Genomic DNA, 66,058 nt, shown 5'->3' with positions numbered 1-66,058 from the left:
AAATTTGATCTGATACTGAAGTCTGAATTGTCTTCAAAAGTTTTTATGTGAAGACAATTGAATAGAATTATTTTTCCAGATTGATCTTCTTCTTCACAAAAAGATGTTGGACTCCAATCTGTTTGCACAAAAGTGTTAAAAGCCTCTTGAATCTTCCTTGACTTAGATCTTGTTATCGGGCCACTCGAGACTTTTAATGGATCATTTATTTGTTGCATTCCGGTCTCATCACTAAACGTGGCAAAACCACTATACTCGGAGAACCCTATACGTCATTAACTTTTTTAAAAAAATCTGGGCCCAGGCTCGGGATCGGCCTAGGCCCATTAGTTATGAGCAACTTATACTAATTTTTAGCGCATAGTTGTGTCCTAAATTAAACGACATTGAATTGTGTATTTTTAGTATTGAAATCGTGATCTTCCAGAATATAAATTGTGTTTCAAAGTCAAAGCACATAACAATTGTAGAAGGGAATTTGTGAATACAAGATTGTACTAAATTTTAAAAAGATTAAATTGTGTATTTTTAGTATTGCAATTGACTGCAGTATTTGAAAAGAAATTGTGAATACAAATTAAAACAAGGTAATCAATTACATATATATATAAATATTATGGGTTAGTAGTATATAAATTATGAATTTTTAAAAGGTAAATTGTGAACATTTAGTATGTAAATTGTGTATCTACGTCGTTTGGAACCCGGGTCGACAGAATAATTTGCCGAAAGTCACGGGAGAAAATATTAAGAGAAATTTAAGATTTACAATAAATATATACTAAAAATAACTTTAAATCAACGGTTCCTAAGAAGTTATAATAATGCAAAAGTTATAATAATCCACGAAAGCACCATTACGAAAAAAAATGTTGGTTCTCCACTAAAGCACCTGTACAAAAACAATGTTAGATCTCCACTAAAGCACCTTTACAAAAACAATGTTAGTTCTCCACTAAAGAACCTTTACAAAAACAATGTTTGTCTTCTACATTTCCTATTTTCTTTTGACAACAATAATCTCTCTTCTAATCATTCATTTCTCCTAATTCTTCCTCTAATCACCTTACTAGATATCAGAGACTCAAATGGCTTACGCTGCTGTAACTTCGCTTATGGAAACACTTTCTCTAAATTTCTTGCAATCACAACCACCCTTGCCTCTTGAAGATTTAGCGGCACAGATCAGAGACGTTGCCAATGAAAATCTTGGCTTGCTGCAACAAATTCTGGAGGCTGAGATGAGAAAGATGGAGTTGGACGAAGCGTCTTCAAAGGGCTGGACGAAGCAGCGTCTTCTTCATATGAAGGCTTGCCTCCCCAGGCTTTATGGAAAGCAGCAGCTTGCTTGGGATACTGTACTTTTGACTTCTCGGCTCAGAGAGGTGGTTGAAGTGAAACAAAAGATAGTTTCTCTCCATCAAAATCTGGGCTTGCTGCAACAAAGTCTTGAGAAATCGGAGATCGCATGTCATGATGCGGAGATGAAACATTTAGAGGCGCAGATCAGAGATGCATCCTTCAAAGCGGAAGAAAGGATTGAGGTGGAGTTGACTGCCATTTATCTAGCAAAGGGCAACGGGGATAGTCTTCATATAGCAGCTTGCCTCCTCAGGCTTCATGAAATCTTCAATGAAGCAGAAAAACTGACTGATTACCACAGGAATGAGTTGATTAGGATTCAAACTGAATACCAGCAGCTTGCAAAGGTTTCGCTCCTTGGTCGGATCCGACGAAGAGGACTACTACAGCTTGTGAAAGGATCATCACTGCCTGATCTAGTACACAAGAACATTATTGCGACTAAATTTTTCAAAAACTCTTCAAAGTTCGACAGTACAATGGTCGGATGCCATGAGGTGTTCAATAAGATATTGGATCAGCTGCTCACGCAACAAACAACTAAGGGCAGACAAGTTGTTTCAATTGTTGGCATGGGAGGAATAGGCAAGACCACTTTAGCACACAAACTTTATCAACATCCATCAATTACTTCTCATTTCGACAAGCGAGCATGGGTTACTGTATCCCAAGCTTATAACGTAGAACAAATGCTCCAATGTCTTCTTAGTTGTGTTACTGGAGCATCAAGAGGTGGTGGCCAAGACCAGTTAGCTGAACGCATGCATAAACATTTGAATGGTCAGAGATATTTGATAGTGATTGATGATATATGGCACACTACTGCTTGGGATAGTCTGCAAAGATGCTTTCCCAATGATACTAATGGAAGCCGTGTACTATTGACTTCTCGGCTCAAAGAGGTTGCTGAATATGCATGCTCAGGTAACACTCCCCTTAACATGCCTTTCTTAGATGCCGATGAAAGTTGGAATCTCTATTGCAAAGTGTTTGGTAAAACTGAATTCCTTTCAGTATTTGAGCAAATTGGTAGAGACATAGTGAAGAAATGTAAAGGATTACCTCTGGCTATTACTTTAGTAGCTAGTCTTCTCTCCAAGACAGAAGAGAAGGTGGAAAAGTGGAAGAATGTTGCAGAAAGTGTAATTGGTGATTCTAATGAAGCATGTTCAAGAGTACTATATTTGAGTTACAACCAATTACCACACCACTTAAAAGCATGTTTTCTATATTTTGGAATTTTTGAAGAAGACTATGAGATATCTGTGAAGAAGTTGGTTAGGTTGTGGGCGGCAGAGGGATTTTTGAGCACTGTGAAGCATGTGGATTTGGAGAAAGTAGCTATGGAATGCTTGGAAGATCTTGTTGATAGAAGTCTTGTTATAGTTAGCAAACATAGCTACAATGGAGAAATGAAGAAAATAAGGATCCATGATGTCTTGCGAGATTTGTGCTTGAGAGAAGGTGGACTTGAAAATCTCTTGAATGTCAATGGAGTTAAACCTTGTCGTTGGATAAGTTTTACACCACGACCTTTCTCTGATAAAGTCAGGTATGATAAAGTCAGGTATAATGATGAGTGCTTTCACAAATTTCATTCCTTTCACTTAACTCATGCTTTTTGGGATGAGAGCGTGAAAGGTCTATTTTCACACTTGAAACTACTAAGAGTAGTAGAAATGAGAAATAGTTATTGGGATGATGTTATAGACCTAAATATGCTTGCAAATCTTTTTCATTTGAGATGCTTAGCTTTGTCCATGTATCATCCTTCTCAGATAAAGATCTTTGAGCATGGGAATATGCAAAGTTTGATTGTTAGGGGGGAAGGTGTTATATTTTATTCCTCCGAGCCATCTGGAATTTGGAAAATGCCATTATTAAGGAATTTTCGCATTGATAGAATTTGTTCATTAGAAACTCCATCGGTTGTTTATAGAAACTTAAAGAATATATCTTGGTTGGATTCTAAGTTATGTACAAAGGATTTGTTTACAATGATTCCGAATTTAAAAACATTGGGCGTTGATGGTGGAAACGATGTTAATAGTCCAGATTGTTTTTGTAATTTTGTGCATTTGAAGCAGCTTGAGAAACTAAGCATCAGAAGGTGGGAGGGTGTCAACCTTGTTATGTGTAGCATCCCATGGGCAACTAGTTTAACAAATCTTAAGAAGCTCAGCTTCTTTGAGTCTAATTTGCAGTGGCATGAGCTGAGTGCTATTAGTATGTTGCCTAATCTGGAGGTTCTAAAATTGATAAGTGCTTGTAGCGGCCCAAAGTGGGAGACATCTGATAGAGGATTCCATCTATTGAAGAGGTTGGTAATTAAAGAAACAAATTTGCAATGCTGGAATGTTGTGGGTGACCATTTCCCTATGCTTGAATGTATAGAGATAAGTAAGTGCTATCGGTTGAAAGAAATCCCAAGTGGTTTTGCCGATATCACCACACTAGCATTGATTCAGTTAAGCGGATGTAGGAGTTCCCTTCTGGCTTCTGCAAAGTTGATTCAAGAAGAGCAAAACAACAACTATGGAAATGATGCCCTCCTTGTTCGTTCCGAAAATATTGAGGTCTCTTTCTATCCCTATGATATATCTCTCACTATTTAACATACACTTCATACTAGAATTTTTCATGGCTGATGGTTGCAATGGATATGATAATCATCTGATATGATCTGTTTTCTTTTATTAAATCTCATTTTATTTCTATCTCATATTCCTTTATCTATCTAACTGTGTTCTCCTTTTCTATTTACTGAATTTATTGTTTCCAGACTTAATGGTGTAAGTGGCTTGGGGAGGAAGAGAGTGATGAATGAATAGCAGTATGTAGGTATGTTGTATGAGCATATATAATTACTGTTTATTTTGGTGTTTTTTTTTTTTTTTTTGGTCTCAAATTTAAGAAAAATGGATGAATTAAGCTTATTGGTTTCCCGTTTTGGAAATATATATAGGAAGGCCTGGAGAAATTGCTGGACGAAATGACAAATTTTGAATATGCATAGCGGTGAGCTGAAATGGTCTCTGCGGGCAATTCGTTCTCAGAAATCTGTTTTGTTCGTTTCTTAAGTGAAGTGAAGTTTGTTTGTCTGTAGATATTTTGGTGGTGGAGAATTAGTTTGTAGATATGATGTTTGCAATATAGCTGCTCTGCTATGCACTGCAATGAATAATCATTATCTCTTTAATTTTCTCTTATTTTTCTCTATCTATTTATCTGCTTTATATATATAAATGAATGTCTCTTTACTTAAAAGTACTGGTTTGTTCCCAATCACTATCAATGCGCCCGGCCTGAGTTTAATTATTTTGTGGTAGCAACTGTATAATTTGGTGTTTTAATTTTAATGGACAATTAAGAATTTATTACTATATTACTTGTAATCTTTTGCTCTAGAAGATACTTGAGACTTTTGATGATCAATTTTGATGGTGAATTTGTTAGATCGAGTAAAGAGCCGATGGGGAAGAAACCTAGCAATGAAGAAATGATTGATGTGATAATTAAAAGAGATTATACTAGTCGGGTCTGTTGCCTATTGTGATTTAGTTGTAAAGGTTTTCCTCAAAATTTTTTTTTTTTGTTTTGAAAATAGGTTTTCCTCAATTTAGTTCCCTAACTATTAAAATCTCACCTAAATTAGTCATCTGTTACATTTTTCTTTTAAGTCTCCGTCAAAGTCAGGGGAAAATTTGTCATTTAAGCTATTGGCGCCTATGTATACCTTCCCGCTCTAAAATGGAGAACCAAACCCCTAAATTTGCAGTTGTAAGTATCGAAGGCTTTCGTTTTTTTTTTTCAACAAAAAGGAGTGATGGGATTCCCTAACTTGTAGCTTCTGCAAAGTGGATTCAAGATGAGCAACACAACTATGAAAATAATGCCTTCTTTGTTCGTTCCAAAAATATTTAAGTCTCTTTCTATTCCGACCCTCAAATATATCACCCACGTCATACTAATATATATTTTGGATGCTGCCATAGCATTGCAGTTTGCAGGATCAAAGCTGAACTACTCTATCTCAAGTCTAAACATAATCTTTTTTTTTTGGTAGACAAGTGAAGTTGTATAGTTAATCTAACTAAACCTTTCACTGTTTTTTTTCTTCTAAGCCACAGTTTACTCATTCTTAAACACCGACAAGTTTTGGTGTCCCTGTACAAAACCTTGCATGGTTTTCTTGAGAAACTCGGAAGGCATGCTCATTGCAGGATTATCCTTCCCCATTCTGATCTAGCCTCCTCGTCACTCGAAGCAGAAGCACAGGCGTTAGACTTTGCCTTGTCTTGATGTGAGCTTTACATCTACGATCCCGGCACACATTGAAGTTGATTCCCTTGTTTTGGCTCAATCTGCTTCCTCCTTCTCTCACTTGATTCCATGGAGAATTCGCGGTGCGCTCAAAAGAATTCACTCTAGGATAGCTGCCTGGTCTTCATCAATTGTTCATGTCTATCGCGAAGGAAACCAGGTTGTGGACGCTTTAGCTTCAGAGGGCTTGCAATACTCATCAGCTACTTTATTTTCATCGTTTAACTTGCTCCCTGAACCCGTTAAATTAGCTTTTTTGTATGATTTCCGAGGCTTCGCTGCCCCAAGATCTTTTCATTTCTTTTTTGTTTGTAGACAAGTGAAGTCGTAATCTTAACCTTTCACTGTTTTTTTTTTCTTCTTAGCCACAGTTTACTCATTTTACCCCATCTTCTCATTCTTAAACAGACAAGTTTTGGAGTCTATGTACAAAGTCTTGGTTTCCTGAGTTGTGTTTCTTTATCTCAAGTCTCAACTGTCATTTATTTTTGTAATCAAGTGAAGTTGTATGCAGCCATATGAATATGTCTATAAGTCTATTCCATGGTTTGATTAGTTTTTTATAACCACAAAATACATTTCCATGGAATTGGCTATTCCTTTACAATGAGAATAACCATTCCCATGGCCCGATAGTATTAACTATTCTTGAATTGCCTCATCAATAGTAGCTATACTATTCAAATTGACACAAACTCTGCAAAACCAGAAAGTAAAGCACTAAGGATCCATACAGGGTGTTTATTACCGCAGCTCAGCTCGGAGATTAACTCCTACCAGGACCGGATTTTTGGGCGTGCAAGATGTGCAACAGCACAACCGCACAGGGCCTCAAAATTTTGGGGGCCCCTAGTCCAGCCCTGACCCAATAGTTAGTATATGTATTTGTGATTATATTAGCTCAAAATTAAATTTTCATGACTGATCTAAATTCTACTACGTATTATTCAAAAAAAAATTCTACTCCGTAATATTCAGGCAAATCACTTTTCTTCAATTCACAGTTTATTTATACTTTGATAGGGCCTCACTTATTTACCAGCACAGGGCCACACAAATAAAAAAACTGGCCCTGACTCCTACATCTGTGGCCTGGGCTCCCAACTCGCTAAGCCTAGCTAATCAAAAACTTATAGAGTACAGATGAATGCATGGTTAGAGAATACTTATATAAAGCAGATAGAGAAAACTGATAATGATTATTCATTGCAGATCACATATATTATTGCAACCATTGAAAGATGTAGTTTTCGCGGTGGATGGAAAGAAGTAAAGGTTAAAATGGGAAGAAGTTCCCGAGTATCGTTCTCAAAGGACGGCAAGGAGGGAATTCGAGCGGTAAGGGGATTAAGCACAAGAGTGCTTAGTGTTTGAAAGCTAACCCAAACATAGTAAGGAATGCGCATGAAACATCATAAAAATAAGGAACAAACAATGGAAACAATCAATTGGAAAGAAGGATTTGGATCTTGCAACTCATATAGGTATCCTTGATTTCCTAAGATATTAGGCTAGCAACACTTAGATTATGAAAATGAGGCAAGACAACTATGCCAACGCCACTCTCGTGGTCATTGGCCTATCATCTAGTCCATAGTCCCATTCTCATGGCAACTAGGCTAGGTGAGGCAAATTATCAAACACATGGTGTGCTATTTGCCTTCCAATCTCCCTTTTCTCAAAGGTGAGAAGGAAAAGTGCTAGGCTAGGCTACGGAGTAACCCTACTCTCGTAGGTGAGACTCCTTCTCCAAACACCTCTCATATAGCTTGATTACTCCTACACAAGAGCCAAAGTGGATGTAGATCACAATCTTGCAACAATGGAATTCTTCTCTAATTCTAATCTAAACCTAAGAATTGTAATGTGGAGTGAATTGGGAGAGATCTCTCTAGGCTAATCCTAGAGAGAGAAATATTCTAAAGTGATCTAAAACTGAAGTGTGATGGATCCCCTGCAAAATGGCTCCATTCCCCTTTTAAATCTCGCCCAACAATTAAAATTTCCGCGATGGACGCACGCTGGACGCGCGTCCACTGCGCGTCCACGGTGTTTCTGCTGCACAGACTTCAACTTCAGAGAGCTGTTTGGTGGACGCGTGCTGGACGCGCGTCCACTGCGCGTCCATAGCAGACTTTTGCTCTGATTTCCAAACTTCTGCGAGCATAAAATTGAACGCCACCTTGGACGCGCGTCCAAGGGCTATTTTGCACTCCAACTTCGACTCGTGAATCCTTCTCCGAAATTCATGCCGTTTTCCACCTTTTTGCACATCTTTTTACCTACAAAACAATTAACAAAGCGTGGAACGGGTCCGATGGCAATAACAAGCATTTTAACGCAATTAAAGCTCAAATCAATCATAAAAGCTTTCAATTGTGCGCCATACGATCCTAGAACGACCTTATAAATGTAGCATCTTTTGCATTTATCAACCATCAATCATGAATTTCATATAAAAGAGTTGTGTACATTTAAAGGAAGGGGACAAAAAATACACCACAAGCCTCATGGCCATATAATATATATGATGCGCAACAGACTTCTCTGCCTAATCCACAAAAGCCACTATATCTTAGTTGGATCCTAAGCTCTATGCAAATGATTTGTTTACAAGGACTCCGAATTGTATTTTCTTGTTTTTAAATGGGGATTGAAGGTGGATACCCTAAAAGTCCAAAATGTTTTTTTTTATAATTTTGTACACTTAGGGCAACTTGAAACATTAAGCATCAGAAGGTGGGATAATCCCAAACATACCATGTAGCAGCATCACATGGGCAACTAGTTTTCTACCAAATATTAAAAAGCTCAAATTCTTTAAGATTCATTATCATCTATCATGGAGTGATATATGGCTTATTCGTATGTTACCGAATCTAGAGGTTCTAAAACTAATATATGCTTTCAAAGGCGTAGAGTACGTGGAGCCATCTGGAGTGATATATGGCTTATTGGTATGTTACCGAATCTAGAGGTTCTAAAACTGATATATGCTTTCGAAGGCCCAGAGTACGTGGAGCCATCTGAGGGAGGATTCTATAAATTGAAGAGGTTGATGATTAAAGGCAGTGCTCTCAAATATTAGAATACTATGGGTGACCATTTCACTGTACTCGAATGTTTATAGTTATGTAAATGACTTTGTAAGAGATTCCTAGTGATTTTGTGAATATCACCACACTAACATTGATTTAGTTAAATTGAATTCACTTTTGACTTCCGCATCAAAAATTCAAGATGGGAAACTCAACAACTATGGAAATTCCATCGATCCTTGTTCTTTTGAAAAATATTAGGTCTCTTTCTGTCAAGAAAAAAAATAAAGTCACATCAAGAGAAAATATAGGAAGAGAAATTCAAGAAGAGCTAAGTTTATAAATTATGATAATTAAGAAGTAGATGGACTCACGTACGTTTGTTCTATAATATAGGGACTAAAACTGCAATTATGACAAGAAAGAAAGAAGCTTGGCAGTCACCGCTCATTTTAGAATGATGTTTGTTTGTTTGGACTGTAGCGTCGAATTCGTGTTCACATTGGAGTCGCCGCCCGCCAGTTTGGAAATCAGATGCCTTTGGAACAATTTTTAATATATTAAAGATTTATTATTTTTGTACTAAAAATTTGTTATTATCCTTCGAAAAATGAACATTCAATGTATTAAAAATGAACATTTAATATATTAAAAAAGTATGTTAGGTCAATGATGCACCATATAAGGTTGACCATGGTTTATGGTAGAATGATTGATAAAAAGTTCAACATAACCAATATCATGAATAGGTACGCAAATTATTTAAAAATTCAAAACATAATATCATTTTTAAACATATTGTATTATGTTGTTTATTTTAGAGTTAATTCCAGAAATGGTCTTCAATTATTGACTTTTACCAATTTTTGTCTTAGACTTTTAATTTAACCAAAATTGGTCCCTTAACTATTGATTTTGTACTAATTTTGGTCCTTATGTTAAATCTATGTTAAATAGGTGTTAAAATTGAAGGCAAAAATGTAAAATCAAATATTTGAGCCTTTAATATATTACTGCAATGTAATATATACTCTGTAATAATTTTTTTTGGTCAATTTTCTAACTGGATGTGGAGTGTTATTGTATATTTTATTGTTGTATTAGGTGTTTTTTTTTTTGCTTTATTTTATGTTTTTTTTACTGCTCTAGTTTGCCTTTTTCTGGTTGAAAATTTGGTAATCAAAGTGATGGATGAGTTGTACCATAAAGCAAAAAAAAAAACACAAAATAAATCCAAAAAAAAAAAAACATACGGGTGCCCTTTTCTACCATTTGTTGCTATCAAATAAAGCAAAAAAAAAAACACTTAAATTAATACAAGAATAAAATATACAATAAAAATTATTACAGAGTATATATCACGTTGTAGTAATATATAAAAGGCTCAAATATTTGATTTTACATTTTTGCTCTCAATTTTAACACCTATTTAACATAGATTTAACATAAGGATCAAATTTGGTTCAAAATCAATAGTTAAGGGACCAACCTTGCTTAAATTAAAAGTCGAGGACAAAAATTAGTAAAAGTCAATAGTCGAATGATCATTTCTAGAATTAACTCTTTATTTTATACCACTACAAATACTAAATTCAACTCGCATAAAGCATTCTATATATAGAAAATAATGTTTAAACATTATAGCCACCAAACTAATATCTAAACCAAAAGAGTTGTATTATATTAAGTGTTGCAAAAATTCTCATCTAAGCGACGAATCAATGCCTAGGCGTTAGGCGTCGGTCGGACGCCTAGCGTATCACCATAATTGGTGGTCTAGGCGGTCGACTAGGCCGCCTAGGCGTTAGGCGTCGGCCGAACGCCTAGCGTATCACCATAATCGGTGGTCTAGGCGGTCGACTAGGCCGCCTAGTCGGCCGATTAGCTATTGTTGTTGTTTTAAAATTAGTTATTTTATTCAAAATGAAATTGTTTTGAGTGAAATAATTCTAAATTGTTCAAACTCTGGATATTTTTTAGGTTAGTATTTAATATTTTAGTATTAATTATTAAAGTATTAAATAGTTTATAATTATTAGTCTTTAAAAAATTTAATTAAATCTTTAAAAATAAAAAATAAAAAATAAATTAAAAAAATACACAGGTACCCGAGGAGCGCCTAACAATTTTTCAACCATGTTTATATTTAGTGTCAATTTATATAATTGTCATAAGATACAAATGCTTGATATAAAATTGTCAAAACTTAAATGTTTGAATATAATTTTGAGGTTTGGATTTTCTTTTTGTTTTTTTCACACTAAGTCAAAAAAAAAAAAGAATAATATTTTACTTTTCATCCATATTTAAGTTATAGACCAAGTATAAATTTAGTATTGAATTATTATGACTTGCAATTTTGTGTCTCAATTAGTCACAAAAGTAACTATTTTTGTCTTTCTAAAGACTAAAATAGTTGTTTATAAAAGGTACAATTTTGGTTTCTAATATATTTTTGAACAACAAATTAAATCATGGAAAAATTGTAATTTATGCCCTTACAAAATATATGTCACGTTTTGAAAATTGGGGGTAACATTTACACCACTAATAATTCATGAGTAACATTGATAATTGACATATTTGTGAGGGGTATAAATTACAATTTTCTTTGGGAAAATGGCATCTTTGGTCCCTGAGATATACCCAAAGTACCGACTCAGCCCCTAAGTTATGGTCGTATTCGAGTTTAGTCCTTCAGTTATGAACGAAGTGGCGAATTTGGTCCCTGACCATTAAATTTGACTAAAAAATTTAAAAAATTTTAAATTTTGAGGGGTAAAATAGGAAATTTACAATTTATTTTTGAAGACGGAAATTTACAATTTATACTCTTTATTATATCAAAACTACTTTCACAATATTATTTTTCACTTCTTAGCTTCTTATTTCAAGGTTTTCAAATTCTAAAATTATTTTTATAACTTTAGTATGACTTGTTAGGAACCTGACTCTCGTATAATAAACTTAAAACTTAGCACAAACAAATAAACATTTGATCATTGTATTCAGGCATGTAAACCACATTATCCTAACTATTTTCTTTACTAATCAACAAATGCAATCAAACCAGAAGTTTTTGAGATTTTTAGTATGTCAAATAATTATTCGACATACTAAAAATCTCAAAAGTTTTGGTTTGATTGCATTTGTTGCTAGTATGTCAAATAATTTTTTTTTTTTACATATTAAAAATCTCAAGTTATTATGTTGGTAAATTTCTCATGAAAGTAACCTAAAAAATTTGACATCATTTTGTACGTATCTCAAAAGTTGTGGTTTGATTGCATTTGTTGCTTAGTAAAGAAAATAAAAAGTTGTTAGAATAGTGTGTTTCACACGGCTGAAGACAATGATCAAATGTTTCTTTATTTGTGCTAAGTTTTAAGTTTATTATACGAGAGTCAGATTCCTAATAAATCATACTAAAGTTATAAAAATACTTTTAAAACTGAAAAAACTTGAAATAAAAAGCTAAGAAGTGAAAAATAATGTCGTGAAAGTTGTTTTGATATAATAAAAAAAATAAAATGTAGATTTCCTATTTTACCCCTCAAAATTTACATTTTTTTAAATTTTTCCGTCAAATTTAACGGTTAGAGACCAAATGCGCCACTTCGTTCATAATTGAGGGACTAAACTCGAATACGGCCATAACTCAGGGACTAAGTCGATACTTTGGGTATATCTCAGGGACTAAATATGCAATTTTCTCATTTTCTTTTAAATCGTTTTCGGGACTAATTACTGGAAACCTGATCAATTATTTCTGAAAATAATTTTTTGAATTTTCAAACACATTCTAAAATAGTTGTTTATAAAAGTTACAGTTTTGGTTTCTAATATATTTTTTAACCAACCACAAATTAAATCATTTTCAGGACTAATTAAGAGCCACATTTATAAATTATGATAATTAAGAACTACACTTGCACTTGTCCTATAATTTAGGGACTAAAATTGCAATTATGACAAGAATGATAGAAGCTAGGCAACTTACCGCTAATTTTAAAATCACGTTTATTGAACTCTGGCGTTGACCAATGAACTCCGGTTTACATTGCACAAGATCGATCTATGCAATTCTTCTGAGTTGTACGTGTTCTGCTCTGATCGACCGGCGCAAATGGCATACGCTGCTGTAACTTCACTTATGGAAACACTTTCTCTAAATTTCTTGCAATCACAACCACCCTTCCCTCTTGAAGATTTAGAGGCACAGATTAGAGATGGCAATGAAAATCTTGGTTTGCTGCAACAAATTCTTGAGAAATCTGAGATTGGCAATGATGATGCGGGGGCGATGAAAGATGGAGAGGATGCAGAGGCTGAGATGAGAGAGATGGGGTTGGAAGAAGCGTCTTCTTCAAGTGATTATTACCCTAAGAAGAAGAAGTTGATTAAAAGTGAAAAGCTGCAGCAGCTTGCAGAATTAGAGGCAGAGATCAGAGATGAAAAATATGAAAATCTTGGCCTGCTGCAACAAATTCTTGAGGCACAGATGAGAGAGATGGAATTGGACGAAGAAGCATCATCAAAGCGTCTTGGTATAAAGGCTTGTCTCCCCAGGCTTTATGGAAAGCAGCAGCAGCTTGCTTGGGATACTATACTTTTGACTTCTCGCCTCAGGGAGATGGCTGAAATCAAACAAAACATAGTTTCTCTCCATCAAAATCTGGGCTTGCTGCAACAAAGTCTTGAGAAATCTGAGATCCCCTATGATGATGCGAGGGTGAGGGTGATGAAAGATTTAGAGGCAGAGATCAGAGATGCATCGTTCAAATTGGAAGAAAGGATTGAGATGGAGTTGACTCCCATTTATCTAGCAAAGGACAGCCTTCATATAACAGCTTCCCTCCTCAGGCTTCATCAAATCTTCATTGAAGCAGAAAAACGGACTGATTACCACAGGAATGAGTTGATTAGGCTTGCAAAGGTTTCACTCCTTGGTCGGATCCGACGAAGAGGACTACTGCTTGTGAAAGGATCATCACTGCCTCATCTAGTACACAACAACATTATTGTGACTAATAAATTTTTCAAAAACTCTTCAAAGTTCGACACTACAATGGTCGGATGCCACGAGGTGTTCACGAAGATATTGGATCAGCTCAGGCAACAATCAACTAAGAGCAGACATATTGTGTCGATTGTTGGCATGGGAGGAATAGGCAAGACCACTTTAGCACACAAACTTTATGAACATCCATTAACTACTTCTCATTTTGACAAGCGAGCATGGGTTACTGTATCCCAAGAATATAACGTAGAACAAATGCTCCGATGTCTTCTTAGTTGTGTTACTGCAGCATCAAGTGATCGCCAACACCAATTTGCAGAAAGTCTGTGTAAACATTTGAGGGGTCAGAGATATTTGATAGTGATTGATGATATATGGAGCACTACTGCTTGGGATAGTGTGCAGAGATGCTTTCCAGATGATAATAATGGAAGCCGTATACTGTTGACTTCTCGACTCATGGAAGTTGCTGAATATGCGAGTTCAACTAACTCTCTCCTTAACATGCCTTTCTTAGATGCCAATGAAAGTTGGAATCTCTACTGCAAAGTGTTTGGTAAAACTGAATTTCTTTCGGTGTTTGAGCAAATTGGTAGAGACATAGTGAAGAAATGTGAAGGATTACCTCTGGCCATTATTGTAGTTGCTAGTCTTCTCTCCAAGATAAAGGAGGAGGAGGAAGAGTGGAAGAATGTTGCAAAAAGTGTAATTGGTGGTTCTAATGATACATGTTCCAGAATACTATATCTAAGTTACCACCAATTACCACACCACTTAAAAGCTTGTTTTCTTTATTTTGGAGTTTTTCGGGAAGACTGTGAGATTCCTGTGAAGAAATTGGTTAGGTTGTGGACAGCAGAGGGATTTTTGAGGGCTGTGAAGCATGTGAATATGGAGAAAGTGGCCATTGAATGCTTGCAAAATCTTGTTGATAGAAGTCTTGTTATAATTAGCAAACAGAGCTACAATGGAAAAATGAAGACAATAAGGATACATGATTTATTGCGAGATTTGTGCTTGAAAGAAGCTGGACGTGAAACTCTATTGAATGTGATTGGAGATGAAAAACTTCCATTTTACAAGAGGAAATCACAACACTTGTTTTCAAAACCTTGTCGTTGGATAAGTGATACATCAGAATGTTTGAATAATCAAATCAAGTCAGGAGATAAGCGCTTTGACAAATCTCATTCCTTACACTCAAGGTTTGATTACACATTTGGATTTTACTTTCGTGTGCTTGATGAACTTCTAATTTCACACTTAAAACTGCTAAGAGTAGTAGACATTGAATGTGGACATTGTTACAATTCAACTGGGGTAAATATGTTTGCCATTCTTGTTCATTTGAGATACTTTGCTTTGACCTATCAATCACAAAGTGATCGCGTTCCTATTTATGTAAAGCACTTTGAACATAGGAATATGCAAAGCTTTATTATTCGTAAAGGATATGTTCATTGGAAACCGAATGTGGCATTTACAATTTCGAAAATGCCACTATTAAGGAATTTTTGTGTTGGACGAATTCTTTCATTAGGAACTTGTTCGGTTGTTCATAAAACCTTAGAGAATATATCTTGGTTGCATTCTAAACTCTGTACACAGGATCTATTTACAAGAATTCCAAATGTAAAAAAATTGGGGATTGAAGGTGGATATGATGAAGGTCCAGATTGTTTTTATAATTTGGTGCACTTGGGGCAGCTTGAGGCACTAAGCATCAGAAGGTGGTATCGTCTCGAACATATTCCATGTAGCGGTATCCCATGGGCAACTAGTTTTCTACCAAATCTTAAGAAGCTCAAATTCTTTGATACTAGGTTGCCATGGAGTGATATGAAGCTTATTGGTATGTTGCCGAATCTAGAGGTTCTAAAATTGATAGATGCTTGCCAAGACAGAGAGTGGGAGACATCTGAGGAAGGGTTCCGTCGATTGAAGTGGTTGGTAATTCAAAGCAGATATCTTGAATATTGGAATGCTGAGGGTGACCATTTTCCAGTGCTCGAATGTTTAGAGTTACGTAAATGCACCGAATTGCAAGAGATTCCTAGTGGCTTTGTGGATATCACCACGCTAGCATTGATTGAGTTAAACTACTGTCATGATTCACTTCTGACTTCTGCAAAGTGGATTCAAGATGAGAAGCTCAACAACTATGGAAATTCCATCCTTGTTCGTTCCCGAAAACATTAGGTCTCTTTCTATCCATCTAATATAATATATCTCTGACCATTTCTCACATCTCATTCTACTTGTTTATATGCAAGGAATAGTTATCTGTTTTCCCTCACTTTATCTCATTTTTCTCTATATATTTCCTTACCTATCTGTTCACTATTTTTTTAAACTTAATTTACTGTTTCCAGCCTGAAAGAGTAAACATCTCAGAGGAAGAATATGATGAGGAGAAATTGTTTGAAGACAGCTTTTGAAGAATGTGACAACTCTGTTATTTATTTTGGTTTCTGGTTGTGGGATGTTTAGAGATCTGACGGATGATGCCTTGGCATTATATTTCAGCACCTCAATTTCATCTAATGTTTCAACTGTTTTATTGTTCTCATTTTAAGTCTTATTTTGAATTCATTGTTATACACATAAGACACATATAATGTTCGTTCTCATACATGTTTTACCATATTAATAAAATTGTTGTTTTATAATCAATTCATAATTAAATTAAATTAACTATAATTTCTCCATCTGAAGTCTGAACTGTTTTATTTTTGAAGCCAAGTGAAATTGTACAGATAATCTAACCTTTCACTGTTTTGTTTCTCTGATCCTTAGCCACATTTTACTTATTTTACCCCATCATCATCTCATTCTTAATTCTTAAACACAGACAAGTTTTGGAGTCTCTGTACTTCACCTTGGTTTTCTTGAGTTGTCTTTCTTGATTAATCCGAGATCTCCAAAGATGAATATATACGCAAACAAAAGTTGAGATGTGGTGTGGAAGTTGAAAAAAAAAGAATTGAAGTGAAATTTATGTAGCAACAGGTTGGATGAAAATCCATGGTTGCATTAAAAATTACTGAATTTTGAATTTCATACATTCATATTAATTAGCATATTGTAGACGCAAATGCACGAAAATTTGGCAAATAATATCTTGGACCCGGCTCCACCTTGAATTGTAAATCCTGGTTCAAAATGAGATTTGGATTTTCGTCCTTGGACCAGGAGCAGGCCCGTTCCTATCGTTTTAAAGGCCCGGGGCATAGCATACAAAATGGGCCATTCGTGAAAATATATATGCGTAACTACAGAAAAAAAAACTAATGACAATTAACAAATATCTTGAAATAAGATTTACAAGTTTTTAACAATTGTGCATAAACAATAATAATAATAGTAGTGAAAACAACTCTAGATGCTTTCATTAGTTATGAATGAATTTTTCTTTGTTGGCTCAAAAAATACAAAATATTCAATAATTGCATATGTGTCTTCATAAATAAAGAATTATAGTTAGTAAAAATGAATAAAAAATTTAAAACCAAATGAGCTTATAGACAATCACATTGTTATTATAATAAATAATAAAGTAATTATTAATAAAAAATATATATAAAACACAACTTATAAATAAGAGTAGAGCATGAAATCTTAATTATCAGGAGTAATAAATCAAAACACTTTAAAACGTGATAAATGATATTCATAACAAAATATAAAACATGATTAATGGGATAAAATAGTTCAAACAAAAAACACATTATAAATCACGCATGTTCTCTATTGATATCATATTTATAAATACTTTTCTTTTAGTTAGATCAATTTCATTTTTTTAGATTAATATGAATACAATAACGCATAATAGAACTTCTAAACTACATTGACTAAATAATTTATAAAAAAAAATATCTTTTAAAATTATTTCAAAACTAAAACACAGAATATATTATATATATATATAAATCATTATAAAGTCCACAAAATAACACATATTCTAAATATTAGTAAATTACTCGAATAGAAATAGATTCAAAATTTGATATGAATCACAAATTAATCTATACTATAAATTTCATTATAATTATAGAAATGTAAAAAAAATTACATAGTTACAACTTATAAAATATAATTAGAAAAAGAAATAAATTCCATATGTTATAATTTGAATACTATATAATATTTTTAAATTCATCTTCTAAAGAGTAGGGAGGGAAAATTAAATTTCATAAGTTATAATTTTAATTTTAATTTTAATACTATATAATTAGGGCTGTTAACGAACCGAACATAAACGAACAGAGGCTGTTCGTGTTTGTTTGTTAAGGATTTTGGGGTGTTCATGTTCGTGTTCGTTTGTTAAGGTTTTTAAAAATCCTGTTCGTGTTCGTTTGTTAACCGTTCGTTAGTGTTCATTAACGTTCGCGAACACGTTCACGAACGTGTTCGTTGTTCGTTAACGTTAACGAACACGTTCACGAACATGTTCGCAAACGTTAACAAACACGTTCACAAACATGTTCATTTATGTTCATGAACACGTTTGTGAACATTTAATAACCAAACACCTGCATATGTTCATGAACAAAATTTGTTCGTGAACAATAAATAATCTACGTTCATGAACAATTTATATGTTTGTAAACATGTTTGTGAACATTATTATTAAACGAACATTAAATGAGCTTGTTCGCGAACATTACTAAACGAACACAAACGAGCTTGTTCACGAACACTACTAAACGAACACAAACGAGTTTGTTCGCGAACACTTAGCAAACGAGCTTACCACTGTTCAAACTCTGTTTATTTATTAACCGAGCTCTAAATNGTGAAATTTATGTAGCAACAGGTTGGATGAAAATCCATGGTTGCATTAAAAATTACTGAATTTTGAATTTCATACATTCATATTAATTAGCATATTGTAGACGCAAATGCACGAAAATTTGGCAAATAATATCTTGGACCCGGCTCCACCTTGAATTGTAAATCCTGGTTCAAAATGAGATTTGGATTTTCGTCCTTGGACCAGGAGCAGGCCCGTTCCTATCGTTTTAAAGGCCCGGGGCATAGCATACAAAATGGGCCATTCGTGAAAATATATATGCGTAACTACAGAAAAAAAAACTAATGACAATTAACAAATATCTTGAAATAAGATTTACAAGTTTTTAACAATTGTGCATAAACAATAATAATAATAGTAGTGAAAACAACTCTAGATGCTTTCATTAGTTATGAATGAATTTTTCTTTGTTGGCTCAAAAAATACAAAATATTCAATAATTGCATATGTGTCTTCATAAATAAAGAATTATAGTTAGTAAAAATGAATAAAAAATTTAAAACCAAATGAGCTTATAGACAATCACATTGTTATTATAATAAATAATAAAGTAATTATTAATAAAAAATATATATAAAACACAACTTATAAATAAGAGTAGAGCATGAAATCTTAATTATCAGGAGTAATAAATCAAAACACTTTAAAACGTGATAAATGATATTCATAACAAAATATAAAACATGATTAATGGGATAAAATAGTTCAAACAAAAAACACATTATAAATCACGCATGTTCTCTATTGATATCATATTTATAAATACTTTTCTTTTAGTTAGATCAATTTCATTTTTTTAGATTAATATGAATACAATAACGCATAATAGAACTTCTAAACTACATTGACTAAATAATTTATAAAAAAAAATATCTTTTAAAATTATTTCAAAACTAAAACACAGAATATATTATATATATATATAAATCATTATAAAGTCCACAAAATAACACATATTCTAAATATTAGTAAATTACTCGAATAGAAATAGATTCAAAATTTGATATGAATCACAAATTAATCTATACTATAAATTTCATTATAATTATAGAAATGTAAAAAAAATTACATAGTTACAACTTATAAAATATAATTAGAAAAAGAAATAAATTCCATATGTTATAATTTGAATACTATATAATATTTTTAAATTCATCTTCTAAAGAGTAGGGAGGGAAAATTAAATTTCATAAGTTATAATTTTAATTTTAATTTTAATACTATATAATTAGGGCTGTTAACGAACCGAACATAAACGAACAGAGGCTGTTCGTGTTTGTTTGTTAAGGATTTTGGGGTGTTCATGTTCGTGTTCGTTTGTTAAGGTTTTTAAAAATCCTGTTCGTGTTCGTTTGTTAACCGTTCGTTAGTGTTCATTAACGTTCGCGAACACGTTCACGAACGTGTTCGTTGTTCGTTAACGTTAACGAACACGTTCACGAACATGTTCGCAAACGTTAACAAACACGTTCACAAACATGTTCATTTATGTTCATGAACACGTTTGTGAACATTTAATAACCAAACACCTGCATATGTTCATGAACAAAATTTGTTCGTGAACAATAAATAATCTACGTTCATGAACAATTTATATGTTTGTAAACATGTTTGTGAACATTATTATTAAACGAACATTAAATGAGCTTGTTCGCGAACATTACTAAACGAACACAAACGAGCTTGTTCACGAACACTACTAAACGAACACAAACGAGTTTGTTCGCGAACACTTAGCAAACGAGCTTACCACTGTTCAAACTCTGTTTATTTATTAACCGAGCTCTAAATTTTGTTTGTTAATGTTCGTTTACCTTAACAAACGAACATAAGCGAACTCTTACCGAGCTCGAACACGAGTAGTTTGTCGAAAGCTCTGTTCGCTAACACCCCTATATATAATATCCCTAAATTTGTCTTGGGAGCGAAAATTTAAAGTATAACAAAAAACAATAATAAAAATATGTGCACCCATGAAGATTTGACCCCATGACCTCATCAACATTGAAAATCATAAATCCAACCAACTAAACTAAATCAAATTTACACTACTTAAATGTACATTAAATACCTATACCTAAACTCTATAGTATATATATATAAGGTGGTGGACTAGGGTGGGCCCCTTTCAAGTGTGGGCCCTGGGCAAGGGCCCAGCCCGCCCTTGCCCAGGGACAGGCCTGACCAGGAGAAGCAAGCTGTGGTGGTGTGGTCAGGGACTCAAATGGAGAATGGAGAGGAGTTAGGCAATTGGAGAGGTGATTTTAGTAAACAAGTTTTCCATTTTCCATTCTTCTACTTCTCCAATTATTTGTTTTTTCATAAAATCCTTCATTTTTTATTTTTTTTTTTGGTAAACCATCCCTAATTTTCTCTATTTGCGTGTGTGTGGTCATGCTTAAAGCCCCATGACTATAAATACAATACTACAAACAAAAGAATCGAATGAACAATTCAATGATTGTGGAAGAATTGGGAATTGAATGAAAGATTCAGTAATCGAACTCCATCTGCTTCCTTGTGTTATAGAAATCACTAGGGATTGTGGAAGAATTGGAAAAAATTGAAATTTGGGAGAAACGACAGGTTGAAGAATAGAACCATTCCAATATATATTTTAATTTCTGCAGTGAAAAACACTAAAAACAGGATTATAGTTTGGTTAGTGAAATTATTTTTTTTAAGCACTTACAATAAATATATGAAACTAATTTTAGTTTGAGTTTTACCGGTAGTCATATAACCGCCGCTAAAATACGCATTAAATTAACGACACATTAATGCTCTTTGTGGATATAGTTACTAACATCTAATTTAGTTGTACAAGATTTAGAGGCGGTTGTTATAACTGCCGCAAAATACTCATCTACCAACGGTTATATATAACCGCCGTTAAGTGTATGTCGCAAAAAAATCAGTTTGTTGTAGTGAGAGACCCAATATTGGTCATAATAAAAGGATATTCTTCAATGGCATTACGTTTCGTTATTTAATAAAACTATCAGTAAATAATACAAATTAGATATATGTAGCTTAAGTTAATAATACAAACTAGCAATAAATAATACAAATTATGGCCGGGAAAAAAATTGACAGATTTTCCGTCAATTTCTCGCCGGAAAAAAATTTCTCTTTCAAGTACGATTAAAATGGACATTTCTAAAAAAACTAATTAAAGTTAAAACTAATTCATTTCTAAAAACATATGTAGTCAATTTAATTATTTTGATTTTTGTAAACTAAAACAAAATAATTTTTTTGGTAAACATATGTAGCAAATTGGGTACACATTGTACCCAATTTTGAATAATTTTGCCCAGTATTAACATCCGCCAACACAAATTCCTGTACGAATTATTAATATTATTCAATTTTTTTTACTTTTTAGTTTAAATTTAATCTTAATTAATAATATTATATTTGTTGATCTTGAATTTGTACTAATAATTTTGAATTTGTACTTAATTTACTAAGATTAAATTGGCTACATATGTTTTTAGAAATGAATTAGTTTAAACTTTAATTAGTTTAGCAAAATCAAAATAATTAAATTGACTACGTATGTTTTTAGAAATGAGTTAGTCTTAACTTTAATTAGTTTACCAAAACCAAAATAATTAAATTGGCTACATATGTTTTATAGAAATGAATTAGTTTTTTAGAAATGATTTTAATCCTACTTGAAAGAGAAATTTTTTTCCGGCAAGAAATTGATGGAAAATCTGCCGGCTATTTTTTCTGAGAAAAATTTGGCGGAAAATCCGCCGGTTTTTGCTTTCCGGCGAGTAGTTGACTGAAAAGCTACCGGAAGGACCATTTTTGCAACAAAAACAATAGTCGTGGACCAAAATTGTAAAGTTTAAAAGTCGTGAACCAATTCTACAAGTAACACTATAGTCGTGGGAAAAAAGTTCAAAAATTTCTTTTATCAATGTTTCCTTATGACGACTTCCATATGCAAAAATTGTATAAAAACTAAGTTGCTCAAAAAGTGCAGTAACAAACATAGTCTTGTTAGGTTGCACAATAATTTTTTTCCACGCGACCTGCATTTCCTCCCCACTGCTACAACATACATTTTTATAACTTATATAAAATACATTATCTTACTCAAAAAGTTCATTATTATAATACAAAGTACATTATTCTAATTCATAAAATACATTATTTTACCCCAGAATGTTAATTATTCTAACACATAAAATACATTATTCTAACTCATAAAATACATTATCTTATAACAGAATGTTCAATATTCTAACACATAAACGGTTGAGCAAATTACACCGTTATTGACTAAATGAATTTTTTTAATGTCATAACGACGTCGTTTTGGTCCACGCAATAATTTGCCAAAGGACTATTCCTGCACACATTAAGGGGAAGCCCATGATTATTAGCCTTGTGCAACGAACGAGTTTGGGCAATTCGGTTTTATGAACCACCAAGCCTTTCGATTTTTTATTTTTTATTATGTATGTCCAATCCGTTTAATTTAAGTAATTAATCACATTGGATAATGATTTTTCGGGTTTGATCAGTTTTTATCATATTTTGATTTTGTTCGTATTGAAAGAAAAAAAAAAGAATTCAAACTAAACTACTTGAAGTTCAACCTTACAACTTTTTATACAATAATTATTTTTTGAATTTTTGACACAATTTTTTGAACAACTATTATTTATATATATACACATTATTTGAAAAAATGGACCCAATTTAAGATATTGCACAGGACTTCATTTTTTATTGGAACGGCCCTGACCATAAACCATGCACTCAAGATTCAATGAATCAAGACAAAAGGCTTAAAAAGCCTACTAAACTGATGTTATTACCTGTTTTTTTTTAACTCAAGGCAGTCAAGGGGCCTCATGGAATTTATGAAAAGGAATCAATGGTAGTAACAGTTCAATTGTTGTCAAGCCTTTATCCCAATTTTCACTTTCCAGTTTGTCACACAAATCACAATTCAGTAATTCACAAAACATCACATATTCACAAAATTGGAATGAAAGTTGAAATAAAAAAATATCATAGGAATGGTAGGAAGGGAAGAACTAGCTAGGCCCATGAGGTGAGCCATGTCGTAGGACTCGGACAACCATTGCATGGACTTCGGAAAAGCGTAGAGCTCTACGTGAATGCGATTGACTCGACGGTGTGTCCTAGAGGACTAGAGGTGATAAGAAGAAAGAGGGAAACTCACGCTAAGTCAAAATGCGTGGAGCGACTTGTGTCACACTATCACACTTGATTAAATGGGTCTTTATTTGGGGCTAAATGTAGCAAGTTTGGAGCCCATGTGGGTCTCAACACAAATGTCTATATCAAGATTTTGCGTGTGAGAGTAAAAAATGGAAGTACACATTATATTTTCCTTCTAAAATGTGTTGTCATAATCCATGCTTTGTTAATTGAATGAAGATGGCTTCAGGTTTGTCGTCATACAAGGAGTGTTGCAAAAATCCCGCCTAAGTACCGATAAATCGGCGCCTAGGCGTTAGCCGCTGGTCGGCCGCCTAGCGTATCACCATAAACGGTGGTCTAGGCACTTGACTGGCTAGGCGGCCACCTAGGCCTCCTAGGCACCGACTAGGTCGCCTAGTCGACCGATTAGCTATTGTTCCCTTATTTTTTTAAATAATTATTTCACTTAAAACGACTTCATTTTGAGCGAAATAACTCTAAATACTCTAGATGTTTTTTAGATTGATATTTAATATTTTAGTATTAACTATATTAAACAAATTTTTAAAAATTAAAAAATAAAATAAAAAAATACATAGACACCTAGACGCCGATTAATCACCGTTTAGGCACCCACCCCGAGCGCCTAGCAATTTTTTAAAAATGCATACACGTTTCCATACTCTCCATCAAAAGTTGAAATGCGAAATGGACAGAGGGATAGAAAGAGACCCTAATTAATCTGTTTGGATTGAACAAGGAAGGAGGAGGGCAGGGCAGGGCATGGCATTTCCATAGGTGTAGGATATTAGGACTCTACATAATAGAGTCATACTATAAGTCTCAGTCCTAGTTTACTTATGATTCTCAGTCCTAGTTTACTTATGATTCTCAGTCCTAGTTTACTTATGATTCTCTTGTATATATACTCTTGTATTCCTACAGTTATATTCAGTGAACTCTAATACAAACATAATTGTTCTCATCTGGTATCAGTCGCTAGGGTTTCGTTCTTGTTCCCATGGCTACGAATGACGGCTCTGCCTCTGAGCGGACCGTTTCAGATGTTGCTGTGAGTTCTGCGGCGCCGGCTCCCGTGTCGTCGCTCTCTTCTGCTCATCACTACATTAGCATCAAACTCAACCACCGCAATTTTTTGTTTTGGCGTACTCAGGTTCTCCCATTTCTACGTGGCCATGATCTCATTGATCTTGTTGATGGATCGTGTCCTTGCCCGGAGGAGTTCCTCCCTGCCGTGTCTGCTGCTACCTCGTCCGCTACTGCTGCCCGCGTTCGGAATCCGGCGTTTGTTGCGTGGTCTCGCCGTGATCAAGGGTTGCTGTCTCTCCTGGTTTCTTCGCTGTCCGAGGAGGTGCTCTCCATCGCCGTCGGCTGTCGGACATCGAAGGAGTTGTGGGATGCCATTGAGCAGTCCCTCGCTTCCGCCTCTCAATCCCGCCAACTTCACTTGCTTAGCCAACTCCATGGTCTCCGGCAAGGAGATTCGTCGACGGCAGAGTATCTCGGGCGAGCTCGGCTTATTGTTGAAGATTTAGCTCTCGCCGGCCGGAAGGTAACGCTGGAAGAACAGAACCTGTACGTGTTCCGCGGCCTTCGACCGGAGTTCAAGGGTGTCACCTCTTCGCTGGCGGTTCGAGGACATCCGGTGACGCTCCTTGAGCTTGCTGACTTGCTGGGCGCGCAAGACTTCATCGCCGGTGATGATTACGCATTGCCTGGAGGTGCTGCACCGGCGGCTTTCGCTGCTCAGGGAGGTCGCCAGTCGCGTGGTCGTGGAGGAGGCCGTTCGGCTGGCGGAGCACCGTTCGGTCGTGCTGGTTCTAGTTCTGCTCGCGGTCGCGGAGGTTCTGCATGGCGCGGCGCGGCGGCGGTTCTGGTCGGCAGTCACGTGGCGGTGGGAGAGGCCGTGGCAGAGGCTCTTCCATCCAGTGTCAAATTTGCGGTTCATTTGGTCACTCGGCTTTGTCTTGTTACAAGTTGCCTTATGTTGTTTCTCCGCAAGCGAATTTTATTCATCAGGGTGATTCGGCGAATAACGTGACTGCTCATACCTGGTTGCCTGACACTGGTGCAACACATCATGCCACACCTGATATAGCTGCCCTCTCTACTTCTGAAGAATATGGTGGTAACGACACTTTACGTGTTGGTGACGGTACGCCTTTACTTATTAGTAACGTGGGTCATGCTTCTATTTCTACGCCTTCTAGGTCTCTTAAGTTGTCTCATATTTTACATGTTCCCCGTCTTTCTGCCTCTTTATTATCCGTTCAGCGCTTTGCGTCGGATAATCAGGTGTTTTTTGAGTTTCACCCTTCCTTCTTTGTTGTGAAGGATATTCGGACCAAGGAAATTCTTTTGCGGGGCAATAGTTCCGGTGGGCTCTATACCTTGCCGGTTCCTTCTAGTTCACCTTCCGCGTTTATTTCTGCTCGTGCTTCGGCGTCTACGTGGCATGATCGTTTGGGTCATCCGCATCAGCGTGTTTTACATCGAGTCTTGGAGTCTTGTTCTGTTAGTGAGTCGAATAAAACTTCTCATACTGTGTGTTCTGCGTGTCAAATGGGTAAATCTGCACGTTTCCCATTGCCACGTGTTGTCTCTGTTAGTTCGAATGTGCTAGATTTAGTTTATACGGACATTTGGGGCCCTGCTCCTGTACTCTCTTCTGAGGGTTATCGTTATTTTGTTTTATTTGTGGATGACTTTTCTCGTTATACTTGGTATTTTCCTATGAAATTAAAGTCAGATATATATTCTGTTTTTGAGCGTTTTCGATGTTTAGTTGAACGTGCCTTCAATCGTAAAATCAAAGCTGTTCAATCTGATTTAGGGGCTGAGTATAAAAAGTTACATTCTGTTTTTGTTCAGCTTGGTATTAGTCACAGGCAATCTTGTGCGTACACACACGAACAGAATGGTCGTGTGGAACGGAAGCACAGGCATGTGGTTGAAACCGGGCTAGCACTTATGGCTCGTGCCTCTGTGCCGTCTCGGTTCTGGCATTTTGCTTTTGAGGCTGCTGTTTTCCTTATTAACAAAATGCCCTCGCATACTCTCCATAACTCTAGTCCTCATGTCTTAGTGCACAGATCTCAGCCATCATATTCCTTTCTTCGTGTCTTTGGCTGTCTGTGCTATCCGCACTTACGGCCATATAATCGTCATAAACTGTCTTACAGGTCTTCTCCATGTGTCTTTCTGGGCTATCCTGATTCGTTTCGGGGTTATAGGTGCATGGACCTGCGTACTAATAAAGTTTTTGTGTGCCGTCATGTGCGGTTTGATGAAGCTGTGTTTCCTTTTGGTGCTAAGTCTGTTTTGCAGGCTCCATCAGAATCTATTGCACGACCTTGGGCTGAATCTGTTTTTCATCCTGTGGCTGATCCATCTGTGGTAGCTCCCTAGCCTCCTGCTGATGTGGCTCAGAAGAGGCCTCGTGGTCGGCCACGTGGTCGTACTGTGCGTCCCACGGAGAGGTCTCACTCCATGGCCACTAGGAGTCGGTCTGTGGCTCCGGTTGCGGGTTTGACTGTGCAAGTTTCCTCTGTTGATCCTACTTGTTATACTCAGGCAGTCAAACACTCTGAATGGAGGGAGGCAATGGATCAGGAGTTTAATGCCTTGTTGCAGAATCAGACATGGTGATTGGTTCCTCCCACTGCGTCTATGAATATTATTGGCTGCAAGTGGGTGTTTCGCACGAAAAGGAAGGCTGATGGATCTGTTGAGCGCTACAAGGCCAGGCTCGTGGCTAAAGGGTTTAATCAGGTCCCGGGTCAAGATTTCTTTGACACTTTCAGCCCGGTGGTTAAACCTACTACAGTCAGGTTGTTGCTCTCTCTTGCTCTTTCTTCTGGTTGGCTAGTCAGGCAATTGGATGTGCATAATGCATTCCTTAATGGTAATCTTACAGAAACTGTTTACATGCGTCAGCCTCCGGGGTATGTTGATTCTCAGCACCCTGATCATGTTTGCTTGTTGAAACGCTCCCTGTATGGTTTGAAGCAGGCTCCCCGGGCTTGGTTCACTCGTTTGCACACTTTTCTGTTATCTGCTGGTTTTAATGCCTCTAAAACTGATGTTTCGTTATTTTATTATTCTCGTGGATCGGCTACTGTTTACCTGCTTGTTTATGTGGATGATATTCTTGTTATGAGCAATGAGCATGGTGCATTGGAGGCTTTGCTCTCCAAGCTCTCTAGTACTTTCAAGATTAGAGATCTTGGTGAGCCTGGGTTTTTCCTTGGGATTGAAACAGTCAAGTGTGCAGATGGAGTGTTGCTTTCTCAGCGCAGGTATATGACTGACATACTTAAACGAGCTGGTATGACAGACTGCAAACCTGTGTCTACACCTACTACGACTTCAAAGACCCTACATAATAGAGTCATACTATAAGTCTCAGCCCTAGTTTACTTATGATTCTCAGTCCTAGTTTACTTATGATTCTCTTGTATATATACTCTTGTATTCCTACAGTTATATTCAGTGAACTCTAATACAAACATAATTGTTCTCATCGTAGGACAAGTTACAACAGTGACAAAAAAATTGTAATAATGCAAAAGTTCTCCACTAATGCAGCTTTACTAAAAGTCTAAAACAATGTATGTTTGTCTTTTTTTGTAATTCGCTGTGCTTGGTTTTAGTGCTTGTGATACTCTTGATTGTAAATATTTAATGGTGGATTTGATGAATTTTTAGGAAGAACTAGTTGATTATATTTTGTCATTTTGGATTGTGGAATTATTATATATTCAAGTATTATTATGAATGTTCCGAGAGGTATGTATGATTAGGCTTTGTATTATTACAGGTCATCATGTAACAATATGGTCGGGTCATGTCCTAGAAGTGAGGCATGACAGTTTTAATTATTTTTAATTTGTTCAATATTTGATAAGTGTCTATTTCAGTTAATGCTCCATGTTGTCCAATATTTGATAAGTGTATGTGTCAGAATTGCATAACTGTTTTTTAGGCTTTTTAAATATTTATTATTATTATTATTATTATTATTATTATTAAAATTAAAATTGTTTTATTAATAAAAAAATATTTTTTTTATTTTTTTTTTTTTTTTTTGAGAGAAAAAACTTAATGCATTAAATCATCAGACAGAATCTTAACAAGAAAAGGGGGAGGGATATCAACCCACTCCCTGCAATCTGACATAGAAGCGGCTTCCCTAGCAACAGAGTGGGCAGCACAGTTCGCAGATCGCTTAACAAAAAGGAAAGCTACATCATTAAACAACGAAGCAGACTGTTTAATATCACCAACTAAAAGACCTAAAGCAGAATGAAAAAGGTCCTCATGAATGGCATGGTAGACAGTCTGGGAATCTGTCTCAATATCAACTTCTTCCACACCCATCTCCTTCAACCAGTTTAAAGCTTCTCTTATACCCACTGCCTCCGCCTCATTCACCGTGAAGGTGCCTTGCATGTTCATGCCTTTTGCAGCAAGGAACCGCCCCTCTTCATCTCGTAGGACCATACCCAACCCCATGGTGTTGTTTGCGTAGTTAAAAGCAGCATCTGTATTAATCTTCATGCGTCCAGGTTCAGGTTTTCTCCACTGCATATTATCATCTAAGGGCCCTGGTTTATTTTCCACAATGTTTGCATTCTTCCAGTTAGCCCATAGGGAAAGAGCTTTATGAATTACAGTCTCCATAACAAAAAGGGTGCCCTTCCAAACACGTTCATTCCTGCTGCTCCAAAGCCCATGGCATATCATGATCAATTTGCATAGCTTCTCCTCACTTAAACATCCTATGCAATCAAACAACCAGTGTGCTACCCTGTCATGGTTTTGTGACATACCTGGCAGTCCTCCCAATAGTTTATTCCATATTTGCTTTACAATATGACATTCTACAAACAAGTGGTAAGCAGATTCCACAACCCGTTCACACATATGGCACATTAAGAAGCATGGTATTTGCTTTATATTCAGAGCATCTCGTGTGGGGAGAAAAGAACATGCCATTTGCCAGCAAAATATCTTCACTCTGGGTGGCACTTGCAGTTTCCATATTTTCGTCCATGGGCGCAAATCGTCAGCTTCAGCCGCCAACAATCTGTAGCATGATTTCACAGTATAATCTCCTTTCTGACTCCAATGCCATACCCATGCATCTGGTGGCTTGCGAGAACTGATAGGGATGCTGAGTATATTAGCAGCATCGTTTACATCAAAAATATCTCTCACACAGTCCACATCCCATCCTGTACCCTGCATATTCATCAAAGAGGAAACCGGGGCAGCGAAAATAGATTCATGCAGCTCAGTGCTAACATAAGGTTCATGGTCGTTCTTTAACCAAGGGTCGGTTCCAATAATGGTGTTTCGGCCATCTCCCACTCGCTTCCGACAGCCCTTCTTCAACACATTTTGTACCTCAATCATGCCCCTCCATATAAATGAAGGATTACTACCAGTTTGTGCTTCAAAGTAGGAAGTTTTTGGGAAGTAGCGGGCTTTGTACACACGAGTTACTAATGATTCTGGCATCGTAAGGAGTCTCCAGGCTTGTTTCGCGAGTAAAGCTAGGTTCATCTCTCTAAGGCATCTGAATCCCATTCCTCCTTGTGTTTTTGGAGTACACAGAGCACCCCAAGTTTTCCATTTAATGCCCTTTCCATTGCCTGTTGTTCCGGTCCACCAATATTCATTCATAATAGCCTCTATTTCCTTGCACAGGCCGACTGGTAACAAGAATACCATCATTGCATATGATGGCATCGCTTGAATCACATTTTTTAACAGAATCTCTCTTCCTGCACGGGATAGGAATTTTGCATTCCAAGTACGAATTCTAGATAGGATTCTATCTTTTATAAAAGCTAGAATTGCCTTCTTCTTTCGACCCACTAAAGAAGGGAGGCCCAGGTATTTTCCAGATGTATCTCCTTCGCAAACTCCCAGCGAGCCGACCACCTCGTCTTTTGACTGTTGCACCACATTAGAGCTGAAGCAGATAAGAGATTTCTCATAGTTAATTTTCTGTCCAGAGGCCGCAGAATAAGTGTCTAACACCCACCTCATGCGCATGCTTTCATTCAGATTAGCTTTCAGGAACAAAAAGCTGTCGTCTGCAAATAGGAGGTGTGATATCTGTGGAGCTCCCCGCGCTACACGCACACCATGCAACATGCCAATATTTATTTGTCTATCAATGAGCGCACTTAGACCTTCAGTCACAAATAGAAATAAATAAGGGGATAGGGGATCCCCTTGTCGAAGCCCTCTCCCTGGTACAATTGGCCCTATTTGACGATTTTCATGCAGGATGTGATATTGCACGGACCTCACTGTTTCAAGTAGAATGTCACACCACCGCTTACTGAAGCCCAATTTCGCTAACACTGCTGCTAGGAAACTCCACTCCACTCTGTCGTATGCTTTGCTCATGTCCACTTTTAAAGCTGCAATACCCTCTTTTCCTTGTGTCTTTCGTTTCAAGAAATGGTGAGCCTCATAGGCTAGCATAATATTATCAGTTATTAATCTCCCTGGCACAAATGCACTCTGAGCGTTAGATATAAGGCCCTCAAGCATCGGTTTCATACGATTTGCGCACACTTTTGCCGCAATTTTGTACAGGACGTTGCACAGCGCAATAGGTCGAAGGTCCTTCATGGCTTCCGGTTTAGCTTTCTTCGGGACCAAGACAATAAATGAATTATTAGCCTTAACCGGGAGCTTGGCAGTTTCCATGAACCGTCTACAGAACACCGTTACATCTCCTCCGACTATATCCCAAAAATGTTGAAAGAACCCCGGGTTAAGCCCATCTGGACCAGGTGATTTATCCGGGTGCATTTGGAAGACAGCCACACGGACCTCTTCCATACTAACTGGACGAAGAAGTCTGATATTATCCTCAGGTTTAACTTTTGTGTTAATGCACTCAATAACCTCCTCCATATCTCCTTGTTCGGATGTAAACAAATTATCAAAATAATCTGTCATCACCTTTCCCATCTCATCAGGATCGTCCACCCAATTTCCGTTCTCAGACTGTAATCTCTCCACCTTATTCCTCCGTTTCCTACTTTTCGCAGAGTTATGGAAATATTTTGTATTGTTATCTCCCCCCTTAAACCAATGTTCTTTGGCCCTTTGTCTCCAGTAAGTATGTTGCTGCTCCAGTAAGAACATTAATTCCTTTTCAGTCTGAGAATACTGGTTAAGCCCTTCCCTGTCACGCCTAGCCCGGAGGCCCTCTAATTGTCGATTGCATACCTCAATGCGTCTCTGAAATTCTTTGTTGTAGTTTCTGCCCCATTTCCATAACTCATGACTACATACTTCAATTCTATCAAGGACATCCAATCCCATTGTATTGTCCCAGCTATTAGCAATTATTTCTCTACATTTGTCTTCTCTCAGCCATACATTATCGAAGCAGAACCTCCTCCTTTTGAATTGTTCAGTGACTACCACGGGGACCAACAAAAGAGGTAAATGATCACTATAGGGAGTTATAATTGAGCATGCCTTAGCTCCCTCAAATAAGTTGAGCCATGAGTCGGTGATAAGGATTCTGTCTAGTTTTTCTTCGACCATATATCTAGTGCCCCGTGACCGTTCCCAAGTAAACTGATGGCCAGTAAATGGTAAGTCCTGGAGTCCGCAATCGTCTACTGCATTCTTGAAACCATTAATCAACCATGGTGGGTGTGGAACTCTTCCTCTCTTTTCTGAGTGATGTAGTAAATCATTAAAATCGCCCATGATGACCCATGGTAATGTGCTCAAACCAGCTAGATTCCTTAACATATTCCAAGCTTCCTTTCTTCTATGGCGCTCCGGGAATCCATAATACCCCGTAAATCTCCATTGTGGGCTGTTTGTATCAAGTTTCACATGGGTATCAACGTGATTATTGGAGTATCCTGTTACTTCTATTTCAATACTGTCCGCCCACATCAAAGCTAACCCTCCTCTATGGCCCTGAGCTTCAACAACAAATAAATTGTGGAAGCCGAGCTGCACACGAATAGCCTCCATTTTAGTTTTATCAACAAACGTTTCCATTAAAAATACAATCCTTGGCCTCTTCACACGGACATTGTCCGCCAACACACGAATTGCCTTCGGGTTGCCAAGCCCCCGGCAATTCCAGCAGAAAATACTCATAATTCTGGGCGGGCTTGCATAGCAAGTCCCGCCGCATCCCCGTTTTTTGACCCCAAGGTTTCCACGTCCATAGCCATAGTATCCATGCCACTACCACTTCCATATTCGCCCACCCTTTGCCGTTTCTGATCAACCACATCCAGTATACCATCATTGGCATTTTCAACCATCTGGGTTACTATAGTAGTCGTCAATGTGGTCTGCACTTTTTCTTTGCCTTTGTTCTTTTGTGCTTCTTTATTTTCAATATTGTTGCATGAAAAAGGTTGGGTAGGTTGGTTTGAACCAGGTGGTGGATTACCACCGTTGTTGTTTCCCCCCTTACCGCCTGCAGTACTGGCTTCCAAGGCGCTAGTGGTATCTGGCGTGCCCATCTCTACATCCCCTGAAATATGGGTGCCTATATTCTGTTTCCCACTTTCCTTGAAAAAAGTATTGTTTATTGTATTGTGGGAAACATAGTTGCTGGGATTAAGTATGGTATCTCTCCTCGAGTCCCCCACCACCACTTTTTCCGCACTATTGTCCATTGCCGTTTCTTTTCCCGAGGCCCTCCATAATTTCCTGTCGGCATAGGTATCCGGAGCGATCCACTGTTCACCGGACGTAGGGATGTTTCGCCGGGTTCCTGCTCGTAATGATGGACTGAATGGTTTTTCTTTTTGCTGTTCTCCTTCCTCCAGCCACTTCGCACATTGCTTCTCGCCATGCCCTATCATTCCGCATAGGAAGCAGAATGTAGGTAGACGCTCATACTGGAAGAGAATAGTGAACCATTCCCCATCATCCTTCTTCAACCGCATTCCTTTCTTCAACGGTTTTGAGACGTTTAGGGCCACCCGAATTCTGTAGAAAGCTCGTAGCGAACCGTCGAAATTTTTTTCATCCATTTTTATCAGTCCGCCTACAAACTGTCCTATTGCTTGCAGTACTGCCTCCGAACGGCATCCCACCGGAAGGCCGTGGATTTGAATCCAAAAATCAGCATGGCTCAAAGTAACTGCTTCAGGATCTTCATGTGGCTCTAGTTTCTTCAGCAGCAGTAAACTTTGTTCATACATCCATGGGCCATCGTCAATAATACGATCTAATTCCTTCTTGTGAAAGAACCGAAAAAGGTAGAGCCTGGGCTTTAGCTCCATCACATTCATCCCCATTACAGGTTGCCATATTGATGCCATTGTATCCTTGAAGAAGTGGAATCTAATCGGTTTTGCTGTGACAAGTCTGCCAACTGCAAGGTATACGATTTCTGGCTCTGGCTGACGTAGGGAGATTCCATCTAACTGTTGTACAGTCTCCTCCTCACCTAGTTCGGCAAGAGAGAGGTTGGCAAATGCATTTGCTGCTTCCATAGGGACGACGAGGCAAGAAGCAGCAAAGATAATTCGAGAAATGCAAAAGATAGGAAACAAAGGAAAAACTCACGAAAAGAGTGAGAGGGAGAGCTCACGAAAGTAGTGAGAGGGAAAAAAAAATGACGTAAAAAAAATATTTTTTTTATAAAGTACTAAGATAGTGCGACCATTTTTTAAATAGTGGGCAACCTAGAAATAGAACCTAATTAATCTGTTTGAAGTGAACAAAGGAGGGCGCAAATTATATTGTGTACCATGGCCCACAATATATTGTAGACCTTGGTTATGCTTGATAGTGTAATTGTGTTGAATAGATACTGCACTTGTGTTTGAAAAGATATTGCAGTTGTGTTGAAAGGAAACTATAGTTGCGCGGAATAGTGGTCGTTCATCTGTTCAACACAACTGCAGTATCCGTTCAACACAACTGCAATATCAGTTCAACACAACTGCAATATCAGTTCAACACAACTGCAGTATCAGTCATGACCCATGATTCTACAGTGCATTTTGAACCATAGTTCAGGGTATAAGGACTGCGAAGGAGGCCAGGGCGTTTCCATAGTTGCATTATTATTGCTCATCTTGAATTCACTTTGCAGAAGCCATCCAGTAGGTGTAGGACAACTCAAGTAAATTCCATATAAAAGAAATACAAAATATGGTAGGGATTGTGATTGATAATTAAAGTTACATCAACATACAGTGACAAAAGAAAATTATGATAATGCAAAAGTTGTCCACTATACTAAAAGTCAAAAACAATAATGTGTACGTGTTTGTCTTCTACTTTTCCAATTTTCTTTTGACAACAATAATAGTGCCTGCTCATTCTAATCATTCATCTCTTCCAGAGAGAGATAGAGAGAAGCAAATGGCCTACGCTGCTGTAACTTCACTTATGGAAACACTTTCTCTACATTTCTTGCAATCGCAACCACGTTTGGCTCTTGAAGATTTAGAGGCACAGATGAGAGATGGCAATGAAAATATTGGGTTGTTGCAGCAAATTCTTGAGAATGGCAATGATGATACGGATGGAGAGGATGCAGAGGCTGAGATGATGGAGATGGGGTTGGACGAAGCGTCTTCTTCTATAAAAACTTGCCTCCCCAGGCTTCATGGAATCTTTAATAAACAGACTGAATATTACCTCAAGAAGAAGAAGAAGAAGAAGTTGATTAAAAGTAAAAAGCTGCAGCTTGCAGAGAGTTCATCACAAAATGAAAGAATGATTAATGCTTGGGATAGTAAACTATTGACTTCTGGGCTCAGGGAGGTGGGTGAAGTCAAACAAGAGATAGTTTCTCTCCATCAAATTCTGGGCTTGCTGCAACAAAGTCTTGAAAAATCTGAGATCCCCTATGATGATGCGAGGGTGAGGGTGATGAAAGATTTAGAGGCGCAGATCAGAGATGCATCCTTCAAATTGGAAGAAAGGATTGAGATGGAGTTGAGTGCCATTTATCTAGCAAAGGACAGCCTTCATATAACAGCTTTACTGCTCAGGCTTCATGAAATCTTCAATGAAGCAGAAAAACAGAGTGATTACCAGATCAGTGAAATCTTCATCGATGGTTATGAAAATCTTTGGTTGCTGAAACAAATTGTTGAGGCTCGGATTAGAGAGATGGAGTTGGACGAAGAAGCAGAGATGGAGTTGGAGTTGAAGCGTGTTCATATAAAGGCGATGGTCTCTATCCATAAAAATCTTGGCTTCCTGCGGGACATTCTTCAAAAACTTGAGATTGGCAATGATGATACGAGGGTGAGGGCGATGAAATATTTAGAGGCACAGATCAGAGATGTATGGTTGCCTAGCATTAATCTAGCAAACGATAGTCTTCTTCGTATACCAGCTTGCCTGCTCAGGCTTCATGAAATCTTCATAGAAGCACAAAAACAGATTGATTACCACAGGAATGAGTTGATTAGGATTCAAACTCATGAATACCAGCTTTCACTCCTTGGTCGGATCCGACGAAGAGGACTACTACAGCTTGTCAAAGGACTAGTACACAAGAAAATTATTGTGACTAACTTTTCCAAAAAGGCTTCAAAGTTTGACGGTGGAATGGTCGGATGCAACAAGCTGTTCGAGAAGATATTGGATCAGCTGCTCACGCAACAAACAACTAAGGGGAGACAAGTTGTTTCAATTGTTGGCATGGGAGGAATAGGCAAGACCACTTTAGCACATAAACTTTATCAACATCCATCAATTACTTCTCATTTCGACAAGCGAGCATGGGTTACTATATCCCAAGAGTATAAACTAGAACAAATGCTCCAATGTCTTCTTAGTTGTGTTACTGCAGCATCAAGCGATGACCAAGACGAATTGGCTGAACGCCTGCGTAAACACTTGAAGGAACAGAGATATTTGATAGTGATGGATGATATATGGAGCACTAATGTTTGGGATAGTGTGCAAAGATGCTTTCCGGATGATAATAATGGAAGTCGTATACTACTGACTTCTCGGCTCAAACAGGTTGTTGAATATGCTAGCTCAGGTAACTCTCCTCTTAACATGCCTTTTTTAGATGCCGATGAAAGTTGGAATCTCTACTGCAAAGTCTTTGGTAAATCTGAATTCCTTCTAGTGTTTGAGCAAATTGGTAGAGACATAGTGAAGAAATGTAAATGATTACCTCTAGCTATTACTATAGTAGCTAGTCTTCTCTCCAAGATAGAAGAGGAGGAGGAAAAGTGGAAGAATGTTGCAAAAAGTGTAATTGGTGATTCTAGTGATGCATGTTCCAGAATACTATATTTGAGTTACAATCAATTACCACACCACTTAAAAGCTTGTTTTTTATATTTTGGAATTTTTGAAGAAGACTATGAGATCCCTGTGAAGGAGTTGGTAAGGTTGTGGGCGGCAGAGGGATTTTTGAGCACTGTGAAGCATGTAAATTTAGAGAAAGTGGCTATGGAATGCTTGCAAGATCTTGTTGATAGAAGTCTTGTAATAGTTAGCAAACAAAGCTACAATGGAAAAATGAAGAGAATAAAGATTCATGATTTGTTGCGAGATTTGTGCTTGAGAGAAGTTAGACTTGAAAATCTCTTGAATGTCAATGAAGTTCAAAAAACTTATCGTTGGATAAGTTATACATCAGTATCTTTTTGTAATGAAATAATATTCAGGTTTGAAGATGAGTGCTTTCACAAATCTCATTCCTTTCACTTAACTCATCATCACTATTTTGGGAATGCAGAAATGAAACGTCTATTTTCACACTTGAAACTACTAAGAGTAGTAGACATGAGAAAGAGTCTTTTCGAGGGAAGTACAAACCTAAATGTGCTTGCAAATCTCATTCATTTGAGATACTTAGCTTTGAATACAATTAGCACTTTTGATGCAAAGCTCTTTGGACATTGGAATAATATGCAAACTTTTATTGACAGTGGGAATGGTGTTATAATGTGTTCCTCTGAGACATCTGGAATTTGGAAAATGCCACTATTAAGGAATTTTTGCGTTGGAAATATTTATTCATTAGAAACTCCATTGGTTGTTTATAGAAACTTAGAGAATATATATTGGTTGGATTTTGAATTATGTACAAAGGATTTGTTTACAATGATTCCGAATTTAAAAACATTGGGAGTTGATTGTGGATACTATGTTAATAGTCCAGATCGTTTTTATGATTTTGTGCACTTGGAGCAGCTTGAGAAACTGAGCATAAGGTCGATGGAACTCAACGTTGATATTTGTAGCCTTCCATGGGCAACTAGTTTACCAAATCTTAAGAAGCTCAGCCTCTTGAAGTCTTACCTGCAGTGGAGTGAGCTGAGTGCTATTAGTTTGTTGCCTAATCTGGAGGTTCTAAAATTGATAGATGCTTGTGAAGGGCCAGAGTGGGAGGCATCTGATGGAGGGTTTCATCGATTGAAGAGGTTGGTAATTAAAAAAACAAATTTTCGATGTTGGAATGCTGTGGGTGACTATTTCCCTATGCTCGAATGTTTAGAGATAAGTGAGTGCTATCGGTTGGAAGAAATCCCTCGTGGTTTTGCCGATATCATCACACTTGCATTGATTCAGTTAAGCGAATGTAGGGATTCCCTTGTGGCTTCTGCAAAGCGGATTAAAGATGAGCAACAGAGCTATGGAAATGCTGCACTCCTTGTTCGCTCCAAAAATATTAGGTCTCTTTCTATCCCTATAATATATCTCTGACCATTTAACATGCTCTATATATCTGATCTGTTTTCTCTCACTTCTATCTCATATTTCCTTATCTATCTAACTGCTGCTTTCTTTTTACCGAATTTATTGTTTTCAGACTTACAAAATATGGTAATATGGTTGAGGAGGAAGTGATCTGATTAATGAATGAATATAGAGCAGTAGGTATGTTGTATGAGCACATATAACTAGTGTTCATTTTGGTGGTTTTTTTGTGTAACGTCAAAGAAAAATCAATTGAGTTTATTGCTTTCACTTTTGCTGTGGACTGTCAAAGATAATGCTGGTTAGATGCTGAGGATCGGAGTTATGGTGCTGGAAGATTAAAAGGAGTTGTGATGCTGTTGAATGCTGGCGACAACTGATAGTATTATAGGTGTCTTGGACAACATTTTGTGAGATAGATCTTTGTACTTGAACACAAAATTATGTACTATGTTGACTATGTCCTTAAATTCTAAAAATTATATCAATGTTTCCTTAGATTTCCATATTCAAAAATTGTATAAAAACTAAGTTGACTCAAGTGAGTCCCACATGTCCTTCGATGATTTAGCATATTGATAAACATCAAAAAGATTATCATTGAGAATGTGCCCACAACCGACATAGTTGTCATTCTCCCACTTCAACCTTCCGTGTGTCCTCTCAAGTAATTCATTCTCCTCCTCCACAGGCTTTGGAGTGCTTAGCACCGGTCATTATACTATGGACTATGGTCCACAATGCATTGTGGACCATGGATCATAGTTGATACTACAGTTGTGTTGAACTGATACTACAATTGTGTTGAAAGGATACTACAGTTGTGTTGAAAAGGAACTGCAGTTGTTACAATGATTCCGAATTTAAAAACATTGGGAGTTGATTGTGATCACTATGGTAATAGTATAGATTGTTTTTATAATTTTGGGTACTTGGAGCAGCTTGAGAAACTAAGCATCAGAAGGTGGATGAAATTCGACCTTGATATGTGTAGCATTCCATGGGCAACTAGTTTACCAAATCTTAAGAAGCTCAGCTTCTTGGAGTCCAATCTACAGGGGCGTGAGCTGAGCGCTATTAGTATGCTGCCTAATCTGGAGGTTCTAAAATTGATAGATGCTTGTAGAGGCTCAAAGTGGGAGACATCTGATGGAGGGTTCCATCAATTGAAGAGGTTGGTAATTAAGAAAGCAGGTCTCAAATATTGGAATGCTGTGGTGACCATTTCCTTATGCTCGAATGTTTAGAAATAAGTGAGTGCTATCGGTTGAAAAAAATTCCAAGTGATTTTGCCGATATCACCACACTAGCATTGATTCAGTTAAGCAGATGTAGGGATTCCCTCCTGGCTTCTGCAAAGCGGATTCAAAGAGAGCAAAACAAATATGGAAATGATGCCCTCCTAGTTCGTTCCGATCGAAAATATTGAGGTCTCTTTCTATCCCTATGATATATATATCTCTCACATTTAACATGCACTTCATACTACTTGAATTTTTCATGGCTGATGGTTGCAATGGATAATCATCTGATCTGATCTGTTTTCTTTTATTAAATCTCATTTTTTTTTCTATCTCATGTTCCTTTATCTATCTAACTGTGTTTTCATTTTCTTTTTACTGAATTTATTGTTTCCAGACTTTTGAGGAGGAAGAGAGTGATGAATGAATGTAGGTATGTTGTATGAGCATGTATAACTACTGTTTATTTTGGTGATTTTTTTTGTCTCAAATTAAAGAAAAATGGATCAATTAAGCTTATGTTTTCCCTTTCTGGAAATATATATAGGAAGGCCTGGAGAAATTGTTGGAAGAAATGACAAATTTAGAATGTGCATAGCGGTGAGCTGAAATGGTCTGTGCGGGCAATTCGTTCTCAGAAATCTTATGGATAGTCCATGCTGCCATTGCATGGGAAAAGAATTTTTATTTATTCATTTAAAGTCTCAGAAATCTGTTTTGTTTCTTAAGTCAAAGTTTGTTTGTTTGTTTATAGAGATTTTGGTGGTGGGGAATTAGTTTGTAGATATGATGGTTGCAATATATATAGCTGCTCTGCTCTGCAATGAATAATCATTAGAGAAAATGGCACTTTTTCCCCCCATGTTTTGTGCATATAGCACTTTTTCCTCCTGTGTTATTAAAGTGGCAGTTTTTCCCTCTGAAATGTTAAATTGACATTTTTACCCTTAAAAATAATTATTTCATTATTTTTCTTCTCCAACAAATTATTACTTATATGTATGGATGATCACGATTCGGTTCGAACCTAACCAAACACTGTAGCAATCATACCGAAATAGTATGGACGGTTCTGGTTACGATTCAGAACCGAAAAAATAAAATTAAATAATTGTTGAACCGTGAACCGGAACTGAACCACAGTCATATATAGTGAAAATGATCAAATACTTATTTGATAAATCAATACGGTTCAGTTTCAATTTCGATTTTGAACCTCCAATCAAAACTTATTTATTTATTTTTATAATATTATTTCTTATTTAAAAATAGTCTAAATTTAACAATTATTTTATTTTATTTTTTCGGTTTTGAATTGTAATCGTAACCGCCCATATTTTTTAAGTTCAATTGCTACGGTGTTCGATTAGGTTCGTATCGAACCGTAATCTTCCATGCATAATAGTAATATGATTGTTTGGAGAATAAAAATAAATGAAATAGTTATTTTTAAGGGCAAAAATGTCAATTTAACATTTCAAGGGGAAAAACTATCACTTTTAAAATAACTGAGGGAGAAAAACTGCCACTTTAATAACTTAGGGGAAAAAGTGCTATATGCACATAACTTAGAGGGAAAAAGTGCCATTTTCCCTAATCATTATCTGTACTGTTTAATTTTCTCTCATTTTTCTCTATCTATGTATCTGCTTTATATATGAATGTCTCTTTACTTATAAGTGGTTTGGGAGAGAATTTGGATGAATCTGAGAGAGACAGAAATTATATATTATATTGTAAGAAATTAAATTCTAAATTCTCACCCCTACATATATAGTGTTCAATCCCAGCAGCTTAGTCACCCCGATCCTTTTTGTGGAATATAATAGCACTTGTAATCTTTTGCTCTACAAGATACTTGAGACTTTTGGTGGTGAATTTGTTAGATCGAGTAAAGAGCCGATGAGGAAGAAGCCTAGCTTTATAATGCAGAAATGATTGATGGGATAATTAAAAGAGATTATACTAGCTGGAGTTCATTGACTATTGCAATTTATTTAGTAGTAAAGGTCTTCTGTTTAATTTTTTGTTGGATTTGCTCCTCTAGCTAACTACTAAAACCTTATCTAAATTAATGTTCTGTTACATTTTTCTTTTAAGTGTCTGTCAAAGTCAGGGACAAAATTTTCACATGATCTTTACCGTGAGGATTGGTCAGTTCCTTCCGTTGAAGATTACCAGTTTGATTCTTTGTTGCTTGGTTTCGATTCTGACATGGATTTTGTTTTTGAAAATCCCATGCTTGCAAGTAGAAGAAGCTCAAATTCTTGCAACATTGTATTTACTCGGTTTCTTCCCTTGATTACTACTCTTGTAGTTCAGATTTTGATTTGATCTCAGAACCGGTGGGCGGCTTCTCAAAAAGTCCAACAACCTGAGTTTCTCATTGCATTTGCTGCTCAGATTCTGATTCCGGCTTTGATTTCTGCATCGGCAATGACACTGCTAAAGAACACTAGGTAAATGAACTCTTCTTGGGCTGCAGAATTCAAGAAAAGCCTCTTGCTTCATTAACTTATTCCACTATTTGATGCCTAACCAATATTTGATGCCTTCACACTAGGGAGCCTCTTTTTTTTTTAGAAACGATAAAGGTTATTATTAGAAGGAAGAAGAGAGTCTTGGAGAGGAGAATCCTCTACTGTCATACAAAAGAGCCATTCTAACAGCTGATGGCAACGAATTAAATTCAAAATAAAGAGAGGAGAGAGAGCAACCAAAAGAAGCTAAAGCATCAGCAACCGTGTTAGCCTCCCGGTAAGAATGTGTAATCGTCGCATTCCAATCGGAGAGCAAATGACGAATGGTGACAATAGAGGAACGGAGTTTCCATGGGATTGGAGCTTTGCAGTTAAGGATGAGGTTCACCCGAAGAATCCACTTCAATGCTTAAAGGTTTCCGGGCTACCAAGTCACACCATCTCATGGCAAGAGCAAGAGCTTTGGCTTCTGCCTCTAGTGCGCAGGAAGCTAGAATAGGAAAAGCTAACGCTGCAACAAAAACGCCATGTGAATTCCGAAGCACTGCCACACCTCCACTAGAAATCGTGGAGAAAGAAGCGTCAGAATTTAACTTCAAACGGCCTGATGGAGGGCAAAGCCATTTAATCCAAAGAGTTTTCTTAGGTCTCGGAGTTGCGAAGAAAGCCACAAAGCCTAAGTCAATAAGCCTACAATCTGAAGCATTATCCTGCCGGAACGGATGAGCAATTGAGAGATCAAAGAAATCACGTTTCACCTCTCTTATGATGCAATCACGTGAGTAATGTCCTCCTTCATGAATCAAGACATTATAGTTTTTCCAAAGAGACCAAAGAACAAAAGCTGGTATGCAGTTACGAATGCAAATTGAAACATTACCCAGGCTTGCATTTGAATTTGCTGAATGATCTGCTAGCCACCATAACTGGCAGACAGAGCATACTGAAGTGGCAAGGCTAAGGTTGATGTTCAGTAGATTAGCAAAAAAAACTCCAAATATCCTTTGCGCATGAGCAATGCCACATACAATGTTCCAGTGTAGCACTTTGATTCCAGCAAAAATGTAATACCCACTTTAATTTCTTAGAGATACAATTACTAAAGGTTAAGGAACCACTTGGTCTTGGATAAACATATATCCCATTTGAAAGAAGATAAAGGGAGTTGACTAGAGAGATAGAGGAAGGGAAAAACCTTGAAGCTTTGATCTCCATCTTCTTCAACCTTAGGTCTCAAGTAATTGAAGTATTCTAGGTAATTAAGTTTGATCTCCATATTTCACTCTTTTTGAGTTGGGTTTATCATTGGAGACTTGAGATTGATGTTTCGAAAATATTAGGCATTTTAACAAGGAGTATTTGGGTGAGCTAAATAGCTAAGATTTGGATGTTTTAGGTAAGTGGTTAACTCTTCTCTTCTTATTTTTGCAAAACTCATAACCTATTTTGGAATCTCTACTACTTTGAATACCCATTTTAGGGTTAGTTTGAGTTAAAAATATTTTGAGCTTTTGATATAATATGACTCAAGCTAGTTATGATTGTTAAAGTTTGATTTCACTATTATTCGATTTATAGGTATGATTTGTACTAAGGTATTTTGCTCTAAAAGAGGATCAAGTAATTTATTTGACAATTATTAGTTTATGATTTCATATTTAATTTGTTTTGCCAAGTTATGAGTTATACGGATTCCATACTACTTTTGGATACGTACTTTGTTATGTGATTTTAAGGAAATGATTTTTGCTACAATGGGCTATTTGATTATAAGAATTATTTTGAATGTTTGATCAAACTCATGAGGCAACCTACATTTTGTTATTTGTTTTGTTCGGCTTGGAACGTTCCTAAATGCTCATTCCGAATCGTTGAGCTTGACTCATCGCGACAATCAACTAAGGGAAGACAAGTTGTTTCGGTTGTTGGCATGGGAGGAATAGGCAAGAAGACCACTTTAGCACACAAACTTTATCAAGATCCATCAATTACTTCTCATTTCGACAAGTGGGAATGAGTTACGTATTGTATCTCAAGAGTATAACGTGGAACAAATGCTCCAATGCCTTATTGGTTTTGTTATTACAACAACAGCATCAAGAGATAACTCCATGAACAGAGCACTGACCAATACCAATTATTAGCAGAAAGCTAAGGTTGTATAAATCTTTGAAAGGTCAGCAATATTTGATAATGATTGATGATATATGGAACACTACTGCTTCGGATAGTGTTCAAAGATGTTTTCTAGATGATAATAATGGAAGTTGTATACTTCAACTCAAAGAGGTGGCTAAATATGCTAGCTCAGGTAAGACTATTATTAACATGCATTTCTTAGATCGATGCCGATGAAAGTTGGAGTCTCTATTGCAAAGTGTTTAGTAAAATAGAATTTCCTTCAAAGTTTGAGCAAATTGGTAGAGGCATGGTGAAGAAACGTGAAGGATTACCTCTAGCTCTTATTGTAGTAGCTAGTCTTCTGATCTCTCCAAGACAGAGGAGGAGAAAAAGTGGGAGACGGTTGCAGAAAGTGTAACTGATGATTCTAATATAGTGATGCATGTTCCACAATACTGTATTTGAGTTACAACTAATTACCTCATCATTAAAAGTTTGCTTTTGTTATAAATCATACTAATGGTGGCCATTATTATGTAACTGTTATAACGGTTACCATTATGGTTGTTATTATTGTTAGTGTTATATATATATATATATATATATATATATATATATATATATATATATACACTAGCATTTTGTACGCGCAATGTGCGAAAACTCATGCCCAATATATACTACATTGTAACCGAGTCAATAGAACTCAAAACAAATTAATATATAATCAACCATTAAATTAATTATATAATGATTTTAATAAAATGATAATTAAAGAATAGGAAAAAGATATGATAGATATAGGTGTATGGTAATAATGATGGAGTTAAAATTAACGGTGTAAGGGTAGTTTTGTATAACAAAAATGTAGTAGGGACATTTTTGTCTAATAACGTTGAAGTGTACAACATTTAAAGCAAAATGTATACATTTATTAGCATACAAAAAGAGGGACATAAATCAAGGATATAACCTTGATTGAGACTTATTATGTTTTTAGATATATATATATATATATATATATATATATATATATATATATATATATATATATGTGTGTGTGTGTATGTATGTATGTATGTATCCTCTTGTAAGTACAGGAGTTGAATCTAATGAAATGCTCTTTCCCTATTTCCTTGTTGTCTATCTATCTCTTTGTCTTTACCTTTTCTCCCTGCAAATTCCTTTATTATATTTGAGCTAATGGGTTTTACAACAGCTTTCTATATTTTGGAGTTTTTCAAGAAGACTATAGAAGTCTTGCTATAGTTAGTAAACATAGTTACAATGAGGAAATGAAGAGATCAAGAGAATAAGGATTCATGATCTGTTGTGAGATTTGTGCTTGAGAAAAGTTAGACTTGAAAATCTTTTGAATGTCAATGGAGTTACAAAACATTGTCATTGGTTAAGTCATATACATCAAGATCTTTCCATTTTGAACTCAGGTTTGCAGATGAGTGTTTTCACAAATCTCATTCCCTTCACTTAACTCATGTTTACTATTTTTGGAATGAAGATGTGATCCATCTAATTTCACACTTGAACTACGTACTAAGTGTAGTAGACATAAGTGGTAGATTTTCATATAAACATATGGCACTAAATCTGCTTGAAAAATCTTCTTCATTTGAAATACTTAACTTTGTCTATAGATAAAACTTTCACTACTACAAAAAAATCGTTTTAACATCGATTTTTTGTACATACCACGTCTGTTATTTTGCAACTTGGTTGTGAACGACATAGTAAATAAATGACACGAAGTCGGTTTTACGAAACCGATATCGTATGTTATTTAAAAATAAAATAAAAATTAACGATATGATGTCGATTATTACACATAACCAACGTCATATCTATTTTTAAAAAATTAAATAAATTAGTTACGATAACCGACATATTATATATATATATATATATATATATATATATATATATATATATATATATATAACGCAAGCTACTTACCTACCTCACCGGTTAGGTGGGGGTGGTTCCGCCCCTCATGGTCGCAAATTATATCGTGGACCGCACATCAAAACGACGTCGTTTTGATTAATGAAAACATACAGATGAATCGACCTTCGTTTCGCGCCATTCACTTTCAGTTCATATAGACTGCAATTACATTTCAACATAACTGCAGTTACATTTCAACACAACTGCATTTACATTTCAACACAACTGCAGTTACATTTTGATGTAACTACAGTTTCATTCGATAATATAAAAACACAAATGTGAAACTGTTATTCAGTATCAGTTCATATACACTGCAGTTACATTTCGACACAAATATAGTTACATTTTGATATAACTATAGTTTCATTCGATAATATAAAAACAAATGTGGAACTGTTATTCAGTATCAGTTCATATACACTGCAGCTACATTTGAACACAACTACAGTTACATTTCGATATAACTATAGTTTCATTCGATAATATAAAAACAAATGTAAGGCAGTATCTTTTGCAATAAACTGTGGTATCAGTGACCACGGTCCACAATGCATTGTGGACCGTGGTCCACCATATAACGACTACCTCATGGTGGCTACCCATGCCTCCTTCCTCCTCTACCTTTTTGGGTCACCATGCTTTCCTTAGCTCAATAATACTTCCTAGCTTCTCGTTTTGGGCTTCCATGTTTTCCTTAGCCCAACAAGACTCTCATTATTCTTGGGTCAAGACCTTTGCAATAAAATAGCCCAGGGGGGCCTCCTTTAAGGCCTTGATATTTTTCTTCCTTCCTCACGCAAGCTCAATCGTTATACCCTGCACTACGGTGCACATAGCAATGTGCACCACGTACGTAAAACGACGTCGTTTCGGTGTTAGTGGACGCGGACGCGAATGACTCCAGCGAATTCATTATTTATAATACACATAATCATTATCTAGAATACACAGAACGTTTGCCTAGAATACACAGAATGTTTGCCCAGAATACATAGAATATTGACACAAAATACACAGATGTTAGTGGACGCGGACGCGAATGACTCTAGGAAATTCATTATCTATAATACACATAATCATTATATAGAATACACAGAACGTTTGCCTAGAATACACAGAATGTTTGCCCAGAATACACAGAATATTGACACAAAATACACATAACTCATCCTCCTAACATTCGAATGCACAAACGCATCACAACTTGTGTTAATAACATGAATACACAGAATATTGACACAAAATACACAAAACTCATCCTCATAAACATTCGAATGCACAAACACATCACAACATGTGTTACTAACATGAATACACATAACGGTTGCCTAGAATACAAAGAACGGTTGCCTAGAATACACAGAATATTTGCCTAGAATACACAGAATATTAACATAAATACAGAGACCGACCGAAACGGAAAAACGTGATTTCCAAATAAACGGACGATTAATTTACAATGCTCAAAACGACATCGTTTAGGTACGTAGTGCACATTGCTATGTGCACCATGGTGCACGGTATAATTTACCACGCAAGCTACTCACCTGCCTCGCCAGTTAGGTGGCGGTGGTTCCACCCCTCACGATGGCTACCCATGTCCCCTTCCAGCCTTCCTCCTCTACTTTTTTGGACCGCCATACTTTCCTTAGCCCAACAAGACTTCCTTCTCTGAAGGCAAATTATATCATGCACCACGGTGCACATAGCAATGTGCACCACGTACCTAAAGGACGTCGTTTTGAGTATTGTAAATTAATCGTTCGTTTTTTTTTAAATCACGTTTTCCGTTTCGGTCGGTCTCTGTATTTATGTTAATATTCTGTGTATTCTAGGCAATCATTCTGTGTATTCTAGGCATCCATTCTGTGTATTCTAGGCAACCGTTATGTGTATTCATGTTAGTAACACATGTTGTGATGTGTTTGTGCATTTTAATGTTTAGGAGGATGAGTTCTATGTATTTTGTGTCAATATTCCGTGTATTCATGTTATTAACACAGGTTGTGATGCGTTTGTGCATTCGAATGTTAGGAGGATGAGTTATGTGTATTTTGTGTCAATATTCTGTGTATTCTGGGCAAACATTCTGTGTATTCTAGGCAAACGTTCTGTGTATTCTATATAATGATTATGTGTATTATAGATAATGAATTTCCTAGAGTCATTCGCGTCCGCGTCCACTAACATCTGTGTATTTTGTGTCAATATTCTATGTATTCTGGGCAAACATTCTGTGTATTCTAGGCAAACGTTCTGTGTATTCTAGATAATGATTATGTGTATTATAGATAATGAATTCGCTGGAGTCATTCGCGTCCGCGTCCACTAACACCAAAACGACGTCGTTTTACGTACGTGGTGCACATTGCTATGTGCACCGTGGTGCAGGGTATAACGATTGCCTTTTGAGCTACCATGTTTTCCCTAGCCCAACAAAACTCATTACTCTTGGGCCAAAACCTCATAATTATAGATGGACCTCCTATTGGGTCAAGACATCCGCAATAAAATAGCTCACGGGTTCCATGGCCCCATCATATAAAAAATCAATTAAGAAAATTTAAAAAAAAATGGAGATATAGAAAATAGTGAATGTGGTTTAAAAGTCTTTTGCAATCATTAACAACAATTGTCCCGTTTTCAAAAAAAAAAAAAAACAATTGTCCCTATCGCTCAAAAGTCCTCATCAACAACTGTTCCAACACTATTTTTTTCCCCACAACATGATCTATTTTGGATATCATTACTCATTTGGTTGTCCATGCATGGGACTTCAATTCCAATCATCAAATATATAATTTAGGATTGACAAATGTGAGTAAAAAATGTGAAGAATAGGGAAAGGGATTGGTACATGAATATATACGTGATCAAAGAATCTGACTTCAGGGAGACAAAATATATATTGATAATGACCAGAAACACAGACCAAGGAACATACACAGATAAGCTTATCAGAAGGTCGGCTTGTATGTATACGCCGATAGGCATAAAATAAAAAATAAAATTGGACCTTAAACAAACATAGAAAGTGACATTCAGGCCGGCTGCTGTATTGTACTAGAAAACATTAGAGCAGCTGGAATTTTAGAACTAATCAAATAAGGTTTTATATTCATTCATACATGCATGCGTGCATCTAACTATCTAAGTAAGATTATTTTGTCTTGAGTCCTTTCCCGTGACCGAGTGGATGAAATATAATTCTCATATCAAAAAGTCATAAGTTTTAATTTTATTAATATCTTTTCAATCGTATTTGTCGCACAAAGTCTTCCTAGTGAATTTACTATGTTGTTTGTCTATTACATAGGAGCAAGATTTACCAAGTTTACCCCCAAAATGTTTAGACATTTTCTGCAATATCAATTGTATATGCTAAAGAAGTTTAATTTGGATTAGTAAATTGTCATGTATCTAATTTAAATCTATATAAAATTAAATTAGAGGCAATAAGCCAATAAGGGTAAGGATTTAATAGAAATAGAAAATGTGTTAGGATTGCTCTCACGGACTTAGCTCAGTAGTTTAGTGGCTTACTGTGAAAATGTTAAAGTGTTTAGTGTAATTTATTGCATTAATAACTGCACATAACTTCTGAGATGCTTGTACATTAGTACCCACAATCAGTGTTGCAAAAATTCTGCCTAGGCACCGATTAATCAGAGCCTAATCGCTAGGCACCGGCTGACTGCCTAGCTGTATTACAAAAATTAGTGGTCTAGGCGGCCGACTAGGCCGCTTAAGTGCTTGTCGCCTAGGCGCTGACCACCTAGACCTCCTTGGTGCCGAGTAGACCGCTTAGCCACCGACTAGACCACCTAGTAGGCCGATTAGCTATTGTTTGCTTTTTTAAAATGAGTTATTTAACTCAAAATGACATTGTTTTGAGGTAAATAACGCTAAATTGTTGTTTTAAAAAAAACGCTAAATTGTTCAAATTCTAAATATTTTTAGGTTAATGTTTAATATTTTAATATTAACTATTAATGTATTGAATAGTTTATAATTTTTAAGTCTTACAAAATTAAACAAATTTAAACAAATTTTTAAAAATAAAAATAAAAAATACACGGGCGCTTAGGCTCCGGTTAATCGGCCACCTAGGCGCTCTCCGAACACTCAAGGATCGGAGCGCCTAGCGATTTTTTCAACCATGCCCACAACAAAGCCAAAAGACTATATTTATACCTTCATGTTTTAAGTCTTTGGTATGATTCGAATTTTGTAGTATGTGGTTGCTAGTAAAACAAAACTTCTTAACTTATTTGAAGTTAGACTACTCCGTAATTAGTTGAGTTGTATCTGATTACTAATAAATTGTACATTATACTTATATATTGTTGTACACTTAAAATTCTTTTTAACTTTACATTTCTTCTTTATTTTGATGTATTTATTAATTCTACTATTTATATCCGATTATAATTTTACTATTTTTGTCATTGAACATTAATTTAATCGTATAATTCATAATATTTTATTAGTATTCAATAATGACATATTAAGTCATAACCACAATGACATATTCAATTGAACGCAGAATTAAGGTAGCAATCATTGAAGGTGGGCTCATTTTACATCATCACTATTCCTCAGTTGGACCTTACTTACGAAGTTTCTTAAAATGAAGGCTGGTAAATTAGAAGAATTTGCAAATATACAAGAAAACGAACGCAATGCACTAGCTATCACCATAGTTGATTACACCAATACAATTTTTATTTTTGTTAAATCCTTTGACATTATTGTCTCTGATATACAAGAAAATAAACACAATGTCATACACAATAATCTTATATATCATTGGATCGGATGCAGTGATCTGCACCCACGATCGCTCCGCCCGCGCTCACACCCAAGGTTTTGCAGTGACCGTCGCGCCCTCCTACTCATCACGGCTTAGCTCTTGCCCCAACGGTTGCCTACAGGTCACGTGCTTAAGCGCCATCCATTTTCGAGGCTAGTTGATATCTACTATTTTGTACAATAATTCACCCCTTATTTTAGTTGCTTTTATGCTTATTTTCTTTATCCTAGTGAAATTGAGAATTGTTTGTGTGTTATATTGTCCCAAGGATTTAATTATCCACAAGGAGCAGCAAAGGAAGAATTTTGGAACATTTTGGACAAGTTTTGGAAGAAAAGGAAATTATCTAAGGGAGGAAGGAAACAAGAATAAGAATTGGAAAAGAATTGGAAGTTGCCTCATGGCCCCAAGGCCCATCTATCTCCTATATATTCAACATATTCTCTACAACTTAAGGGATTCCGAACCTTAGTTAGTTTTAGTTTATTTTTTCCCCTATCTTTATATTTCCCTAGCATAGTTTAGATTAGTTTTATATTAGATTATTTAATTTCAAGCTTGGAATCACAGATTGAAGTTGGATTTGTTCTTCATTATCAGTAAAGTTTTCTCTTCCCTTTATATTTTGCAATGTTTATGGTTATTTATTATTGCTTTGCTTTGTTTACTTTTATGATGCATGAGTAGTTAGCTTTTGGGTTTGGATTAGGGTTCTATTGCTATTCTTGATGCTAGGTTTATGATTATTGCATAAAGGGGTAATTTATTAACCTAGGGTTTTATGTTTGAATTGGATTATAATTTCCTCTTATTGATAATTGATGCGCAGCTTTTATTGATTTGTTTTGGAGAGGATTTCGTCACAACGAAAGTTGGGTGAAAGACTCAGCCTAACCAATTTCAACCCAATTTTTCCTACTATGAGAATAGGGGTAATTTGGGGGCTTATATTGCTTTTGTGTTTTAAGGTTAATATTGATGCATCACGAAAGTGGGGCAATCCTAGCCTAATTTTAGTTTATTGATTACGAAAGTAGCTGAACTGAATTCTTGAGTGCATTGCCAATAAATCCCTTGGTTAATTGTTTTTCCCTAATTCTAAGTTTGTTAGAGCATCAAGATTGCAATACCCCTAATCTGACCCATTCTTTTATCATATAGTTTATCCCTTATTTTATTTGCATATTTTATTTTATTTCCATTCCTTAATCATAGTTTGCTTGGATTCTAGTGAATTCCAAGATTTTAGTGCCTAGAATTCTACATATCATACAAGTACGTGTCATAGCCCCAATCCTCAGCGAAACGTCATTTTATAGCCATATTTTCACTCACCATTTTACGCATCACTAGTTTATTTGGCAGGTGAGTTGTTACACACTCTTTATTGGATTTCGACTTTCATGATCACCGTCCTGTTGTCTTAATCGACCAACTCCCTTTGTAGGATCTAGGTTAGCGTGCAGTTGGGCACCGCAACCTAGCTTCCAGTTCATCCAACATCGCCAGTTCTGCTTACCAAAAATGACCCACTTGGAGTTGTTGATTCTGTTGTGCGGCTCAACAAATTAAAGAAGTCACGTCGTCCTACCTATTTAAAGTTTGAGAATAGGTCGGGGGCATTACGCCCCCAATGCCTCTAATCATTGGCGCACTTTACCCAATGAACATCCATAATTTGTAATATTTATGAAATTGTTATTGTGTTTTTCCACTGATTTGCAAATCGTTGATCATTTTAAATGAATAAATAAAATTATTATTCAGTACTTTTTACGGAAAGCATTATTTCCACTTGAAGATGTCTATGTGTGTATACACATAAAATGTGGTATAAGGAGTATTAGCTGGTTAAGAGAGTTATTGCACATGACATAATTTACATTCAATACATAAGTGCTAATTCTACATATATAGTGTCAAAGTGGATAATAAATTAAAATAAAAACAAGATGTTGTTATACAAAATCGAACAACTTTCTGCAAGAAACAAACGATGAAAAGAAGTAAAGAATTGTTGTACAAGGGATGTGGTCCCAACATGCAGCTGCTTCGATATATTATTTAATTTACTAGATTCCTCAATAAATTTAAATTAATCATTATAAAATTAGGTTTTTCTTTCCCACTAAAATGCTTCAAATTGTAAAATTATTTGAAGTTTCGGAATGTTTTTTTACCATTTATTTGGCTATATATATATATATATATATATACACGCGCGCACTTCTAATGTGGCTTTAATTTTACGAATTTAATGCTTTACTCAATTTATATGTTCTTGAATTGTCTGATTACAGATTTTTCAATTCGTTTAATTTACAATAAAACGCACATAGATAACAGTTTATATATATCAAAGACAACGGTTAATAATTGATGTGTACAAACTATTGTTGTACAACAATACAAATAGCAAAAGTTGGGTCCAATTAAGTACAATATGTTCTTGAGCTACTTCGTTGTGCTATCTAACAATGCTAGCTAAATAGAACTAATTGAGCTAAGTCAATTGCTAATACTATATCTCAGAGTAAAACACTCTTTTCTTGCATATAATATGTAGAATTGAACACGCAAAGATCGAGCTTAGACTAAAACGACTCTCCTTACATATAAAAATAACGATATCACAATTGGAATTGCTTTTGATGAAATGATGAAAGTAATTAAAGACATGAATATATGGTGTGGTGTATGCATATATAATGTATTGGTCCAATGGTCCTTAGCATCATTTTAAGATGCCCATATACAAGAATGATGACAATTTTGCAATCTAGCCTGTCTCTTGAGATTAAAGGTCTGATTTCTTGCCTTTAACCCCTTTATCTTTTATTCCATTCCTTTTACATCATCATCTACTCTTGATTCCCTCTTATATATATATACGTTTTTTCTCATCCATATTTTTATATATCTTTGGCTTTTGATGGCTCTCATCTTTTAAATGACTTGCTTGCCATGCAACGACAGTCTTGCATGTGAAGAAGGGGGGAATAACTTATTTCATGTAAAAGTTGTGGTAAATCAACTTTTGATCTGAGAGAGACTGATGGTTCAAACCAAAAATTTAAAAATTAAAATTTAAACAAAAAAAAAAAAAAAAAGTAACAAAAGTAAATGTACATAAAAAGAATAATTCCCATAGCTTCTACTTCAAGATGTTCTCATTCACCTTGTTTTCTTATGCTTCTTCAATCTTTCTAGCTTTTAAAAGTTGGTACTGATCTGATGAATTCTCTAAGAAAATTCAAGTATCACATAGATACATTGTTTTAATGAGTATTTAAAAATTGAATGAGTAAAAAATAGATTATCAACCACTACCTAATGCATAGATGACTGGTTCCAACTGAGAAAGTCAATAAATAATTTTTACGGGGAAATCGAGCTTAATGGAGCATCCCTAATAGTTGTAGTTTTTTAAGATGTGACTATGAAAGTGAGATAGCAAAGAAGAGAAAAAGAAAAATGAAAAAAAAATGAGAAAAGTGTCATTAACGCGCCCGGTTGGGCACTGTGTTGCACTTCACGCTACCAGGGGCGTGAAAACTTGTTTTCTTTAGTTGTTTTCTGATAAAAACAAATGCTTTGCAGGGAGATTTTTTTTTTCCTTCTCTCTTATCACCCTCTCTCCTCCGTATAAGTCTTGCTTTCTCAAAAATCACACCAAAAACTTTTATTGGGGATGGCCTTACCAACTTAGTTAAAAGAATAGAGTTAATTCCATTTTTTGTCCTAGATTTATAGGTGACAATCTACTTTAAATCCTTTTTTTTATCATAACATCCACTTTTGGTCCTAGTATTATTGTGACATGACCATTTCTGGACCTATATCAACAAAACAATTTAAGTATTATCGTTAAATACAAGGGCATTTTGCTCTTCAATTATTATTTTTTTTAAAAAAAAAATAATAATAATAAACATAAAAGATATAGCGGGCTAACCTAATTAATTTGTATAAAAATATCGAAATGTCTTTCTATTTAGCAATATTTCAATAATTTTATTGACGGAGAACTAAAAATGATCATATTACAATAATACTAGGACCAAATGAACATGTTCTAATAAAAAAGAACTAAAAGTGGACTGTCACCAATAAATCTAGAATAAAAAATGGAATTAACTCTTAATACAATACATTATTGTACATTGTACTCGATACTATATTGGAAATCATTATAATATTGTAACAATGTCATTACATTTTATATCAGTACTACTCCCAGGATAGGATTTTGTCTCTATATACACACACATTACATATGATGTACATGACACATAAACACTTAAGAGAGAAGGAAGGAATTACGATATGTGAAAAGTTGTGATATTTTTCTTGAGACTTTGTTACAAAGGAAAGAATGGGAACCAAAAATGTTATTTATTTATTTACTTTTTTTTTCCTATGTGAAGAACGTATTGGACATTTGGACGTATGATTTCTTATACATAAAGTAATTAAACTATTAATTAGCGGTATCATGAATTATTGTTTTTCCTGATAAATACTTTATATATATGTAATAAAGTGTAACTTTTGAGTTTCAATACAATTTAATTCTGACAAATTTATAAGCCTTATTAAAAATAAATATTTTTACCTACCATTTTTTTTTGAACTGGATAGCCAATGACCGCATCTATTCTGTTCATTTTAAATGTGCGGGGTGTTGATCGTGTTATATATCACTCACCAACCTTTCACAAGCACACAAAGAAGAACCTAAATGGTAGTGCAAAGTCAAGAGAAGCTGTTGATTTTGTTTTCAGATCGGTAGCCGTGATGATGGTGGTGAGGATGGGGAGGGAGAGACTAGCGGTTTTCTCTAGGTTTGAATGAGTCAACAATGAAACAAGTCATCAAATTATTTTTATTTAAATTCAATGTCAGCATTATGAAAGTGTTACTTGATGGAAACTTGAAGAAAAATGCTAAACGAACACAATTTTAAAAGTAAATGTGGTCAATTAGATTTTATTTTAGAACAATTGAGCATTTGTGAGTAATAGATGAGGCTATTTAACACTTCTAAATAGAATATTGCAATTTTGAGCAATAAATTATTCTTGAGTTATAAATATAGCTTGTTTCTTTTAATTTTTACAAATCATGTCATCTAATCCATTAAACAAGTTTTAAATTTAGTATGTTGACTAATTGAGACACCAAGTTATGGTTGTATATAAAGTTTTATGAGAAACTATAAAATAGATTCTAAATAAAAAAAAATACCATTATAATCAATTAGTTTATGACTAAATATATAATTTGTTTAATAATTTTTTTTGAGTACTATTGACTCTATTACAAGGTAGTATCTGTTGTATACTTTCTTTATCTGTTACAGCTCAAAGAGTCAGTATTCCACAACCAAAGTTCAATCATGTGACATTTCTTCAAGAAGAGTCAAAAATGTGTCATATAAGCACAATTTGCTTTGCTAATTAATTTGTTTTGGGGGAGAAAAAAGAAAAGTACGGCAAAGGACATTAATAATCATTATAGTACAGCAGTACAGTACCCAGAATCAATTCAAACAAAATAAAATTGCCTTGTGATTGAGCTTTAAAAAGAAACATGAAATCATTCTAGAGTCTTTGAAGAACAGCTGCCAGGTGTTCGTACGTACTCCCAATTTTCAGAACACACTTTTAAACCAATCATCAATGTTTTTCTTTTAGTCCATACCATTACTAATTAAGGCAATTAAGGCAAAAACTTGTGTGAAATTACATCACAAATTTTGTCTGTGAAATCAGAAATGAGTCAGTTCAAGATAATTAAAAATATAATATTTATATTAAGAAATATAATACCAATCAAGAATAAAGTGTTTGTTATTTATAGGGGAAAATGTAAATATTTTTAAAGAAAAATGTAATACTTTTACATTTTAATTTAAAAGTATTACATTTTTCTTCAAAAGTATTACACTTTCTTTTATAAGTAACAAACATTTTATTCCTTATTACTATTACATTTTTTCAGTAAAAGTATTATATTTTCATCTTGAGCGACTCATCTTACAGATCTTCATAAGAGAGTCACTCTTACTATTAAGTAATATTGTACATAGTTCTTTTTTTTTTTTTAACATACATAAATATATAAATTTTATATACTAAGATGAAATATAATATTATGAAAAATTGAATTAGAAATAACTTCAATCAAACCTCGACTGAACCAGAGAAATAAAATGGGACAGAAGGGGTATAAAATAAAATAGATAGAAAATTATTTATATTCAATGATAAATGCCCCGTAATTGTCTTGTATAAATTAAAATTAGCATATCAGGACACAACTCTACTAGTCAATTAGTCCAAAATAAATGGATAAGTTTCGCTTTGCTAGATCTATAGGCCATACATTAGTATTAAATACAACATCAAATCATCAATGAGTTAAAAATATGGAAAAATAAATATAAAAAACTTATATTTAACCCTTCAATTGTTATCAAGTAATTAATCTAGCCTCTCTTTCAATTATCTTACAAATTTAGTCATTTAATTTGCTTGTTAAATACGTTGAAAATTCAGTTCATCGACTAATTGAAATATCAAGCTCATTTTGTATCTAAGGTTTTATGAGGACATATTTGTAATTACATCAAATATATTTCTTATTTTCCCATAATACCTTAGATTATAAACAAAGTTTGATGTCTCAAATAATTATGGACAAAATTTACAATTTATTTAACAATGAAATGATCTAATTTGTAAAAATCAAAAGAGATGAATAACTATAGAGCACCATTAAAGCATCTCTATAAATAAGAATTACAATCAAATCAAATTTGGTAATATTTATATTAATTTTTTGAATGATGAGAAAAATTTATCGTCGCCATTTGAAAGTGTATACTAGATAGAACTAACTTTGATCTTATATAATAACTCGTTAATCACACAAAAAATAAATCACATTAAGAAAATTATGTACAATAAATTCGACCGAGTAGATTAAACCTTTTATCTCACATTGTTTTTCTTTAAACCTTTAATCTCGATCACATCTTTTTTAGTTTTTTTCTTTAAATCGTAAACTAATTAATTATATGATTAAGTCATCTTTTGTACTAGGAAAGTATGAAGTATTCCATGAGTGATTCACACGTTACCATAAAAGATAGCATGAAGTTCCTCTCTTCTAGGCGGTCTACCTCGTGTTCTGCGATGTTGCATTTAAATATTTTTTAAAAATTTTTTCTTTTTAATTTCTTTTTGCCAATTTTTTTTTTCTGATAGGTAAAAAGTTGAACACCCAAACTCAGCACTCAGCAGCTACTTTTACAAGGGAGATTTAAATTTTGGGATGCTTAGCTTTGTTTTAAAAGAAAAGTGTAAAAGAAGAAAAGATAATTTCAGGAATTTTTATATTTATATATATTCCTTAGAAAATTTAGGGGGGGAAAGGAAATTTAAAAAATAAAAAAGAAAAAGAAAAAATCTTTTTAATTAATGTTTCATAAAAATGATTAACTGAGAAAGAATTTCAGACAATGCTTTTTATCCACTTTTTTACCCTATGCTTTAAGGTTTTTGTTTTAAAGGTTATTTAATTCGTTTGGAGGGAAAAAGAATAATCCTATATTCTTCTTAAATTTCTAAGTTTATAAATTGCTATCAACAGTATATTAAAGTATGCTTTCATCTCAAATTTATATTGAATCTAGTGTAATTCTCCAACGATACTCGAATATATGAATACCTAATTTATTATGATTCAATAAATAATATTTAATCTTTGTAAACATTTATAATGTTTTGAATTGTCATTCTTGTTGAGTTAATTGAAATAGATCTTCAATTAATTTTTTTAAAATAGAATGTAGGGAGTGAAAGGTTTTTTTTTTTTTTTTAAGTTGGTTGGGATGACGATCTGGGTGTCATGCGGGCAGCATCGAATACAACGACCTGGGTGCCGAGCGACCAGCATCGGGTGCCACGACCTGAATGTCGAACGGGCAGCACCGGGGGCCACGACCCCCGTGCCAAGTGGTAGCTTCGGATGCCAAGACCCGGCTCCCTCCCCCTCGAAAGGGTAAAATTTGCTCCGGATCAATTTTGCGATGGAAAAACACTTTGATATAATAAAAATGTATTTGTTGAGTAGACAATGTACATGGAATACGCCAAGAATAAGCTCTTCCATCATGTGGTGAGCGAGGATGGGCCTCATATCCCTATTAGGGAATGCCAAGATCGGGGTTGGCGCGCACGACCTCTACCAAGGATTAATTACCTCGCCTAGCGCTAGGCGATATCGAACCTCGTAGCGCCGCTACTCCGCTAGGGAGAACCTATGTCAATGCTTGGGGTCAAGCCCCCCATTTCCACTTGGAAATAAAATAAAATTGCTTTGTGCTTCTGGGGTCAAGTCGTCGGATACCCTCCTGCTAAAGTAACAATATCGGTTTGAGGCTCTTGAACACATATTCCTTCATTCGTTGGACTTCCATAGGCACAACACGTTCTTTGCTAGTTATAGTCACAAGTGATCTTTAGTCGGTGCCTGGGTGTCCTACCAATTCAAGGTAGAATTGGCTTAGGTCGAACAATCAGCTTCATGCCCCCAATGACCTCGGCTTGCAACCTGAGCCCCTAGGCAAATGGATTTCAACCTAGGCCCAAGTATTTCCTACTCATTGGGATTGGTTCCTGGATGTCACGCTCGGTCTAGGAGGAAGTGGGGTTACCTTAGGTTGTGCATGTCCCCCGAGCCTCCATGATGTCCGTGCTTGGTCGGATGTGTTTGTGCACTAGTTAGGTATGCAAATCAACTAGGATTTGTTTATTCATTAATTTCTTTACTAGTGATGGTGGTGCATGATGTGTATGTGTACATTTCAATGTAAATGTGTGCGTAGTTCAATATTAGAGTGTGCACAATGCAATGCATAAGTGCACACACAACTCCGACGGCATTCAACGGTGCACATGATGTTGTGCATGAGTGCACCAATCGCCTAGAGCACATCACAACACCCGTTTTTGTTGTCATCTACTCCACATGTTTGTCTCGCTAAATTAAAGCATCGGACATTAACAAAACAATCATATTTTCTTATATTTTCCAAATACTTTGTGGTTTGATGGTATCACCATTATTGCTTTCCATAAGGAAGGTCTCAGGTTTAAATCCTATCTCAATCAAGGGTCGACATAATTTGTTGAGCAAATACTATAGATAGGTACATCGGCATCAATGCTGCTGCCCAGCTTCTCCTCGATCTGGGCCTTGCGTGTTTGTTTTGCATAATTGAATAATCTTTTTTTTATCTTTCATCCAGAGTGTACTCAAAAAAAATATTTTTGTATATTTAATAATAATATTTTATTAAATTATTTTTTAAATGAAAGGGTTTAATAGTATATATAGAAACTCATATTTTGTTGCTACCTTACATTTTTTATGAAAGGTCAAAATTTTGTTTGGATAGATTTGCCCCTTAATTGATATTAGGGCGGTTAGCGAACAGAGCTTTCGACAAACTACTCGTGTTCAAGCTCGGTAAGCGTTAATTCGTTTATGTTCGTTTATTAAGGTAAACGAACATTAATAAAAAAAATTTGGAGCTCGGTTAATAAACGAACAGAGTCTGAACAGTGGTAAACTCGTTTGCTAAGTGTTCGCGAACAAGCTCGTTTGTGTTCGTTTAGTATTGTTCGTGAACAAGCTCGTTTGTGTTCGTTTAGTAGTGTTCGCGAACAAGCTTGCTTAGTGTTCGTTTAATAATGTTCGCGAACATGTTTACAAACACATGTTAGGAATGTATTTGTGTTAGAGTTCTAGTTAGTGTTTACTATCACATTATGTATTTATTGTACTCGAGTTATACTGATCAATATATTCACAATCCTCATCTGGTATCAGCAGGTTTCCAGGTTATTCCTGTCTCCTTTATCATGTCGAATGTGCGTGACGATGGCTCGACCGGCGCCTCCTCGGAGCGCACGGTGACTGCGATCACCGCCTCACCGCCCATTGTCGCCGGCAATACTCTCTCCGGCGCACATCACTTCATCTCCCTCAAGTTGACGCATCGCAATTATCTTTTTTGGGGCACCCAGCTGCTTCCTTTGCTGCGCGGTCAAGGGCTGTTAGGGTACGTTGATGGTACCCTCGTCTGTCCGATGTCGATCTCTACTCCGGCTGGTGCTGCGGCGTCAACAGCAGACTCGCCGGCTTCTGCTCCGGCTGTTAGGGCGTTGGCAGAGTCTCAAGCGGCTTGAAGGCGGCAGGACCAAGGTGTTTTGTCTATGCTTATCTCCTCCATGTCCGAGGAGGTAATGCATCTCGCTGTCGGCCAGACAACGGCGCGGCAGCTGTGGCTCGCCATTGAACAGTCGCTAGGTTCGGCGACGCGTGCTCGGGCTCTCAGACTCCTTGGCCAGCTTCAGGCGCTCCGACAAGGCGACGCTTCGGTCGCTGACTATCTCGGGCGTGCTCAATTATTGGTTGAAGATTTAGCGCTCGCCGGCCGGCCGATCAGCCTCGACGACCAGAACTTGTACGTGTTCCGGGGCTTACGGCCGGAGTTCCGGCCTCTGGTTGCTACTCTCACGACTGGTGAACCAGTCACCCTCGGCGAGCTTTCGGATTTCTTATCCGCTCAGGAGTTTATTTGCGCGGATGACGTTGATGCTCCAGTTCATACGGCGTTCGCTGCTCGTCGCGGGAGAGGTCCGTTTCAGTCTGGTGGTCGCGGCGGTGGTCGTGGACGGCGTGGCAGAGGCCGTGGCGGTCGTGGGCGCTCCGGAGGACCTCGCTGCCAGATCTGCAATGCAGTTGGTCACACTGCCTTGACGTGTTTTCGGCGTTATGCCGCTCCACACCCGCAAGCCCATGTGGCGTACCAGGATGGTTACCGTGATGACGTTTCTGTTGCCGGTTCGCACCAGTGGTTTCCCGACACGGGAGCCACGAATCATGCCACTCCCGATCCTTCGGTGATGTCTTCGGCCGCAAGTTACGCTGGTTCAGATGTTCTGCGCGTTGGGGATGGCACAGGTATGCCAATTATTAGTGTTGGTTCATCTTCGATAGCTGCTAAATCTCGGTCTTTAAATTTATCTGATATATTGCTTGTTCCTGGTCTCTCTGTTTCGTTGCTTTCTGTTCAACGTTTTGCTAGAGATAATTCTGTGTTTTTTGAGTTTCACCCGGATTGTTTCCTTGTGAAGGATCTTACAACTCGGGAGGTCCTGCATAAAGGGGGAGTCTCGGGTGGTCTTTATTCCTGGTCGGTTCCAAGCCCTGGTCCGGCTGCGTTGGTTGCTGCTAAGGTCTCTTCGGATGTGTGGCACAACAGACTTGGCCACCCGCATACTCGTGTTTTGCGTCATGTCTTAGATTCGATGTCTATTCGTTTATCTAGAGATAGTTCAGCTTTATGTCCTGCTTGTCAGGTTGGGAAAGCCTCTCGGCTTCCTTTGCCTCGAGTCAATCATTCTAGTAGTCATGTTTTGGAATTAATATATACAGACATTTGGGGCCTTGCTCCTTTACTTTCTGTCAATGGTTATCGCTATTTCGTTTTATTCGTTGATGACTATTCGCGTTTTGTTTGGTTTTTTCCCATGCGTGCAAAAACTGATGTTTATTCTATTTTTGCTCGTTTTCGTGCTATGGTTGAACGTTTCTTTTCTCGAAAAATACTCTCTATTCAATCTGATTTGGGGGGTGAGTATAAAAAATTACACACTACTTTTTCCTCTCTTGGTATTGTTCATCGACAGTCTTGTGCCTACACGTATGAACAAAATGGCCGTGTAGAGCGCAGACATCGTCATATTGTTGAGACTGGTTTGGCCCTTCTGGCTCAAGCCTCTGTTCCTATGCGGTTTTGGGAATATGCATTTGAAACTGCAGTCTATTTGATAAACAAAATGCCAACCCGTGTGCTTAATAATGATAGTCCTCATCTCCGTGTCCATAAGTCTCCTCCCTCGTATTCTTTCTTACGCGTGTTTGGCTGCTTATGTTTTCCCCTGTTGCGTCCATACAACAAACATAAGCTCCAGTTTCGTTCGTCTCCGTGTGTCTTCCTGGGCTACCCTGAGTCTTACCGTGGCTATCGTTGCATGGATTTAACTACTAATAAGGTATTCATCTGTCGCCATGTGCGCTTCTATGAGACTATTTTCCCTTTTTCTACTGGCGTTTCTGTGCAGGTTCTGACTTCTTCTGTGGCTCCGTGGGGTGTGACTCCTGTTGTGTGTGCTCCAGGGACGACACCTTCTCCCTCGGTGCACTCTCCTCCGGTTGTTCATTCTCCTGTTGTTTCTCCTGTTGCCCGGGCCACGGTATCTCGAACTCCTTCTGATTCGGACAGCCCGCACACAGTCTCAGATGTTCCTGTTCCTCCTCGAGGTCGTCCTCGTGGTCGCCCCCGAGGTCGGTCTCGTCGTGGTTTACCTCGTTCTCATTCCATGCAGTTGCGGAGTATGTCTCGTGACCCGGCTGGTTTGGTTGCTCAGGTTCGGGTACCTGAGCCTACTTGTTTTTCGCAAGCTGTGCAGCTTCCTGAATAGCGTGAAGCCATGGACCTTGAGTTTAATGCTCTGCTTCAGAACAGCACTTGGCGTCTAGTCCCGTTTGTACCTGGTATGAATGTTGTGGGGTGCAAGTGGGTTTTTCGGACGAAGCGTAAGGCTGATGGTTCTGTGGAACGTCACAAGGCTCGGTTGGTAGCCAAAGGTTTCAATCAGGTTGCCGGCAAGGATTTCTTTGAGACTTTTAGTCCCGTTGTCAAGCCGACTACTGTGCGTTTGCTTCTGTCTCTTGCTGTGTCTCGTGGGTGGTCCATCCGCCAGTTGGACATTCATAATGCGTTTCTGAATGGTTGTCTTTCAGAGGTTGTATATATGCGGCAACCTCCGGGGTATGAAGATAAGTCTTATCCTAATCATGTGTGTTTTTTGCAGCGGTCTTTATATGGGTTGAAGCAGGCTCCTCGAGCGTGGTTCACTCAGTTGCATGGTTTTCTGGTGTTTGTTGGTTTCTGTCCTTCGAAGACTGATGTCTCCTTGTTTATTTATTCGTCTAGTGCTGTGCAGCTATACCTTCTCATTTATGTTGACGACATTCTGGTGTTGGGATCTGATTCGGCTCGTGTTAGTGATCTGGTGGACCGCATGGGTCGTGAGTTTAAGGTTCGCGATATGGGGCGCCCTTCGATCTTCCTGGGTATTGAGACTGTTCCGCATGGTGATGGCTTGGTTCTCTCTCAACGGCGTTATATGACAGATATTCTCAAGCGTGCTGGTATGGTTGATTGTAAGGCGCTGGCTACTCCTGTTGCTTTGACTCACCCGACCGACGAGTCTCCTACTCCTTATGCTGATCCGACTCAGTACCGGAGCCTTGCAGGTGCTTTACAGTATCTCACAGTTACTCGTCCCGACTTAGCCTTTGCAGTTAATCGCTTGTGTCAACATATGCATGCACCATCTACTGAACACTGGGGTATGCTTAAGCGGGTGCTTCGCTATGTTAAAGGCACCCTTCATTATGGTCTTCGGGTTTGCCGATCCCGGTCGTTTGAGTTGCATGCTTACTCTGATTCAGATTGGGCTGGTGATCCAGGGGATCGCAAGTCGACGAGTGGTTTTGCGGTGTTTCTCGGTGATAACCTTGTCTCGTGGACTTGTCGGAAACAGCGCACTGTGGCTCGTTCCTCTACTGAAGTTGAGTACAAGGCTCTAGCCGATGTCTCCGCTGAGGTCACGTGGCTCGTTTCTCTTTTGAAGGAGCTTGGGTTGCCGTTGCAGACTACTCCGAAGCTATGGTGTGACAACTTGGGTGCTACATATCTCTGTGCGAATCCTGTTTTTCATGCCCGCACAAAGCATGTGGAGATTGATTATCACTTTGTTCGTGATAAGGTTGCCAAGAAGGAAGTACAGGTTAATTTCATTTCCACCAAGGACCAGTTGGCTGATATTTTCACCAAAGCTCTCTCTGGTGTTCGCTTTTCCTTCTTACGTAGCAAGCTCAACATTGTTCCTACCTCTCTTGAGCTTGAGGGGGAGTGTTAGGAATGTATTTGTGTTAGAGTTCTAGTTAGTGTTTACTATCACATTATGTATTTATTGTACTCGAGTTATACTGATCAATATATTCACAATCCTCATCACACACACACACAATATATATATATATATATATATATATATATATATATATATATATATATAATTGTTCGTGAAAATGTGAACATAGATTATTTATTGTTCACAAACAAATTATGTTCATGAACATGTGCAGGTGTTTGGTTATTAAGTGTTCACGAACGTAAATGAACATGTTTGTGAACGTTTTTGTTAACGTTTGCGAACACGTTCGTGAACATGTTCGCGAACGTTAACAAACACTAATGAACGCTTAATAAACGAACAATAACAGGATTTTCAAAAACCTTAACAAACGAACACGAACATGAACACAAACACCCCAAAATCCTTAACAAATGAACATGAACATCTCCGTTCGTTAATGTTCGGTTCGTTAACAACCCTGATATTTATGAGTTATTTGAATTGATGATTAGACACATGGATTTAGGGCGTTGATTTTTAATCATAGTCATTGATCACTTATTTTCTATGGTTACAATTTGTCCACAATTTTTATGTATGTGGGTGGAGCCATATATGGAGGTTCTAATGTGAGCATGACATTTTATATATATATAAGCCATTGATCTCAATCATTCAATGATCAAGATCTGTCGGACTCATGAGAAATAGTGAACTCACCTGAACAATGGCATATATACAATGATCAAGATCTGTCGGACTCATGAGAAATAGTGAACTCACCTGAACAATGGCATATATATATATATATATATATATATATATATATATATATATATATATATATATATATATATATATATATATATATATATATATATATATATATATATATATATATA

The 66,058-nt window shown here is 36.4% G+C and overlaps 5 protein-coding genes and 1 long non-coding RNA gene across 6 annotated transcripts; 5 read left to right on the top strand and 1 right to left on the bottom strand.

The window, feature by feature from the left end:
* Positions 1-949: 949 nt before the first annotated feature.
* LOC115996477 (putative late blight resistance protein homolog R1B-17) lies at positions 950-4,569 on the top strand. Its single transcript, XM_031235715.1, has 3 exons — positions 950-3,938; positions 4,145-4,203; positions 4,328-4,569. Exons 1-2 carry the CDS (start codon positions 1,089-1,091, stop codon positions 4,148-4,150), a joined length of 2,856 nt encoding a protein of 951 aa, XP_031091575.1. The 5' UTR covers positions 950-1,088; the 3' UTR covers positions 4,151-4,203; positions 4,328-4,569.
* An 8,280-nt stretch (positions 4,570-12,849) lies between these two features.
* On the top strand, positions 12,850-15,191 carry LOC115996147 (putative late blight resistance protein homolog R1B-17). The gene is made up of 2 exons (XM_031235289.1): positions 12,850-15,063; positions 15,165-15,191. Exons 1-2 carry the CDS (start codon positions 12,850-12,852, stop codon positions 15,189-15,191), a joined length of 2,241 nt encoding a protein of 746 aa, XP_031091149.1.
* Positions 15,192-15,231: 40 nt separating this feature from the next.
* Positions 15,232-16,416, top strand: LOC116033964 (putative late blight resistance protein homolog R1B-13). The gene is made up of 2 exons (XM_031276522.1): positions 15,232-15,942; positions 16,116-16,416. Exon 1 carries the CDS (start codon positions 15,238-15,240, stop codon positions 15,940-15,942), a length of 705 nt encoding a protein of 234 aa, XP_031132382.1. The 5' UTR covers positions 15,232-15,237; the 3' UTR covers positions 16,116-16,416.
* A 16,503-nt stretch (positions 16,417-32,919) lies between these two features.
* Positions 32,920-34,278, bottom strand: LOC115996146. Its single transcript, XM_031235288.1, has one exon. The coding sequence runs from the start codon at positions 34,276-34,278 to the stop codon at positions 32,920-32,922; it is 1,359 nt and encodes a 452-aa protein (XP_031091148.1).
* Positions 34,279-37,769: 3,491 nt separating this feature from the next.
* LOC115996370 (putative late blight resistance protein homolog R1B-13) lies at positions 37,770-38,976 on the top strand. Its single transcript, XM_031235577.1, has 3 exons — positions 37,770-38,445; positions 38,583-38,650; positions 38,763-38,976. Exons 1-2 carry the CDS (start codon positions 37,874-37,876, stop codon positions 38,623-38,625), a joined length of 615 nt encoding a protein of 204 aa, XP_031091437.1. The 5' UTR covers positions 37,770-37,873; the 3' UTR covers positions 38,626-38,650; positions 38,763-38,976.
* Positions 38,977-39,333: 357 nt separating this feature from the next.
* On the top strand, positions 39,334-40,365 carry LOC115995563. The gene is made up of 3 exons (XR_004093529.1): positions 39,334-39,900; positions 40,109-40,144; positions 40,259-40,365. It is a non-coding gene; the product is annotated as an uncharacterized LOC115995563 (long non-coding RNA).
* The last annotated feature ends 25,693 nt before the right edge of the window (positions 40,366-66,058 follow it).

Source organism: Ipomoea triloba, chromosome 11 (genome assembly GCF_003576645.1).
Source record: "Ipomoea triloba cultivar NCNSP0323 chromosome 11, ASM357664v1".
NCBI lineage: Eukaryota > Viridiplantae > Streptophyta > Magnoliopsida > Solanales > Convolvulaceae > Ipomoea > Ipomoea triloba.
This window is presented reverse-complemented; position numbering and strand designations above follow the sequence as displayed.

What these genes read in the sequence shown, in the direction of transcription:
- LOC115996477 (XM_031235715.1), top strand. Translation starts at nt 1,089, where the DNA reads ATGGCTTACGCTGCTGTAACTTCGCTTATGGAAACACTTTCTCTAAAT.
- LOC115996147 (XM_031235289.1), top strand. Translation starts at nt 12,850, where the DNA reads ATGGCATACGCTGCTGTAACTTCACTTATGGAAACACTTTCTCTAAAT. An exon ending in ATTGTTACAATTCAACTGGG is followed by an intron (nt 15,064 to 15,164) that starts GTAAATATGTTT and finishes CTTTGAACATAG; the next exon opens with GAATATGCAAAGCTTTATTA.
- LOC116033964 (XM_031276522.1), top strand. Translation starts at nt 15,238, where the DNA reads ATGCCACTATTAAGGAATTTTTGTGTTGGACGAATTCTTTCATTAGGA.
- LOC115996146 (XM_031235288.1), bottom strand. Translation starts at nt 34,278, where the DNA reads ATGGAAGCAGCAAATGCATTTGCCAACCTCTCTCTTGCCGAACTAGGT.
- LOC115996370 (XM_031235577.1), top strand. Translation starts at nt 37,874, where the DNA reads ATGATTCCGAATTTAAAAACATTGGGAGTTGATTGTGGATACTATGTT. An exon ending in GTTCGCTCCAAAAATATTAG is followed by an intron (nt 38,446 to 38,582) that starts GTCTCTTTCTAT and finishes TATTGTTTTCAG; the next exon opens with ACTTACAAAATATGGTAATA.